This window comes from Nicotiana sylvestris, chromosome 5 (assembly GCF_000393655.2).
Source record: "Nicotiana sylvestris chromosome 5, ASM39365v2, whole genome shotgun sequence".
Classification (NCBI taxonomy): Eukaryota; Viridiplantae; Streptophyta; class Magnoliopsida; order Solanales; family Solanaceae; genus Nicotiana; species Nicotiana sylvestris.
In genome coordinates, this window is record NC_091061.1 from 36,109,750 (window position 1) to 36,181,838 (window position 72,089).

Here is a 72,089-nt window from a genome sequence, read left to right on the forward strand (position 1 = left end):
TGGGATCGAATCCCCCAGGAAGCCCAAACTCATGAAGGCAGTCCGTGTGACAGCCTGAGATGGCTTATCGCTGAGCCTAGCGAGGCCTCGATTTAGTTCAGCCAAATGCTACTGAAATTACCCCTAAATGATTTTAAGTGTTCGATAATTATAGCAAAGGGGAAACGATACGCATCTACTCGAATTAAAGAGATATTAGTCAATTGAATTCCAGTTTTACGTGCAGACTAATTACTTCTGAATTAATTCACGCCAACATTACTATCAACCTATCATGTAATCAACTAGCACTAGTGCTCACTTTATAGTAATCACATGAATCCGAAACGTAACAGTTTATATAGTCCATTTAGCACAAAAGCAAGCAAAACTTAAACAATATCCATGAACTAAACACTGAATACGTAGATCTGGAAATTAGCTAAATCAGAACTCAATTCTGCAAGTAAATTCATTCTTCACATAAATTCATTTCTGCACACTTTAGCTCACAGTCATCAGGGGTACAATTGTGTACCTGGATAAGGGAAAATATGAGAAGGAAAGAAGTCAGCTACTTTGAACAGCAACAACAACAAAACTCAGCAATATATCATCACAGAACAGACCAGGAAATGCTTTTGAAAAATCAGAAATATAAGCAGACTCAATAGATCAGTCCAACACACACTTGAAATGCACTCCTAGCCCTCACAACTGAGCCTAGATGCCTTTGAAATCCTGCTGGACCTAAATCTCAACTGAAGACCAAACTAATAGGCCCCAAACTCACTTGAATCAGTCGTTAATCACTCCCGAACACTTCTAGAAATAGAACCTCGAGCTGAAATGAGGAATGCCCAAGGAAGGACTGAGAATCACTAACACTAGTGATGAAATAGTAAAACTGCTTTTGATTTTTCCATTTTTTGATGTTTTTTTCTCTCTTAAGTATTGGAATTGAAATGCTAGCTGAAATTGAAAGCAAGGGGGAGAGCTTTTGGTGGGGATTTTTGGGCTGAAAATTCCATCCCCTTCCTCAAGGCACTTGATGTCCTTTTATAGGTGATACAAGAGGGTCAATCAGATTTTGGGTTTTCTTTTTAGTCCCTCCCTTATTTTCAGTTTAGTCCCTTTATTTTTGACTTGTTCAACAAGTAAATCCCTCTATTGTGCTAACACCTACACTAAAGTACCCTTCTATAAGGCCCTAGGATGCTCTTCTACCCCCACAATACCTATACTACCCTTACCCCTACTTTACAATTACTATTCTTATCAGAATTACCCTTTTCCATGCCTAAACTACCCCTGAAAGCTTCTCCAAGTTACTGATTCTACCTATATTCTCACCAGTTATAACCAATCCCCTAAATTAATTCAAAACTAACTAAGACTGATTAATTAGAACTCAGAAATTACCCAATTGAACTAACCAATCCAAATTATTCAATCACCCAAACCCAAACAACTTAGAAAAAACCAGGAGAACAGGATCAGTCAACATTAAATGAAATTAAACTAACTTTTAACCAATAAGCTCACAACTGACCATTCGAACATTAAATTCAGAACTAAAAAGCAATTGAAATAAACCTAAACATCTAGCTAACATTAATGGACAAAATGGTATTGAATCCAAACTAATTAATTATGCCGATTCTACAATTAAAATTATGATTAACTAATAAATGACACATGCATCAAACTAAACTAAAATGCGAAGATGCTTTACTGATTAAAACAGATGGAACAAGGAACAAGGAACAAAGAAGATTTAAACTATACTAATACACAAAAATAAATCGTAAAATTAACAGAACACTTTAATAAAATCAAAACTATAACTAGAATTTCAACTATGCAAGTAAGAGGAAACAAGAAAGCTCACCGAAGCACAAGAAACTCCGGCCAGCTGCTATCATCCAAATCTTTCCAGATTTTTGACACATAACATCCCTAACCATGTGTTTTTACAAGAGAACACATGGTTAAGGATATTATGGTCTAAAATCACAAAGATTTTGGGTTAGGGTTTTGGCCAGAAATTCTTAGATCTGAAATTCGAGCCGCTTCACCGAGATTTGAAGGAAGATGGTCATGGATTTGGGTTGAGGGAAGTCCGGGGATGGTGTGGTATGATTTTGGTCCAGTTTGGATGAATTTGCGACTTGGCCGGAAAACTTCAATCGGAGATTCGACGAGCTTCGGCAATATTCGAGGGAAACCAATGGTAGGAATGGAAAGAGGAGAGTGAGGAGGACGAGGGGTGTAACTTTGGGGGTGATTAGCATCGGCGCAGCCACCGGCGATCTCGGGGTTTCAGGGCGGCGCGGCTAGGGTTTGTGGGGGGGGGGAGGGTGAGGAAAACGATGGGGAATGGGGTGGGGGGGACCTTCGGACACTTTTATAGTACGCCTACCCCGCCTCTGAGCCGTTGATCTTGTTAACCTCGACGGTTTGGATTGATCGACGCCAAACGGCGTCGTTTTGATTTTAGCGTATTGAACCGGATGGGGAGAGGGTTCTGGGATGGGTCGGAACACTGATTTGGGCTGAGGTTTGGGTTAAATTGAGATGAGCCCAATTTTGTTCTTGTTTGTTTTTTTTCTCTTTTATTTCTTTTATCTATTTTTGTATTTTGTTTTCCACTTTGTAATTTTGTATTTATTTTTCTGATTTTTATAAAATTGCAACAATTAAAATAAAGTCCTAATATATTTCAAAACTAAACTAATTAAATTCTAAAATTATTTAAAACCTATTTTATGCCAAATTTACGATTAAAACAACTAAAATGCGAAAGTGAGCTATTTTGTAATTTTTTATGTTTGGTTCTAAAACAAACTAACCCCTAATTGATCCTAAACATATAAAATAATATCCTAAATGTAAATGTATATTTTTTGTATTTTATATGAATTAACATGCACAAATAAAATGCAACCATTATCAGAAAATGATACCAAAATGCACAAAAAATTGTAAAAAAATAAAATAAAATATTTTGTTGGAATTTTGGGAATTATTCATATATAGGGAAAAAATCACGTGCTCACAACCTCTACTCGCTTGACTTAGCATCTCTCGAAGACTGATCAGAAGGTCTTTATTTGGACCGTAATGTGGGCTTTTGGATAGGGTTAGAAAGAAAGGGTATCAAAGGCTCGAAACAATTCAAATGGGTTCAAAATTACAACTTCCGGAATCAGATTTCCTACAACAACCACAACTTCTGCCCCAGTTTCTTTGTTTGGGGACTTTTTGGATTTTTATTTTGATAGGACCGAACCGTGAGGCTGCCTACGTATCCTTAAAAGGAATCAGGTCGAACGTAGTTCATGTTATAGGAATTATTTTGTTTGTTGTGATTTTTCTTTTCTTTTTCTTTTCTCTTCTTTCCTTCTTTTTCTTTTTTGTTGTTTTGTTGTTGTTTTTTCTTTCTTCTTTTTCCTTCTTTTCTTTCTCTTTTCATTCTTTCCTTTCTCTTTTCGTTCTTTTCTTTCTCTTTTTTTCTTTTCTTTCTCTTTTTTTCTCTTCTTCCTTTACTTATCTTTTGCGCTTGCATTTCTGAACTTTGCTACTGATTCCAAGAGAGGGGTATGAAAGAAAATAAATAAGGCTCAAAGGGGTAACGAATGATAAAGTGTTTAGATAGCAGAATAAAATGCATTCGTCATTCCAATATTCAAAACATGCCAAGTACAAACAACACAATTGAACAAACCAAGGAAAACAATCGTAACATCTTTTGATTGTACCAGACTTGATAACAATATCCACACATTCACCTTCTACGTCCGTTAAATACAAAGCACCATTGGACAACACTCTCACTCTCATTACCACGAACGACTCCTGTCAATTTGGGCAAACTTGCCTTTAGCTTCAACCCGATGCGGCATGATGCATTTTAGTAGGGTTTCTTTATGTTCTACCTGCCCCAGTTTCACACAATTCGGTCTTGAAGTGATCTCAAAATGCCTTTACTTATTTCCCTCAGATGTCCCTATTATCTTCAAAATTATTTTATTACTTCATGACTAAACGGACTTTTTAAGACCAGGCTGAGAATTATGAGTGCATGTCATGTCACTAGAGTCAACAGAAAAAAGACTATAAAAGGAAAAAAGAACTAAACAAAATGACTAAAAATAACAAAAAACAGAAAATTGCATTAGACAGATGGTGAAAGGGTTTGAACAACAAAACAAGCAAACTAAACTGGGTTGCAACCCTGGAACAAACTTAGACAACACTAAACAAGTTACTACAAAAAAATAAACTAGGCAGAATAAAAGGATAGAAGGGTTTGAATAACCAAACAATATCTGCATTACAACCCTAAAAATAACCCGGACAACAGAAATGACAACAAAATAAACCACCAAGATTCCTCTCCAACTAGCCAAGAGATGAAGCGTCTTTCCAATTACCAAGCACGACATCTTAGCCACTGGGTTTCACATCAATATTGCCAAGACCATCACCGACTTCAACATTATCAACTTTAGTCAACAAGTTCCCACGAGGATTCGCATGCGTCCTGTCACTGTCATTGCTCACAATTACTCCTTCCTGAATCATTCTTTCTATTTCCCTTTTCAAAGATCGACAATCTTCAATGCTATGTCCTTGGACATTAGAGTGGTACATGCATCGTACAGCTGGATCAAAGCCTTTTGCATATGGGTCTGGAGTATAGCCAAGGAGCGGCTCAATCAGGCCAGAATGCTTTAACTTTTCAAACAAACTTGTGTAAGATTCTCCGATGGGAGTGAAATTATCTTTTTGCCTTTGTTTCCCTCCATGCCACAGTTTTCTAGGATTATTGGATGCTTGAAAATGCTGTGAAGGCGGGCGAGAATTTTGGGATGCTGGTGCCCTCCCTAGGGAGTGACCTAGTGGTTGGACAGATGACCGGATGTTGTTCGGTGGATAATACTGGGGTGGATTATGTGGAGTTTGGGATGTTCATGGGGTCGGTATTGAGGCTGAAAGCGTTTAGCAAGAACGACCACTGGACCCTGTCGTTGGCGGGGCTCAACAATATCTTTTCCATCAATGGGAGGACTATCCCGAGCAACTTGTTCGTTCCATCTGAGCCAAAAATCCTTAAAACTTTCCTTGGGTTTCTTTTCCATCTGAGATAGGGAGGAGCGGTCTGGGGTAACGCCTGATTTGTATTGAAAGTTTTGAACAAAATCTTGAGCCATGTCACCCAATGTAGGCCACTTACCAACATCTTGACGAGCATGCTAGTCCAAAACTGCCCCAGTCAGGCTCTTACTGAAATACGCCATCATCAAGTTATCTTTCTCTCCAACACCTCTCATTTCACTGCAATAAACCTTCAGATGAGCTACCGGATCCCCACACCCATCATACAAGTTAAATTTTAACACTTTAAACCCCGCGGGCAGGCGAACATTAGGGGACACAGACAGTTCTTTGTAAGCCATGCTTCCCTGGTCTCCCATTCCTTGCTTGTTCTTTAAGGACTATTTTATGCCTTTCAGCCTCCTGGGTGCTCCATCTTTCCCTTTTCTTCCTGTGAACCTTTCATTTTCAACATGAGGCTCATCCCTGAGGCCCTGTTTGTATGAGTAGGGAAACTTGTGGGCAACCTATGAGGGGTAATATTGGGCATCATGAGCTTGGAGATAAGCGGGTGGATCTGGAGAGTATGGAGGATCATCTGGCATTGTGTCCGGAGTTTGGGTAAGGGAAGCATCTAGGAAGCTAGGTGATAGCGGGGGTGGCGCCTTCTCGGTCATCCAAGCCTGATGCATGTCAGCCATGTGTTGTTTTAACATCTTTACCTCTTCAACCAACCCATTGTCCTGTTCCACCAACTGCTTTCGAGAGCCAGTATCAACCAACTCAGTTCTGTTGTTGTCTACCATTGCCTTTTGACTTTATATTGTAGGAAAGAGTTACCACTTTAAAACCACAAACCAACCACCCTTCTGCTATGAATATAACAAAATGAAGCCATCACGTTAGCGTTAGGGCACTTAACATAAGATAATCTCACTTTATGTGGAATGCACCTAGCCACAATTATCGGTTCTAAAATGAATTCGAGGGTACTAAGGTCAGTTGGCATCATCCCAATTTGTACATTTCAATCCTCTCTTTTCTTTGCTTTTCTATCACTTGCTTTATCATTTTCCTTCCTCCTTTTCTAATTTTTCTCTTTTTTTTTCCCTCTCATTTCTCACATCCCAAAATTTCATCTTTTTTTTTCTCTCTCTTTTTTTCCTTTTTTTCTTTTCTTTTAACAGTAAAAAAAATGATTCGATCAAACCCTATGTAGGTAGCCTACGTATCATGACGCCGCATAAATCAGATCTTTGCGTAGTTCTGGAAGATCGGGAATAAAGTAAACAAACTAACATTTTCATTTTTTTTCTTTTCTTTTTTTTCTTACTTTTTTAAAACAAATACTCTATGAGAAATTATCAAGGAAAAACCCTAAAAGAGAAAAATATTTTTTGATTCTTTTTTTATGAAGGAAATCTAAGGAATAAACCACAGAAAAACATTTTGAATCTTCATTTGATATCCTGACGCAAGATTTCGAAGCAAGCAATGAAAAAGATAAAACATAATGTTTTTGGATTTCAATTTTGATTGCCTAAAGGAAAATTTCTAATGATAAGCAAAAGATAAAGTATGTTTTTTTTTCTATGTACAATATCCTAAAGTTCTAATGAAAATAAAAAGAATTTTTTTTCATCTTTCAATAATTTCCCAAAGAAACACCTCACAAGAAAAATCTTTTTGGATTTTGGAATTAATGCCTTAAATAACACTTTTAAAGAGGTACTAAAAGAAAATTCTTTTTTTTTCTTTTTTCTTTTTGGATTTTGGTCCTAATATACTAATGGAAGTATAAAAGCAATTTTTTTTAAAAAAAAATAAAAATTTCTAGATACTAATTTCCTAAAATAAAACTACCTCAAACTTTCTTTCTTTTTTCTTCTTGATTTCTAGGAGTAGTATTTCTAAAGAAAATTCTAACGGAAATATAAAAACACAAAATATCTTTTTGTTTTTATTTTTATTTTTGAGTTACACCACACCTTTTCAAATACAAAATAAAAAGTACAATAAAAAAAACTCGACATTGCTGTACAAAACTAGAAGGTAAAAGACGACATAAAAAACATACTCAAAACATAAAAATAAAATAAAAATAACAAATATAAAAATATAAAAATCTCCTTAAGCAACTCCTGAATGTGGTGGTCCTGGGGTATGTCATGCTCAAACTCCGGTAAGTGGATCCACACCTGTATGAGAAAACTTAAACCAACACTATGTGAGACAATAACATTCCCTACTAGACACATGCAAGACATGATTGAGGCTATTTTCGCAAAATGACTTATTTGGCCAAAAGGTGGTTAGAAGTGCAAAATTTGGCTAAGACCCCGCAAAGCCAAGAATCTAAGATTTACTAGGAAGACCGGACCCTATGTGGGTTACCTACGTATCATGCCCCGAAAGACGAGAATCAGGTATGCGTAGTTCGGGCCGATTGGATACGGGCGAGAATTAAAAAACAACTAATTTAGAGAAAACATATTTTTTGCTGCTTTTTCTTGAAAAATGATGAAACATGCAAAATCTTTTTTGGATTTTCTTTTTCCTTTTTTTTTGATTTTCTAATTTACGGAAAATGATGAAAAAGTGCAAAATCTTTTTCTTTAAATTTTTCATTTTCAATTTTTGCTTGAAAAAGTGTGAAAGAAACTTATAACTGGTCCCCACTTGCTTCATCTTCACACTTCACCCTCTCTTTTTCTTCTTTTTTTTTTTCATTTGCCCTCAACTAATATTGGTCCGCCAAATGACCCTTTTAACCTTGAAGAAATGCTACATGTAGCACATAGGATGCATCAAGATGGTCTTTTCATTTCGGGTACACCTGTCCTAGACAGACCCAACCCCTGTGTTGAGTCTCCAAAGTTAAATGCACATGATGCAGGCAAACATTCCTACTAGGGCTCCGATATGAGGTCTTGCTGTACTAGGTTCCAAACAAGGGTTTATTGTTCTAGACCTGGCTTACCCGAGCAGACAGCTCGAGCCGGGAGGGGGGGGCAGCGTACCGGGAATACAGAAGCTTCACCGGCTTTGCAACTTGTCCAAACCTCGTTCTAAATTTGGGATATGAATCTAACAGAAAAAAAGTCACACGAAGTGCACACTTCTTCATGATTTAGAAGACTCAGAGAGAAGAGGGATTTCGCAACAGTTTATATACAGTCAACGGAATATCAAAGCGGTAAAAGCAATCAATTAGCACATTAGGCTCAAATCATGTAACAAATTCAGATAATGGATAAAGCCAACTATAACAACTATTCTAAGCTCGAATTCTTGAACCCTGAACCAGAGATTCTAGGTTCGATTCCCAGCAGAGTCGCCAGAGCTGTCACACCTCCTTTTTCACTTACATCCCGAGAGGGTGGTACAAGGGAGTACTTTTCCAACTTAAAGTAACAATCAAAACGGGATTATTTTATTAAAATTTAGAGTTGCCACTTGGGAACATTTATGGTGTCCCAAGTCACCGGTTCAAATCCCGAATCGAGGAAAGAATGACTCTGTATCACAGTCCGCGAACCAGAAATCCGGGTAAGGAATTCTGTTAACCTGGGAAAAGGTGTTAGGCATTCCCGAGTTCCGTGGTTCTAGCACGATCGCTTAAACTATCATAATTGGCCTATTATCTGATTTTAATACATGTTTTAGCCTATGGTACATTTTTAACTTATTAGCCGCCTTTAATATTTATGGAATTATTTTTTGGAACAAGGCACGATGTCGTACACTTGTCGTTTTGGTATGCATTGCAAACCGCGTTACATGAAATGCACCCGTGATTTATAACGTGCTTATTTTATTATTATTAATCAAAATTATGACAGGGTCACATGAAATGTACACCCAAGTCCCTTTAATCTAATTTGACGTAGTTTAGTTGATGAATAGCAACCCAATTTCTATACTGTGACAAAATCATATTCAGCTATAACCAATTCGAGTAGCATGCGAGTAAATAACCGATGAGCTTTCAAAACTGCACAAGAAATCTGGTATTTTAGGTTGAATCAACAAGGGGAAGACAAGCTACACAAGCATAAATCCAAGCCTACAAAACTTCCATACTAAAAAAATCCTTCCCAAACAAATCACTTTCTTCCAAAAAATCTTCAAGTAAAACGACAAAACATATAAATGTGAGGAAAAAGTAAGACGACCCATATGACAATTTTCAATTCTTGCTTTTCAGAATTTTAACCACCATGACTCTTTAAACTGACAAGTGACAATCACCAAACAATTCAAGAACAACCAAACAGGGCATAAAAAGTAACCAAAAATGAATACCAACCTCGTAAAATCCCATAAAAGTAAGAAAAGGACAAAGATCCAACAGAATTCAATAGAGCAACAAAGAGTGAAAAGTTACAGTCTTAGGAACCAACATAACCAAAGGAATATGATGACAGAAGGAGTGAATGGTACCTTTATAGATGAATTTGAATTAAAATTACACCAACTTGAAGATTATGGAACTTTCGACCGAAGAATTTGCCATCGCCCATGGAAGGGACCTCGCCGGCAACCTCAAAAATGACCAGCAGCTACTCGTTCTTTCGCCTCTGTTTCTTCTTCCACGTGTGTGTGAGAGAGATTTTTTGGAAAATGCAGCTGTCCAGCTCTTAGCCTTAGGAATTAGGAATTTTTTGTTGTTGAAGAAGAGGCGAGGCTGCCCATTCTTTTTGTTGCTAAGTCTAGGAATTGAAAAACTTAGGATAGGGTTTCTATAATTGGGTATTTTATATGGAAGTGAGAAAGGATGATGGCCATTGGATTAGAAGGAAATAGAAGGCTAGGATTAAATCTTGCACTTAGATGGGTTAATGGGTTGGGAAGAATGAGCCAAGGGTAATTGGGTTGGACCGTGTCTTTTTTGTGTTTCGATTTTGGGCTAAGAAGACTCCAAAAATTATTAATTAAAACCATAGCTAAATTCCCTTAATATAAGATAACTATACTACATGATGCAAAAATAAATTCTAATTAATTAAACTAAACTATATTAAAACATGAAATTATTACATATATTTTTTTGTATTTTTCAAGATTATATAAAGATAAAATTAAAGTACTTTTTTGTATATTATTTTTTTTACTTTATGAAAGGTACATAAAATAAATATATATTGTTTTTTTGTAATTTTTATTTTCTTGTAGTAAAATAAAGTAAAAGAGTAAAAATGAGTTGAAATAGCTATATTGGGCCTAAATTAAATATTTACGTGCTAAAATATGAAAAATCTTGGGGAGGGTAAAAAATCACATGTCTACAGTCATCCTACCACAAAACCCACATGTAACTCCGCCACTCTCCCACTTTGGCAGAACTCACCCTTTAATCAACTATTCGACCTTCGATTCTTATACCTGGACTTCTAGAAATTTTAACCACCACCCGACACTCCCAACATATCCTTCCTCATCCTTTGCTGCTCAGTTGTTGCCTTAAATAACATCTATCTTCATAGCACTTGAACACACAAATCACTACTAACTTTAAACCTTTCTGAAGATCATCTTTCTCGAGCCGTCAACATTAGAAATACCTATTCAATCCTGAACCACCGCACCTCGCGATCTCTGACAGTCGTTTCTCCAATATTATTCCATAATACCCTGCCCTCAAAGACGGGTTAAAGAAAACCATAACACCGGCAAACTTAACATATTCAATCACGGATGGCGACACCACATCGTAGATAAAAATCCCATCATACTTGAAATCACCAAGCCTTATTACTTCATTACTCCAAATCTGGACATCCCTAGGCCAATTGTTTTTCCTCCGGCGAAAATAAATTATCAGATGTCTGAATCGTATACTGAGTAGACTTCCTTTCAAATCATTCACTACCCTAACACATAGGCAAGTATCCTACCATCAAGTCAATACTATTCGATAACCAGTCGTGAACATCATAGAAATCTGTGCATAGCCTCAAAGCTCTCAGGAATACTGTTACCGAGCTGAAATGACAAAATATCCTTTCGCAAGGCAATGACAATAGCCCAACCAACTTTACTGGGATAAACATCTCGCACCACATATGTAGTATCATTACAGTTCTTCAATTCTCGATTTATAACAAGCGGCTCGTATTGCGTAAGATTGAGTAGGAAGGAAACAAGGGCATAAGGCTCAAGGAATCAAATCGCACGATGAGCAATCAAGAAGGGAAGTGCTCCTAACAGTCCTATAGCCTCTCGAAAATAAGTACAGACGTCTCTGTACCGATCCGCAAGACTCTACTAGACTCGCTCATGACTCGTGAGACCTAAGAGAATCTAGTGCTCTGATACCATTTTGTCACGACCCAAAATCCACTAAGGGTCGTGAAGGCACCGGACACCGCTGTCAGGCAAGCCAACCAAGACACTTAATTAAATTCTCGTTTTAATAATTTTGAAAACTATGATTTTCCTTTAATTTTACCAGTAAAAGATAATCGTTTCAAATCAAATATAAATGTTAAGAAGTTAATACAAGATACCCATAATCATCCCAGAACCCGGTGTCACAAGTGCATGAGCATTTACTAGGAATGAAATAAAATATAGTAACTGTCCGGAATACAAACGAACAGAAATGAAAATACAGGACAATACTCTGAAGGAGACTCTGCTAGCTATGGTCGTCTCGATAAATGCAACTCGCCTGAGTCTCCGTATCAACCATGTCGTTATGCCACTAGCCACACATAAACCTGTGCAACAAAAATGCACAGCAAGTGTAGTATGAGTACGAAAACAACGTGTACCCAATGAAACTCGAAGAAATAGAGATGAGAAGTCGACTTTAACATTTAATAGTGGTCCAATAGTAATATAATTTTAATATGAGTAGTCATGGATTTATTAAGAACGACAATAATTTCAAGTAAGTCACGAACATGTAAAAGTTCCTTTTTATATTAAAAATCTCCGGATTAATAATATATTAATTAACAATTATCTCAAGTCGGGGAGAGAAAATATTAATATCAATAAATCTCCAGGCAAACAATACAAGCATGCGTAAATCGTGCCGAGTTCGTACGCTTGATCCAACATAAATGTAAAATGTGCACTGCCGAGGGTCGAACGGTGCGAACCATAAATGCATCTATTACCCCGCTCGCGAATAATACATGCGACGCGATCAAATTTAAATAAAAAACCACCCTACTCGCGAATCATACATGCGACGTAGGTACACATAGAAATACATGCTCAAACAGCCAATCAAGAATTTATCGGGGAACATTTATCCAAATAAAATCCAATTCTCTTTTAACGATTTAAGAAAATGAAATTCAATCCTTTTGGAAATTCATTTACCAATTCGATAGGATTTAAGCAATTCAACTGTCAATAAGATTACAGATATTCCAAGTATAGCATGCTTTTGGGTCCTAGACTACCCGGACTTACACATATTAGTAGCTACGCACGGACTCACGTCACCTCGTGCATACGTAGCCCCCTCAAATAGGAGCACATAACCAATTATTTCACCTATGGTGACAATTCCCTCTTACAGGATAGAAAGGAGACTCACCTCGCTCCGAAGATCCACAACCGGCATTCCACGCCCCTCCGGAGACTCGAATCGATGCTAAATGCTCCAAAACTAGCCAATAATTATGCAAATCCATTAGTATATGTTCAATTACTCATACAATCCAATTTATAAAAATTCCTAATCCTGATCGAAAAGTTGACAAAATTGCCCTCGGACCCACGTACCCGGATTCCAAAATTTCTCGAAGATAAAATTTACCCATGAACTATCGAACTCAAATACATGACTTTCTCTTAATTCCATACCCAAAATCGTAGTCAAAATCCTAGAATACGAATTTCCTAGGTTTTCCTCAAACCTCGAAATTTCTACCAATTTACATGCTAAAATCCACATATAATCACTATATTTAACTCAAGATAGGTGGGGTTAGCTTTCCTTATCGTTGATGATGAAAAACCCCACTTGAAGCTCTCCAAAATCGTCCACACCAAATGGAAATGGCAAAAAGAATGACCAATCCCCGATTTTTAAAAGAACTTACTGCCTCCAGCACTTCCGCACCTACGGTTTGTTGACCACTTCTGCAGTCCCGCAGGTGCAGAACAATTGTCGCTTCTGCAGTCTGGGGATCCCAGCCCATTTCCACTTCTGCGCTCCTTCTTCTGCAGGTGCGGTCTCGCTTTTGCAGTGACCTGACCGCATCCGCGGTCCCAGCCTTCACCCTTCACCATCGCATCTGCGTCCTATTTGCCGCTTCTGCGGCTTCGCACCTGCGGCCAAAACTTTGCAGGTGTGGTCATACCATATATCAGCTGCTTCAGCTATTCTTTCCAACCCCAATTCAATCCGTTAACCACCCCAAATTCACCCAAGGCCCCCGGGACCCCGTCCAATCACACCAACCAGTCCTAAAACACATTACGTACTTGCTCGAGGCCTCAAATCATATCAAACAATGCTAAAGTCATGAATCGACCTCCAATTCAAGCTTAATGAACTTTAGAAATTCAAACTTCTACATTCGATGACGAAACCTATCAAATCACGTCCGATTGACCTCAAATTTTACACACAAGTCATATTTGACATTACGAACCTACTCCAACTTTCGGAATTGGATTCCGACCCTAATATCAAAAAGTCCACTCCCGTTCAAACTTCTCAAAAACCTTCAAATTTCTATCTTTAGCCAAATGACTCCAAACCGACCTACGGACCTCTGAATTCACTTCCGATCGCGCTCCCAATACCAGAATCACCATACGAAACTATTCCCAAACTCGGAATCCCAAACAGACATCGATAACATTGAAATGCACTTCGACCCAAACTTTTGAAATTTCTTCCAAAATGCTAACTTCCACAATAGGCGTCAAAACGCTCCCGAGTCATCCAAAACCCGATCTGGGCATGCGCCCAAGTCCGAAATTATCATACGAACCTACTGGAACCTTCAGATCCCGATTCCGAGGTTATTTACGCTGAAATCCAATCTTAATAAATTCTTTCAATTTAAAGCTTACGAGATGAGAATTCTCTTTCCAAATCAACTTCGAACTTCCCGAAATTCTATTCCGACAATGCATACAAGTCATAATACCTGAAGTGAAGCTGTTCATGGCCTCAAACTGCTAAACGACGTGCTAGAGCTCAAAACGACCGGCCGGGTCGTTACATCTCTCCCACTTAAACATATGTTCGTCCTCGAACATGCTGAGAACTACACTAAAGTAGTCTGAAATCACTATTTAACACCTCATGCACCTACCCGTGCTACCACAACTTAGTCGAGCACATTAGCTCGATCAATTCTGAAGATATTCCCTTTTATTCAAGCAAATATGCCTTAGATCCCAATTCCAACATCCAGAGTTCTATGTCAGGCCTGTTTCCAACATACGCACACCGTATCAATAAGTACACGCAACATCAAAACATGAATGCATACCTTAGTCGAATTCGCACCTTACACCACTTTACTCACAGGACCACAATAACATTCTCTGATCAAATTAGTCGAAATTCTATGAATCTGATGCTTCCAATGCACCTCATGATATATATAAGTCTTGCTCTAACTCCTACAATACCGCCATGATGGAAGATATGTATAGAAATTCATAACCAACTGCCGAATCAACAATTCATTGAGTCTATACTCCTGACAGGAACCATCACCTCATTCTGAACCAAATAATGGTCTTTGCTCTTTAATATACTTCATATAATCAGATTGCAATGATCTTATATCCAATGATCTCGTCTCACCCAGTACGAACTGCTCAGGCAATAAGCCACCCCGGACATGATCAAAAGTCTCATATAATGCCACAATGTGCCAATAGGCGAGTAATTCGAACATGATACACAAAGGAAACGAACTCTGAAAGGAAATCCAATTACCCCGCTCGCGATTCATACATACGACACGGTCAACATAATTGAACAGACACACCGCTCGCGAATCATACATGCGACGCGGGCACACAGCTAATATGAGTGTTCCTCAGAAAAATAAGAAACAAAACACATAAAAATAGATATAGGGAACTGTACTCAACATCACACTGTTGCGGCGCGAAACTCGATCCAGACAACATACCCATGGCGGCGTGCCACCCGATCCACCCATAAAACTCATATAAGGAGATACACACCGAGCCACCCATAAAACTCACATAAGGAGCCACCCTAGGTTTTCCTCAAACCCCAAAATTTCTACCAATTTACATGCTAAAATCCATACATAATCACTATATTTATCTCAAGATAGGTGTGGTTAGCTTACCTTATCGTTGATGATGAAAAATCCCACTTGAAGCTCTCCAAAATCATCTACACCAAATGAAAATGGGAAAAAAATGACCAACTCCCGATTTTTAAAAGAACTTACTTCCTCCAGCACTTCCGCACCTGCAGTCTCTTCACCGCTTCTGCGCTCCGCAGTTGCGGACCAATTTCAACTTTTGCGGTCCGGGGCTCCTAGCCCATTTCCACTTCTGCGCTCTTTCTTCTACATATGCGGTCCCGCTTCTGCGGTGACCTGACCGCATCTGCAGTCCCAGCCTTCACCCTTCACCACCGCATCTACATCCTACTGGCCACTTCTGCGGCTCCGCACCTGCGGCCAAAACTTCGCAGGTGCGGTCATACCAGATATTAGCTGCTTTAGCTATTCTTTCCAACCCCAATTCAATCCGTTAACCACCCCAAATTCACCCGAGGCCCCCGGGACCCTATCCAATCACACTAACCAGTCCCAAAATACATTACGGACTTGCTCGAGGCCTCAAATCATATCAAACAGTGTTAAAATCATGAATCGACCTCCAATCCAAGTTTAATGAACTTTAGAAATTCAAACTTCTACATTCGATGACGAAACCTATCAAATCACGTCCGATTGACCTCAAACTTTGTACACAAGTCATATTTGACATTACGCACCTACTCCAACTTTCGGAATTGGATTCCGACCCCGATATCAAAAATTTCACTCCCGGTCAAACTGCTCAAAAACCTTCAAATTTCTATCTTTAGCCAAATGAATCCAAAACGACCCACGGACCTCCGAATTCACTTCTGATCGCGCTCCCAATACCAGAATTACCATATGGAGCTATTCCTAGACTCGGAATCCCAAACAGACATCGATAACACTGAAATGCACCTCAACCCAAACTTATGAAATTTCTTCCAAAATGCTAACTTCCACAATAGGCGTCAAAACGCTCCCCGGTCATCCACAACCCGATCCAAGTATACGCCCAAGTCCAAAATCATCATACGAACCTACTAGAACCTTCATATCCGATTCCGAGGTCGTTTACTCTGAAATCAAATCTTAGTCAATTCTTTCAACTTAAAGCTTCCGAAATGAGAATTCTCTTTCCAAATCAACTTCGAACTTTCCGAAATTCAATTCCGATGATGCGTACGACGGTACAAGTCATAATACCTGAAGTGAAGTTGTTCATGGCCTCAAACTGCTAAACGATGCTCTAGATCTTAAAACAACCGGTCGGGTCGTTACATAGTATTACTAATTTCTTCATGTTATTATCTCATTTGATTTCGAGATAAATCTTGTTAATTATTGTGTATATCACAAGTTTAGTTGGGGGAGGGGGGATAAGTATATTTTTAAATTGTGTGATGTATGATCAGCTTTGTATGCATCTGGATTTTTTATTTAATTTAGGGATGTTGGATAGATATTTAAACAATTTATAAACTTATTTTTTGAAAGACCTTAAAGGTTCAAAAGGTAATTACAGAGAACAAATATTTTATGCTCACATAAAGAAAGTCAAAAAATTTAAAAATAATCAGGTATTCGGATATCGACTTCACTAGATGTTGATATAATATGACATACTTGGATGATAAGCTATATAAGGCAGAGTGTTAAACGAACACTCATAGCTCTTTTCGCCATGGCAGTTAATTTATAATATATTATGTAGCATCTGATTATGAAATATGACTGCAGAATTTTGCCACTGGATAAAATTGAAAGTATACTTGAGTTATTTTGTGATAATAAGTTAGCAGTATTGTATTTCAATTACAACATGAGTTCAGTAAAAGTCAAAGCACAATGGCATAAAGCTCCTAGCTATTAAAGAAAGAGTTCAGAGTGGCTAGGTGTCTATAGAGCATATTGGTACAAACTCCATGGTTGTGCATCCACTTACTAAGGGACTACTACCCAGCATATTACTCATATGGGTGTCATGTCATTTAAGAAAATTCAGTTTCAACGGGAGTTTGTAACCTCTTAAATGTTCTTTATGGACATAATTTGGTTTCAGTTTAAGGTTTCAGGTAATGATTTCAGTTTAAGGATATTTGAGGTTTTTTTGCAGAAATGAAGTATTCAGATTATTTTTCACTCCGACTTATTTTTTTTCTTTCAGTTGGACCAGTTGAAAATAGGCATGCTTGGGTCACATTGCATGTAATTTTCATGATACATATCCACACTTGATCTATGTCATTTGATTATATTGGTATTCGTGATCAAGGAAGGTTTACTTATGATAAATGTAACGAAAGCCACCTTACTTCATTATTGGCATGATTGATGGACGAGATTGTTTGGATGTACTTTGGTTTGTGATAGCAAATATTTTGAGTTCATAAGGTGACATATAATTATAGAGTTATATGTGTAGTCCAAGTGGGAGATTGTTAGAATTTTTTATGGACTTGCACATATATGGTATTAAGAATAATTGTATGTTGGTTGTTATCATCAAAAGGTTGACCCAAATTAAAAGTGATCTGATAATGTTTAAAGTTAAATGGGTCTATAAAACACCTACTAATATATGGGGTCTAATGTGTAGATTTCCGGATGTAATTTCTAGTTTAATAATGGGCTAAATTAGAATTACATAAAAATGTGCAATTATAAATGAGTTATGGTCCCCAAATCAAACGTATGGTTCTTTTCTAATATCCCATCGGTGGAAAAGGGAGAGTCGTCTTTTGTGCAATTCCTAAGTCTTGATTTGGAAGATCACTAACCGCAAAACGAACAGTTTCATTTGTTCCTATGGATTCAGGTACGCTCCCGAATCTAACTTTTATTTTTGATGATTTGACATGATAGGTCTTGGGTAAAAGATTGAAGGATTTCATCCTAAAGTATTTTGGTTCTTACAAGATTCTGATTTAGTGGCAAAAGCCACAAATTTAAATGCTAGGTGCGACATTTTAATATTCTTTTGAATTCCTTATATGAATTTCTGGCATTGCGACGGAATAAGAATGAAATAGAAGGCCAAGTCAACAGCCTCGTCACTTTTATCCAATATTAATGAATTCCACCTTATACTTGCATTTTCTAAGTTCATTGATTATATTATCTTGCCACTACTATCTCTTGACTTAAAGCAAAAATGGCAGAGGAAGTGAGTAGTGCATTATCGGAGCAAAAAATGTAGTTTTTGATTGGAGAATTTTGTAGCAACTCATTTGTTACTTTACATGGGAGTGATGACCATAATTGGATATGTGAGTGGTAAAGCAAGGATTGCTTGGGCCTTTGGTGGCATGGTTTTCCCTCTTATCTACTGCTTGCATTTCAGGTGAGTTTCTCCTTTTTGTTTTAGAAAGGGGTGGCAAATGATCCGGTTGAATCAAACTTAGATGAGCCAAACTGAGTCATGCAAATAAATACGTCATGATCCAATCCTTCATAATTTACTTGGATAAACATGGATTGGGTTATGAAAAAATATGGATTGACTCAAATAATGGATCATAATCTAACTTGTTCATAGCAGAAGAACCTTCCATTTATTTTTAATTGTGAACTTCCTTTTGACAGTACACTTGAATCTTCTCTTTTGTCAAGAGAATTTGACAATTTATATGCAAGCGAAAAAAAAAAGAATCCTATTTGTGTAGTGTAAATTGGACGAATGGCCTTGCATCCACCTAGTTCCGTACCTGTGTGAGAGTACCGTGCTCCTGAAAGCACGAGTGTAGATCTAATTAGTACTTCTGTGTCGTATGCTCTAAAAATAAGTTAATATAATTTATATTATACTAATCTTTCATTTTTTTATACACCCACATTAATTTAAAAGCATGTACGATGTAAGATTGTTATTTGATCTTTATTAATTCAAGTGAATAATCATGATTCTTTTACCTGCATAGATGCTTCAATAGATAATATAAGTTCATTCTTTTGTTCGTTTTATGATAAAACTTATATTCGATTGACTATGAAAAAAAATCTACATTGCTAGTAATAATCAAATGAGTTAAATTTGTATTTCATGTGGGACCTAAAAATTTACATATATGATTTTCTTGAATAAATGATAATATAAGTTCATCCATGTGGGACCTAATGAATGTACATATATGATTTTCTTGAATTCTAGGTCTTCCAATTGGATTTGCAGTCTTCATGGTTCACCTGGCCACTATCCCAATCACCGGTAACGGAATCAACTCTGCTAGAAGTCTTGCAATTGCAGTCATCTACAATAAACACCAAGTATGGAATGACCTCGTTACTTGTTAGTAGGTTGTTCGTGGATCGGTACAGTACGGTATTTAATTATTTCGGTTTGATATTTCCGGTATTTGGTTTCTTAAAATGCTATTACTAATACCATACCTAATTACATTCAGTATGGTTTGACTTTTCTCCTTGCAGTTTCAGTTTATTCGATTCGGTAATTTCGGTTTATTCAATTGGAATATTAACTAGTGCATAGAGCCATAGACTGTAATTTTCTTAATTAAAGTACTCAATGAAAACGTTCTAAACTCACCTGATTGTTGATAAAATCTTTGTCCAAAACCATCAAGTATCAACTAAGAGAAAAAAGATACACAAACAAATACATTTAATCATTGAAAATATCATGTTACTTGCTTAGAGTTAATTGTTGAAATTAGAGAATACAAGGATTAATCCTATATATGCAACAATAATACAAGAGTAACGGTGAAAGAAACAACCCAAAATAGTTGAAATATTATGTAAACTGCTTGGTAACTGACCACACCCAACTCTAGTCCTAAAAAGGATAAGCGGTCGCTGCAAATATAATTCAGTCTAAAAGTCCGGAGTCGAATCCCACAGAGAATTAAGGCTTAGCTATAGTTGTTTGATATCACTAAGAAGATAAGTCCAAACAATTTCCTAATTATGAAGATTATAATGTTTATTTATCTAATTAACTAACAAATACTAGAAAGCAGTACAACTATCAATTAACAAGGATAAGGATTGAAGACAAGACTAAGGAGGTCTAGAGTTATGATTTTCCCAATTGTCGGAATCCTTCCCGTTGTGTCTTCTATAAATTCGCCTAAGTATTCTCTACCGATCGTGAGTACTTTAGTTGTCGTAATTCTCTCCCGAGCAACTACCGCAATTTACTAGATGTATTCTCTCGAACTACACTAGCTGACGCTTAATTCATCGCTCACTACGACCGCACCAAGGTTTCGTTATCTCTAATTCCGCCTTTAAACCCTTCGTATTGATCTTTCACCTACGTTAGAAGTGATGTTGTTCAATAACTACCTAAATATATACTCTCTCTCGAGCAGTACACACTAAATAGGCACAATCAATTAATGACCATTCAATCAACAGCTACAAACACGAAGTTGAACAAGTAGACAAATCCAACGGCTCAATTATATAAAAACATAAGAAGAATTCATCCTCCAAAAGGTTCCATCAAAACCCTAGATAATAAATTAGCTATTCATAATAGTATGCAAAAATATAATACTAGAATTCATAACCAATAATAGAAATAGGAAGAAGGAAGTGAGAAAATTGTAGAAGAATTCTCCGCTTTGCTCCTAGTGTGTTCTTGCCTCCTTAGGTCGAATCCCCGGTTTTCTTAGCCTCCTTAGGTCTAAATTATGTCAAAGGTCCTCAAAATACCGTTTTTTCCATGTATATATATCAAGTAGGGTCGGCCCAAACAATTATACCTTCTCCTACGCGTAAAAGGACACTTTTCCAGGTCAGGACGTCCGCGGCCGCAGATTCAACCGCGGATTTGGCCACTTTCTGCCTCACTCTGCAGCCAGTGCGCGGCCGCGCACTTGTCGCGAATTTTTCACCCTGTTTGGTTTAAAATTTGAAAAAATATAAAAGATGAAAGTTGCAGCCCTTTGAATTGGCTTTCCAACCATATATTGTGGAGATCAAATGGAGTTCTGAGCAAAAAGTTACGTCCATTTTATTAGACAGTGCGCAATATGCCTACTCGATTCTTCGTTCGTTCTTAACTATCATCCGTTGATCCCCGAACACGATCCCGGTTTAATTCCTTGGGCTTTTACTCAAACTTCAAAGCTCCAAATCACTTGAATTCATTCTATAACATATACATAGCTCGGAATCACTCTTACAAGGCATAAAACACACAATTAATGCAAACACTAGCGATTAAAGCTTAAACTCAACTGAAGTGCAATGAATTGGAATGTAATAATTGACTAAAATATGTAATTATAGCCTATCATAAGCAACCTAGAAAGTAAGAATTAAAATCTGCATCCTACCTTGTTCCTCCATTTTTCTAAAGAAGTACATGGACTTTACTGCCAACCTCAACATGAATACAAAAGAAAAGTATTGTGTAACTTAGTATGTTAATCAATAATATCTATAATTTGTAATTTAGTATATATTTCGATACGGTATCGGTATTTCGGTATTATTTTTTTAAATACTATATCTAATACCAAATTATTTTAAAAACTTAAACCAAATACCATAACAAATACCAAAAATACCCAATACCATATACTAAATATTTTGATTTTTGTACGATAATTCGATATTTACCATATTATGCATAGTCCTACTCGTTAGCCCTCTCCCTTTCTCTCTATATAGTAGTCCTTTGGTATGGGCAATACATGTAATTATAAGAGAGAAATTAGAGTATATGGAAAGTTAGTATCGTCGCAACTGGCATATTTTAAGGTCTTCCAATGAATGATGCCTCAAATAAAGAACATAAACTTCTCTTGAAAAGCTGAAAATAATGAAGTTTTTAAAAATTACAACACTCCAATAATGATAGTGTGTTTGTATACAAACAATGAGAAACATATAACCAATGCACCAATGGGGTAACGTGACTAAGTATTTGTGATTTATGAAGTTTTGTGTATGGTGATTTATGTGGTGCAGCATATGACAACTAATATATTTATGTTGGTTTTGATTACATTCAGCTCAAAGTTGACTCCTTTGCAAAGATTAAAAGACCAAGGATGATACTAATAAAATGTATAAAATATCTGCATTACCAAACTGTTTGACTATCTAAACCACAGAATTATAAAAGAGCATTAAAGTTTACATGCCTCTGTAACATTTTCACCTTTTTTGGCCGAACCTCTGTAACATTTTTTTCTTAACCCAAAAAAAAGAAGAGAGAACATCTTCTTGATCTAAAAACACGTAAAACTCCTAATAGGCTTTCTTTTTTTCTTTCTTTTTTTTTTTTTTTTAACTGGAGAATGCATTGATAAGTCAAGATGTACATAGAGGGGGGCATAAACCAAACCTCTCAGAGGAAAGTTGGGATGGACTAAGTCCATCCATTACAATTTGACTAGTCCAACAAGAATTAGGAGGGTTGCTCCTTAAACAGATTAGCTCACAAAACAAAGGAACTAAGAAAGATCAGTCAGCCTGGATCAAAAATAAAGGTCCTCTTTCTTACTCTGATTCTGAATTTGGCATCCCTTTCTCGTCATTCTTCAATAAGGATATAAACTGCCTTGGAAGATTTATAGCCTCAGCGAAGAACTGACTCTTCCTCTCTACTTAAGCTATATTAGCTAGGAGGTCTGCTGTTACCTTCTCTGAGTGTGTGAACATAATGAAAATTTTCAATTAGATTCATTGCTTGAATCGTTGAGATCTCATCCTTTATATGCCAAGTAGTAGAAATTTCTCCGCTTATCATCTGGATAACAACAAGAGAATCTGACTCAACTGTCAACCTGTTGAAGCCATGATCTAAGCACCATCTAACTCTGGTTTTGATGCTTGAGCTTCAGCTGAATTGTTTGAGCAACTACCAAGGTAAATAGTGAAAGCCATGATCAAACGTTCGAGATGATCTCTTAACACCCCTCCACCTCCTGCATTACTTGGGTTTCCTTTGCTACAACCATCAACATTTAATTTGAATTCCCCAACACTCGGTTTATTCCATCTCACAGGAAGAATGTGTAGTTGAGGTTTGATTATATCTACCAATTGACATATCCTCGGGAAAGAAGACATAAAAGGCGGAGAAAGAAATTCAGTAGAAAGCAACAGTTGCATCAAGTAGGTAATTTGACCAATGATTCTATGAATTGAACTTCTAATACCCTCATATTTGTAGGTACATCTATATTTCCATAATTCCCAACAGATAATAGAGGGGAGACGTTGCAATATCATGTCATGAACTTTGTTTTGTGGTTTGACGAGCCATCATCTGATGAATTTGGCCCGAATACCACCAACAGAGTTAATAGACAATCCACATGCATCTTGAAAATATTTCCAAACTTTTAGAGTCACATCACCATCACAAAATAAATGGTTTGTAGTTTCCATATTGCTATTGATGCAGCAATTATATTTTGAGGGCCCATGAACGCCAAACCTGATCAAAGAGTCATCAGTTGCAAGCTTACCATAATAATCTCATAACATGAAAAGATACTTTAAATGGTAGTTTACGGTGCCAGATCTTAGTTGTAGTGAAGGAAGAGCCTCTAGATTTTCCAAAAGTTTTCCATGCTGATTTACTAGAAAAAGATCCAGTGGGGTTTGCGAGCCAAATAGGAAGATCTTTCTCTTCATGAGAAATCTTGATAGATTGAATATGAGAAACCAAATTAGAAGGGAGAATATCACTAAGTTTATCTAGCTTCCATTGGTTGTGCGCAATAAAATCAGCCACTTTTATCTTCTGGGACTTGTTTCCCTGTTGAACTAAATTAGCAAGGGCTCCTTTATTGGTCCATTTATCCCACCAAAAAAAAAGGTTACCTTTTCCTACATTCCATAAAATGTGTTTCACAGTTTTTCTTGATATCCGTTAGCCTTCTCCAAGAGTGTGACTAAGTATAACTCTTTTTTTCTAGCAACTGGATGATATCTTTTGCAGTATTTAGCTTCCAGGAAGAGGGTGAGAAGAGACTTTTGAGTTCTGAAAATTCCACCAGGATTTAGCAGCAAAAGAAATGCAAATGTCATGCAATGATCTAAAACCTACCCCTCCCTCCATCTTAGGATAACATAAATTCTACCAGGAAAACCAATGATAACTTCTCTTGCTCTCTATTGTACCCCAGAAAAAACTAGCAAGAGATTTTTCAATATGATAAAGGATAGTTTTTGGTGGATGCACAACAAATATGGTATGTAAAGGAATAGAATGCAATACAGACCTGATAAGGATTGCTCTAGCCCCAAAAGAGAGAATTTTTCCTTTCCAACCCTGAGTTCTATTTGCTATTTTGGCCACCATATTTCCAAAGTAGCAAATTTTCTTTCTCCCAGGGTAAATAGGGCACCCAAATAAGTAAAAGGGAACTGGGAATGGGAAAAACCGGTAATGCTTTAGATGTCTTCAATTACAGTTGAAGGAGTTTTAGAAGATACCATGAATGTAGATTTTCTTTTATTCACCATTTGTCCTGAGGCTTGTTCATAGTTCTCCAACTTTTTCATCATCATGGCAATAGATAATAAGTCACCAGAGGAGAAGAGGACGGTGTCATCAGCATATGTGAGGTAAGTGATTAAAGGACTACCTCGATCCATAGAAAAATTAATAAAATTATCATGTACTAGCTGGTCCATCATGTAAGACAACAATTCTGCCCCAATGATAAAAAGTGAGGGGGATAGTGGGTCTCCTTACTTAAGGCCCCTAAAGGATTTGAAAAACCCATGTCTCACTCCATTGACATTGATGGAGTACCAATTGTTTGAGATCAATCTTGCAACCATATCAATCCAACATTCAGAAAAGCCTAATTGCCTTATGGTTTGATAGAGGTAGTCCCAAGGAACTCTATCAAAGGCCTTTGCCATGTCTAGCTTAAAAACTACATTACCATTGACATTGAGCCTATTCAAGTTATGAATAAGTTTTTGAGTAAGCATGACATTATCTGAGATTGACCTACCTTTAAGGAAACCAATTTGGTTTGGAGAAATAATCATGTTCATAAGAGGGGCTAGCCTACTATTAAGCAACTTTAAGATAATTTTGGAAGTGAAGTTGCTTAGACTAATAGGCGTGAAATCAGTGAATTATTGCGGGTTATCAATTTTAGAGATAAAGACAAGACATGTATGAGTGAATGATCTAGGAAGTGGTTGCCTAGAGAAGAATTCCAAAACCACCTGATAGAGATCAGCAGAAATTATATTCCAGCAGTGTTGAAAGAATTTTTCAGAAATGCCATCGGGGCCAGGAGAGCTGCTGCTATCCATGGAGATACTACCTGTTTCAGTTCATCCATGGTAGGGAGTGCCTCTAAAACCAAGTTATCTTATTCATTTATTATTCTGTTAAGCCCCCTAAGCTTTGAAAAATCTCTGCAAGTATTTTCTTGTCTGAATTGCCGCTCAAAAAAGTTAATAGCTTCAATAGCTATATCATCTTTGTTCTCAATCCAGGTACCATCTTGCTTATTGATTCTTGTAAGTTATAATTTTTTCCTTCTAGAATTAATTACAGAGTGAAAGAACCTGGTGTTATTGTCACCATCCGTAAACCACTTCAAGCCAACTTTTTGTCTCCAAAAATGACTCTTCATTTTTTATGTGCTTAATCAACTGTGCATTCACATTATTGTTTTCCATCCTATTGCTTTCAGAATTTTCATTTAGGCATCTTTCCTCTAATACCTCAAGCATATTCTGCAATTCCTTAGTCTTATCAAAAATATTCCCAATAGAATTTTTGGACCAAAAGGAAAGACTTTTATAGACATTTTTTAGCTTGAGATGAAATCTCCACGTAGGGCCTCCATCTACTTGTAGTTTCCAGGCTTGTTCCACCACTTGCATAAAACCCTCTTGTGCAGTCCAAAGATCTAAGAATCTGAAATACTTTTTAGGCTCCAATTGTGGATTAGACGTGGAAACAAGCAAATGAGCATGATCAGAGCCAGTTCTGACCAAGTGTGTGCCAGAGGTATCTGCAAAATTCTGCCGAGTTAACAAGAGCTCTATCCAGTCTTTCCCATATCCTCTTAGTAGGTGCCCAGCCATTACACTAGGTAAAAGGACTTCTAGTGTAACCAAGATCCAAAAGGCTACTATCCACAATGCAGTTGATGAAGGGCAAGCTTTTAGACATATTGTGGATTCCCCCCCCCCCCCTCCCCCTTTTCTCCTGAGGATCAGTAATAGCGTTAAAATCCCCAATCACCATCCATAAAGAGCTAACTCCATTATAAAAAGATTTGATGCTATCCCATAGAGGCTCCCTGAGATGAGCTTCGCATTTAGCATACACTAAAGTCTCCCCATTATTATCAATTGAGCAATTGATAAGTTGAGGAAGGTCTTCAATAGTAATACAGTTGATAGAGCTATCACCAAAGAACCAGATTTTATTGTTGCAATTAGCATATGCAAAATCAAACCCAAGTCCTCTTCTAAATTTTTCTAACTTTTTCTTTCGCAGAAAGGTTCTATGATAGCAATGAATAAAAGGTTGTGAGTTCTTTTGAGTTGCTTAAGTCTGTCAAAGGCACCTTATAAAGTAATGCCTCTAATACTCCAAATAAGATACTTAATCATTAAAAAGATGTAGACTGATCATTATTGTCCTGTGAAAATTTCACAGGAGGAATGCCTTTGCTCTTCTATTACATCTGCCCTCCCTAAATGTGAGTCTACTTCTGGTTAATGAGAGTCCACCTCTAGTTACCTCATGCTCCCTAGGTGAGAGGTGGTGTCTGTCAGTTACATCTCCAAAGGATTGACCAATTTCATCTGGTGGTGATGATTGATGTGAGAAAGCTTTTAGTAATCTGTTAGCATGATCATCGCTGGTAGCTGATTGAGCATCAAGACTTTCCTCACTTTCAGACTGATCTTCAACGCTTTCAAAGTCATTCTCAGAATCACTAACAACTTGATCATTTTCAGCAGTTTTTGAATCTTCCCCTTCAAATTCGGAATCTACATCATTTACAACATCCAGCTCTAATTCATCACTACTCTCTGAGGGAACAGTGTGGTTAATAGGATTGTTAGCTGGTGGAGGGGATTTGGAGGTTGGATTATCAGGAGGATGAGGGTCTAGAGGCTCTCGAGAAGTGCGGTTTGTGTGTGCATTTTCTATCTGGTTTTCTAGTAGTGGAGGGCTAATTTGTGTTGTCTTTTGGATTTTAGGAACTGAGGTGGATATATTTTGTTGTTTTGGAACAACAAAAGTAGAGGCGATATCAGATTGGTGTTTTGTTTGGTAGTACTATCAAGGAGCATCTCAGAACCTTCCTTAATGGAAGACTGCACATTAGGGCTGGTCTGAGGTGTTGTATTTTGAGGTTTATTAGGCTTTGAATTTGGATTAACTTGGCTTGACTCAATTTTTAGTGGAGTAGGTTGTTTTGTGCTATGATGCTGATGAGTATTAGTCTGTTGTTTGCTCTGATTAACTTGCCATTGCACTCTTTTCTTTGGTCCATTCTTGTGTTTCGATGCCTAGTGCAATTGGGCTATATGTTCAACTGGATTGTTCTTGTCCAAAACTTGTTTCTGTTTGTCTTGCGTTCCATCATTTGTTAGCTGTATAGTTGGTTGATTTTCCCTCTCTGATTGTGAATTTTTCCCTGTGAGAATGACTTCCTAATGAGGTTGTTGTGGTAGCATATTCAAGTTAGCATTCCCGATTGTGTGATGATGTAATTTCTTGTTTCCTCTTTGAACTCTCCATTGATCATCAATCTCCTCAGTGTTGGCTGAGGCTTGAGCCTGAACTTCTTCATCTCTTTTCTTGTTTCTGCAGGAGAGTAGATCGTAACCTTGCATACAAAAATATTGGTTGTATGATGGGGCACCCTCGTATTCGATATCTAACCAGTATCCATCTTCCTCATTACTATCTAACCTCTTAAAATCCCAGCCATATTTGATCCTGTCTAGGCTTCAAGAGTTCAATTTCAACTTTAAGCTTAGCCACGTTACCTCTAGACTTAGAGTAAGTGGCCATATCAGGGGACATGGCAGTACCAATTGAGCTAACCATTCTGGACAAGGTGTCCCACCAAAAAAAAATGCCAGGGGAGCTGATGAATCAAAATCCATACAGGGGCAATTGTAATTTCACATTCAGGGGAAAAATCAGGGGTCCATCTAATAACCTTCATTATATATGGACCAAGAGTGATGACTGGTTTAGAGTATATGTGGTAGAAGTCTGCTTCATTGGTAAAGTCAATATAAACATGATTTGTATCATAGTAGGCTATTTTAACAGAACCTTTGAGAGGGATATGACTGATGAACAATCTCCTTACTTCTTCCATACTAGGTTTACCTCTGGTGAACTTCCCAATGATTATAAATTTGCAATCTTCAGCTAATGTAACAAAATAGTCATGAGCACTGAATTATACTGCTAGTTTGCCTATATGAGTACCGTGCGTAATTTCCACCGGTTGCTTGGTACTTGAGCTATTGGCGAGAGCAGCTGACACCGTAGCTGAGAAGGATGGCTTAGACACTGGGTATGGTGGCTTGGTTTGAACTTTGGAATTAGTATTTGAGCTAGAGGGGGATTTGCATTTTGTTGACCATTGGACTGGGAATTTTGAGTAGTATTGATGTTTCGGTTGTGATGATGAGGGGGTCAAAGTTACTGAAAAGTTTCAATTGTGGTGGAAGAGAGTTGTTCTTTTGGGCATTGGGAGTTCGTGATTTGGTGTTGAGTTAACTTTTGTGCCATCCAGATGGACTGCATCTTCATGTCTAGGATGTTGGTTATGAGGTGGGGGTAATTTTGCCGACCATAATTGATGGAAAGGTTTGGGGTGTTGAGTTGGTGATATATGGATTCTGATGGTGAGGTGTCGTATTTTGAGTGGTATTTTGTGGTGGTGGATCGGGCGGGGCTGGTGGAGGTAATTGAGGGACCTCTAATGGTCCAGTGAGGTCGTCTGAGAGCATAGAGAGAAGTCAGAGAAAAATTAGTTAGAGAGAGAAAGGACCGTTGGCGTCTAAAAAATCCTAATAGGCTAATTTTATTCAATTCAAATTATAGGAATTTTTCACTCAATTAGGGTGTGTTTTGTTCGAATGAAAATATTTCGAAAAATGTTTTCATTCACCAACCAAACAATGGAAAAAAAAAATCTTCGTACCAAACACACTCTAAGAGCTCGTTTGGACATAAAATTTTTTCCTTTTTCCAAAAAAAATTTACTTTTTTTCGAAATCAGCGCTTTTTCATAAAATTTTCAATTTTCACTTGAAGATCCATTTTGGAAATTTTCGAAAATTTGAAAAACTCCAAAAAGCTGTTTTTCAAAATTTTCACTCAAATCATTCATAAAACTTCAAAAACAACCCAAACTGAAATTTATGTCCAAAAACAACTCTAAATTTCAAATACCATTTTGACTTGAAAAAAAATTTCACCATTTTTTAGAGTTTTACAATTCTTATGTCCAAAATAAGTGTTGATTTATCTTTCCTATTTTTCATTTATATTTCTCTTCTATCCTCTCCCTTTGTATTTTAATTAATTTATTTTTTCATTCCAAGTCAGCACAATCATAAAAACGAGACAAAATTATTTTTAAAAAGTCCAACACACGACGGGACACACTATTTTTTCCTATCCCCATTGTTATCTTCTTCTTTACATGTCCCCTATTTCAGTATACATATCCTATCCCGCGGTGCATTTTAGCAACAAGCCGTGAAACACATGAAGCATCCAGTAGCAGAAGCAAACGAGGAGAGTCCATTCGGCTCACTTAGCCAATCCGAATTCTACTCTCACCACTCAGTAACTCACAACTCCGAATTCATCACCAATTCACGAGGCCTTAAGCTTTTTACTCAGTGGTGGATCCCACTCCCTCCGGCGAAAATCATCGGCGTCGTCTGCGTCGTCCACGGCTTCACCGGCGAGTCTAACTGGTTCGTTCAGCTCACCGCCGTTCACATCGCCAAACACGGATTCATCGTCTGCGCTGTTGATCACCAAGGTCATGGATTCTCCGACGGTCTTGTCGCTCATATACCAGACCTAAATCTCGTTGTTGACGACTGCATTAGTTTCTTCGATTCGTTTCGGGATCTTCACGCGCCGCCGTCTCTCCCGTCGTTCCTCTACGCTGAGTCTCTCGGTGGCGCTATCGCACTGCTAATCACTCTCCGGCAGGGTGATACTGCTCCCCGCCGACCGTTCGACGGTGTCGTTTTGAATGGAGCAATGTGTGGGATTAGCAATAAATTTAAACCGGCGTGGCCTTTGGAGTATCTCCTTGATATTGCCGCTTTTTTTATCCCGACTTGGCCGGTAGTTCCCACTCGCGGCTCGTTGCCTATGGTTGCGTTCAAGGTAATGAGATAAAATCGCTTTTGTTTAAATTTGAAATGAAATCCGTTTGTGTAAATTAGATATTCACGATTTGTGATAAATAGTCTATCTATCTCAATTTATGTGATAATATATGATTAATTACGAATTCTAAGAAGCTAATTTTTTTTTTTTTGAAAACTTGTAACTAAAACTATATTTGTTTACAGTTATAAATTATCTTGTTAAGTATAAATTAAAAATTTAGGGTGGGTTTGGTACGAGGAAAATAAGTAGCTTTATCACTTATTTTCCCTTGTTTGGTTGGTGAGGGAAAAAAATTTTCTAGAATTTTTTTTCTAGTGTTTGGTTAGAGAGTAAGAAAATATTTTTTATGGTACTCTTTAACCCTCCCCCCTCCAAAATACTCAACGTTTTAAGGACTCTATTTTCTTCAAGAATTTAATTATTCTTTCAAAAATTCACACAAACCCAAAGGATTTAGTGTGTTGCTTTACTTTTTTACACAAAAACAACGTTGGAATTTGTGCTTCATAACTAAAAAGAAAATACTTTTTTTTTTGGGTTGAAAAAAAGGTATTCTTTCTACAATATGAAAATAAAGTACTCATTTTATTGAAACAAAAGCAAATATTTTTTCTATATCATAAAAAAAATACTCATTTTGTTGAAATGAAAAAAATACTTTGTTGAAATGAAAAAAAAATACTTTGTTGAAATTAAAAAAAATACTTTTTCTACATCATGAAAAGAAAATACCCTTTTGTTGAAATGAAAGAAAACACGTTTTACTTCATAATTTTGTTGAAACGAAAGAAAAATATTTTTTCTATATTATGAAATGAAACTAATTTTTTTGTTAAAATAAAAAAAAAACCTTTTTATATCATGAAAAAAAATATTCATTTGTTGAAATAATTTTTTTTATCTATTAACATAAAAAAGAAAGTACTATTAATATAATTTTTATTTAGGGTGGGGGTGGGGGTGGGGCTGAGGTGGGGGGTGGGGTATGGTGGGTGGGGATGAGTAGTAGGTAGAGTGTTGGGGTGGGTTGGTGAGGGTTGAGAATAGGGGGAAGATTGAAAAAGAGTTTTGGAAAATGAGGAAAATGTTTTCCAAAATATTTAAGCCAACAAAACATGGAGAAATTGGAAAATATTTTCCATCGTACCAAACACACTCTTATAGTTAAATGATTTTTAAATATAAAAATATAGAGTATCATTTTTCAAACAAACTAAAAATAAAATACGATAACATAAATTAGGACAAAGGAAGTGTATTTCTAAAATATGTAATTACATACTGTGAGTGGAAATGTTAATTTAAAACTATTTAAAATAACATATATATGAATTTTATTTTCTTTTTTGAGAAATGTAATTTCAATCAAGCATTTGAGCATTTCTCTTTTGTTGCCTTTTTTTTTTAGGTAATTCATGAAGGAGGAGTCATTGTAAAACTATTTAATTAATACTAACATGCATATGATTTTATTTTCTTTCTGGTAATTAAAGCATTTGATCGTTTCTCTTATGTTGCATTTTTCATTTTTTGACTTTTCTGGTAATTCACGAAGGAGGAGTGAAAGAGGAAGCTGGCAATAGCCAGTCCAAAGAGGCCACTTATGAAGCCACGCGTAGCGACGGCGCGTGAGTTAATGAGTGTATGCAGGGAGTTACAGGGGAGATTCGAAGAAGTGAAGGTACCATTTCTGATAGTACACGGCGGCGATGACGTCATTTGCGATCCAGTCTGTGCGGAGGAGCTATATCGACGATCGATGAGTAATGACAAGACTTTGAATATATATCCAGGAATGTGGCATCAGCTGGTCGGCGAACCAGAGGAGAATGTGGAGAAAGTGTTCGGAGATGTTGTGGAGTGGCTCAGAACGAGAGCTGAGAAGACCACCGTGGACGGCGGCGCGTGGGAAAGCGTTTGAATGGAAGTAGTTTTGAATATTGTAGTTGAGGAGTGGTTGGTTAATTGTTAAAGAAGTGCTAAGGTAGATAAGAAAACAGCAAACAGTGTGATCTGTAACTCAATAAGGACCAAAAATAACTTTGTACAAGCATTATGCTGAACAATAATTGCTAGTTTGCTACTCAACCTTGAACAGTAAAGTCGACTCCTTTTCTCATTTTATCTTCCAATCGTCCCATCATTTTAGGGTATAAGTTGTCCTAGATAAGCTAACATCTCAAATCAAATATAGAATAAAGTTAATCCAAACTTTATTCCGAAATTATTATCCTTATCTCATGTACCAAACGATCCCCAAGCAGTGTTTTAAAAGGCGTGGGCATAAGGCGAGGCGTAAGCCCCAAGATACGGGACGTAATCCTATGAGTATTTAATTTTTAATATTTTATACAACAATAACAACAACCCAGTATAATCCCACTTAGTGGGGTCTGGGGAGAGTAGTGTGTATGCAGACCTTACCACTACCCTGGGGTAGAGAGACTGTTTCCAAATAGACCCCCGGTAACATAATTACAGTAAATATTTATAAACAGGTAAAATTGTATAAAAATTGAAGAAAATTATAAATATTTGAAATATATATATATATATATATATATATATATATATATATATATATCATCCCAACAAAAAACTAGTCAAAACAATCTATTATACGCTACTTACAAGCACAAGTAACTTGAGGTCGAAAAGAATAAAATTTTCTACATAGAGGAACAAAAAAGATGACTAACATGCAATTTGAACTTTGAACTTGCTGCTATGAAGGAGAATGAAGTTCTCTTTGTATTAACAGATGACTAACATGCAATTTGAACTTGGGAGATATTAGCAGACAAGATAAAGAATTGGGAAAGACCATAAATTAGGGCTTCAATCAATAAAAAAGGTCTTGACTTTTTAATTTAATACATTTCAGTTCTTTTTTAATCTTTTGAGTAATTACAAGCTGACTTTTGAGAATTTGGGTATTATATGAAAGACTTATTTAACAAATTTTGTTTTAATTTGAAAAAGTCTCTGGCGCTTATGCCCCCACTACAAAGACGCGCCTCAAACGTCCGGACATATGCTCCAAATTACTAGGCGTATGCCTCTTGAGACTTTCGCTCCACACCATCGCCTCAGGGCAATTTTGGTACACCTCGCCCCAAGACTCTCCCCAAAAACGCCTTTTAAAACACTGCCCTCAAGCATGCTACTTGCACCATTTGATGTGATACAAGCATTGTCTGAATGTTTTTTTTTTCCGGCTTAATCCCTCCACTAGAAAAAGAAAAACAAAGATTACAATTTGTAATCAAATGACAAAAATAAACTTTGTAAAAGCAGGTAGTCCAACTGCATGCAGGTATAAATAAAGGTCGAATAAGTTAAGGACGTAATATTACCATTCACAAATACTACATGTTTATGCATTCAGAGTCTTGCATAATTCTTCTCCTTAACCAGTAAAAGAGGGCAAAAAGGACATCCAAACGAAAGGAAAATCAAGCAAGCGAAAAAAGGTCTCTAGCTAACTAATTACAACAAGCCTAAGCTTGGATTTCCTAAGTTCCCAGGAAGACTGAAGATCATTGACTGCCCATGAACAGGGACATATATGCAACGAAATAATACCAAAATGAGCAAAATATTAGTCAAGCACCTACAGTTATAAATCTTAGAAAGAATATCATCCCTTACAGAATAAAAATCTCATCTTTGCTGGTCTAAACAAGAACCCCGTAATCATTCTGTTGGGCAATGTCCTCTCTAGTTTCATGGGAGACCTGGGGAACAACATCAATTGAAGCATGAGGCTTATCTTCTGCTACTTCACTGGAGAGCCGGCCATCTTCAGCTAGATGATGGAAGTGTGATTCGTCAAGTCCATTAGCATCTTCGCAAAGCTCCAAATCATCGACACTGTGAGCCACATGAGATATCCGGCCGTGATCATCCTCACTTACTGTAATACATAAATCATCACTGCCCATGTGATATAGGTGAGAGTCATCTGCATCAAAAGTTGCAGCAGGTAACCGAGATTGCACAGGTACCCCTGCTGCATAATATTGCTCTATCTCTTCTTTCCGTTTACGTTTGCCCATCCCCTTCCTTCTTACTCTCTCCTTTCCACGTACTCTCTTTCCAACTTCACCTTGTGAGTTTGTTGCAACAACTACTGTACTTGCAATCTGATCCCTCAAGCATTCATAAGTAATATATCGGATTCTTGTGACAGATTGTAACTGTTGATCATCCATCCCATGAGTTGAAAGGGTGTCTGCTATAAGGGCAATCTCCCTCAGTGCAGCATTCTGCAATGACAAAAAAACAGATTGTAATGAAAAATTGGAGGTGCACTACGGAGTAAGGAGGTAAGAGAGGATGTGGATAACAGAAATTGAAATTTTCTAAATTAGTTTACCATTCTTTGAAACTCAGATGAGATAGGCACAGGCCTCCCCACCAACTTCCTTGTAATTCTCAAATACCACTGCATGTATTCACTTTCCTCCACATCTTCCTCTGCCTCCACAATGTAGAGATGGCGATTCGACCATTCATTAAGCTCTGACTCCATTTTTGTTGAGAGATCTACACCACCGTCAACTCCCCGGCTCTTCCTTTCCCACTTTTGTACCTCTTCAGGGACTGTCTGATGCATGCCAAACTGCCTTAGGCAACGATCTGGAAGGTGTCTTTCAGCCTTGTCATAACATATCAACATGGTCTTTGATCTCCCGAGAATGAGGCTGCGTAATATATGTTCTGGTATGACAGTGTGACTAATGTTTGAGTAAGGACACCAGTCAACCTGGACGAAAGCATAGAATTGTTCCATTTTCTTAAGCTCTCCAAGACGTAAATGATTCAAGTCACATAAGCAAGTTCTGAAAATCAACTTACGTCAGATGGCTTCATAGAGTCCAATGCTTTTCGGTAGAATGCCACATCACGGTTTGATGTTGGACTGCTTTGTTTACCTTTCCACCTAAGTACAAATGGGAAACATTCATGGATTGGATCATGATTAAGCTTTGGCCGACCAACATTGAGGTGGTAGTAACTCCAGCACTACAAGAGAGGAAAAACTCATCACAGGAAGATTTAATATAAAGGTGAGCTACATTTTCTAATTACTTATCAAAGCATGACACAGCCAGGTCAGTTGTGTCCCGGAGGAAACCTTACAAAGGCAAAAACTTCCTAGCCTCATCATACCTGTAACAGTGTCAAACAGCCACTAATTGTGCTTTGAGACCTGAGGGAAGCATTCCCAAGCGCTCTGTACAAGAAGGATAAGGCTGCAGCACCCCAAGCATACCTGCCAGCTTCATCAAAATTTTCAAACAATGGAAGGTACATTACCGGTACTTTATTGCCAGTGGTAGTTGAAAAAATTGTGCTACCCACAAGGTAAAGAAGATAAGCACGTGTATGACGCTCAACATCCTCCATGGAAGCATCCTCAGGACACTGAGAGAAGGTCTCTTTCAACCAACTAAGCTTCACCATCCCACCACTCGTATATCCCGAGTCAGGTGCTTTCCCCAACAACCTGATACAGACTGCTTCACATGAAGTATATGTCACACCTATAACAGCTTCACCGTCAACTGGTAGCCCAAGCAAGTAGGCGACATCCTCAAGGGTCACAGTCATTTCCCCAACAGTGAAATGGAATGTGTTAGTTTCTCTCCTCCATCTCTCAACTAGAGCAGAAATGAGTGGGTTATCCAAACTAATTGCCGGTATCATTCTTAAATAACCAAATCCAGCCTTCTTAACCAACTCAATCTGTTTCTCTGTGAGCATCCACTGATCGAGCTTTGATGTGTGTTCATGGCACCTAAGAGCACTACGCTCCTGTCAACAGTCAGAACAAGTTATTTAATTCTTGTCTGTGTTACTGTTTTACAGTCAAGTATCAATTTCTAAAATAAAAAAAGGAGGAAGTTTATCTTAGTGAATACCTGCCCTTCCCAAATAGCAGATGATACATGTTTATCTTGATCGTACAACACAGCATCATCAATAGGTCCAGGATTAGTTGCATAGTAGTCCACCATCACTGCTTATGACATATCTCTGAAACAAGACAAACTTAACATTACTACTAAGGAAGAACAAAATTAAGGTTTTCATCAAAATTTGTAATGCACCTTAACTACATTGTTTGAAACTAAAGGACGAAAGCTTTTATATTGAGGAAGCATTTGAACAGAAACTAGTGATGGTAAGTCTAAAACGGGCATATAAATCAATAAATCAATAAATAAATAAAATAGGATTGGACGATGGAGAAGAAGCCCCTATCCGTCCTTTTCCAAAGTCTAAACAATGGTTAGAGCTGTTAGAAACCTTGAATGAACCCAGAATCTAAATCTTGTAAGACCAGCTAAGGATGCATCAAATGTTAGACTACACAAGAAACTACTTCACAAGTTAAACAAGCATGAATCTACATCATAAGTGGTGAGACAAGTAACCAATGTACATTTATACAGATGACCGGCCCAGTGGCAGGAATCAAATCGTCCTTCATCTCAAACACCTTAGCCTTGAACAGGGGCGGCACGACATAATATGGGGCCTAAGGCGAAAATAAAAAGTGAGGCCTTAAATTTTTTTAATTTTTTTTCTCTTATAATTATCGAAATCTAAAGAAGTTATAATCGGTTTTAATTATTGCCAATGTCTAACCAATGTGTTTAATCTCTCTTGTGTTATCATGTTGGACTTTATTGATTTAGTGTTTTCAACTTTTTCGACCGAGGCAACTGATATAGAAATTGTTAACGGTAATAGAATTAACCCTTTTTACGTGATTGAGTTTGTCAATTAGAGTATTCTTCTACTTATACAGTTTCTCTTAACACTTTTAATTCTAAATTTAAGTTGAAACAAATAATATTATAGTAACTAATATGTTTCAAGAGTCATTCAATGTTAATGACGTATTTTAATAGTTACTTATCAACACATTTGTAGCTTTGATTCCTAAGAAGGTAGGGGCCAAAGAATTAAGAGATTTCAGGCCTATCAGTTTGACAGGCAGCATATACAAGATTATTTCCAAGCTATTGACTGAGAGACTCAAAAGGTGGTTAACAAATTGATGGATCATCAACAAATGGCCTTCATTAGAGGCAGACAGATCATGGATGTTGTGCTAATAGCCAATGAATGTATAGACACAAGGAAGATAAGCAAAGAGCCTGAGATTCTATGTGAGCTGGATATTGAGAAAGCATATGACCATCTGAATTGGAAATACCTTTTGGATACTCTGAGGAGGATGGGCTTTGGGGGAAGATGGATTAGCTGGATTAGATATTGTATTTCCACTGTAAGTTTCTCAGTACTTATCAATGGAGAGCCAGTTGGATTTTTCCCTTCACAGAGGGGGCCGAGACAAGGTGATTCCCTCTCCCTTTTTTTATTCATAATTGTTATTGAAGGGTTAAATGACATGGTGAAAGTAGCTCAAACAAATAACTGGATAAGAGGCTTTAAAGTGAGTAATAGGGCTTGTTAGCGGAAACGTAAAAGAAAGAACACAAGACTTAACGTGGTTCGGATCAAAATAATCCTACGTCCACCAGAGAACAGTTGCCTTTTTAATATTAACAAAGGAAGGGGAGAGTTCCCAATTACACTTAAGAGAATTTCTCTCTTAACTCTCTACTCACTACAATGTGTTGTATTATTTTTGGGATGGTTTCTACAAATGAAGGAGTGCATCTATTTATAGAGGTAAAGACCTCCTCTTGATGTCATTGGTGACATCAAACTACCTCCTCTTGATGTCATGGGTGACATCAAAGGAGGAAGCTTCCTCCTAGCATCCACACCAACTCTTTCCACCAACTCTTCCAATTGGCATGCCATTGTTGACTAAACATAAACCCACCTTGGTTTGCGTTTCGAGCGTGCGTGTGAACAACTCTGGCCAAAACTTCTAAGCTTACTGGGCAACCCCGTTGTAAGAAACAAGAAGAATCAAACCATTGTTGAACATACCACCTCCACCTAACAACTGTTCTCTTCGGAGTTGCATCAGTTGATGCACACCCCCGCCAAGTCCTTGCAGTGTGCAAACTTAGCGAGTGGGACTATCTTGGTCAACATATCTGCAGCATTATCGTCTGTGATAACCTTCACGACCTTGATAGTTCCCTCTTCAACAACATCTCGAATAAAATGAAATCTGACATCAATGTGTTTAGTGCGCTCATGAAATCTCTGATTTTTCATTAGATGAATAGCACTCTGACTATCACATCTAAGAGTTGATTCCAGCTGAACCAAACTCAATTCCGCTACTAAACCTTTCAACCAGATAGCTTCCTTCACCGCCTCCGCTGCTGCCATGTATTCTGCTTCTGTCGTAGACAAAGCGGCAATCGACTGCAGAGTCGACTTCCAACTAACGGCACTGCCAACGAGGGTAAAGATGTATCCAGTTGTGGACCTTCTTCTGTCAAGATCTCCTGCATAGTCAGAATCTACATAACCGAGAATTGAAATACCTCCACCACTTTTTCGAAAGGTCAGACCAACACCAGAAGCTCCTTTGAGATATCTCAATATCCACTTGACAGCTTCCCAATGCCTCTTTCCTGGGCTGGACATGTATCTACTTACCACACTTACAGATTGAGCAATATCTGGACGTGTGCATACCATAGCATACATAATGCTACCAACTGCACTGGCATAAGGAATCTTTGACATATGCTCCACCTCATCCTCGGACTGAGGCATTTGTAACTCTGAAAGTTTAAAATGAGGAGCTAATGGTGTACTTACAGGCTTGCACGTATGCATATTGAATCTCTTGAGAACCCTTTCAATATACCTCTTCTGAGAAAGATGTACAACACCGTCTTCTCTTGAAATCTCCATACCAAGGATTTTCTTTGCAGCTCCTAAATCCTTCATGTCAAATTCCTTACTCAACAGTTTCTTCAAAGCATTTATCTCTGTAATGTTGTTAGCAGCAATAAGCATATCATCAACATACAACAGTAAATAAATCATTGAGTTACCAGACATCTTCTTGTGATACACACAGCTATCAAATGCACTCCTTGAGAATTCATGTGTAGTCATGAATGCATCAAACCTCTTGTACCACTGTCTAGGGGATTGCTTCAAACCATACAAAGACTTCTTTAGTTGGCATACGTGATCTTCTTTTCCCTCAGCTAGGAAACCTTCAGGCTGATCCATATAGATTGTCTCTTCTAGATCACCGTGTAAGAAAGCAGTTTTGACATCAAGCTGTTGAAGCTCCAAGTCAAATTGGGCAACCAATGCTAGTAGCACGCGAATTGAGCTATGCTTCACGACTGGAGAGAAAATCTCATTGTAGTCAATTCCCTCCTTCTGACTGAATCCTTTTGCAACCAATCTCGCCTTGAACCTAGCATCTTCCACTTCAGAAATTCCCTCTTTCTTTCGGTAGACCCACTTGCATCCAACTGTCCTCTTCCCCTTTTGTCTTTTCACTAAGACCCATGTCTGATTCTTGTGAAGAGACTCCATCTCTTCAGTCATGGCTAACCGCCATTGTACAGCATCCTTGCAAGAAGTTGCTTCAATACACGAGGAGGGCTCCAGATCCTTAATCTCTTCTTGTGTAGCTATGAACGCATATGCAATCAAGTTTGCTTGATCTATAAGGCGTTCCGGTTCTCGTGTCTGCCTCTTCTCCCTCTCCTTTGCAATTGTGTATGGTTCATTGACAGCAAGTTCTTCAAGGTCTACATCTTCTGACTCATCTTTAACCTGAGTCTCTTGATCCTTTTCCTTGGCAAGCTCCACCGGAAGCTCCACCTGCTCGTCGTTCTTGTTTCCTGAAAACTCCACGGAAACTTTACGGGGATCAAGTATAGAGGATTCATCAAAGGTGACATCTCTACTAACTATAAATTTGAGTAAAGACAAACACCAAAGTTTGTACCCTTTTACTCCATCCACATACCCTACGAATATGGCCTTCTTAGCCCTTGGTTCAAGCTTTCCTTCATTAACGTGATAATAAGCTGGACACCCAAATACTCGTAAGTATGAATAGTTAGAGGGTTCACCTGACCATACCTCATTCGGAGTCTTAAAGTCAATTGTCGATGCTGGAGATCGATTGACAATATGAGCAGCAGTGTGAACTGCTTCAGCCCAAAATACTTTGGACATTTTGGCTTGTAGGAGCATACAACGAGCCTTTTCAAGAAGAGTTCTGTTCATTCTCTCGGCAACTCCATTCTGCTGTGGGGTATGCCTGACAGTCCTATGTCTTGAGATCCCATGAACCTTGCAGAATTCATTAAACTCTTCATTGCAAAACTCCAAGCCATTGTCTGTGCGAAGATACTTGATTTTCCGCTCCATTTGATTTTCAACCAAAATCTTCCACTCTTTAAATGCTTCAAAAGCATCACTTTTTGCCTTCAAAAAATACACCCAAACCTTTCGTGAGAAATCATCAATAAAAATGAGAAGATACCTCTTTCCGCCCTTCGATGGAAGTTTAGAAGGACCCCATAAATCTGAATGGATGTAGTCTAGCACTCCTCTTGTCTTGTGTTTGCCAGTGCTGAAGCTGACCTTCTTCTGCTTCCCTAGAACGCAGTGCTCACAGAAGTCAAGCGTGCTGATCTTCTCACCTTCCAAAAGTTTACGATTGCTCAACATCTCCAGTCCACGTGCGCTCATATGACCCAGTCTCATGTGCCATAGTCTTGCCTTGTCATCATTAGATAACTGCACTGTAGATGCATTTGCAGAGCCAACAATGGTGCTTCCGGCCAATGTGTAAAGGCCGTTCTCCAGCTTGCCTTTCAGCATGACTAAAGAACCTTTAGTCACCTTTATAGTTCCTGCTTCGCTCATGTACCTGTAGCCTTGTTCATCCAGAGTACTCAGGGAGATCAAATTCTTCTTCAGATCAGGAACATGACGGACTTGTGTAATAGTCCTCACGACTCCATCATGGCAGCGAACCCGAACTGAGCCAATGCCAACTATTGCACAAGTTGCATTATTGCCCATTACTACGGTTCCTCCACTTTTCTCATAGCTGCTAAACCAGTCTTTTCGGAACGTCATATGCAGAGTGCAAGCAGAGTCTAACACCCATTTGTTTCCATAACTACTATTATTATTACACGATGTTGTTAGTACATAATCATTATCAAAATCATGTACCTGTTCAACTGTGGATGCACTCGCCTTTTCCTTGGACTTTGACATTGGGCAGTCTCGTTCAAAGTGCCCCTTCTTGCCACAACCCCAACACTCTGTATTCTTCTTGTTCACACGAGACTTTGATCTGTGCTTTGATTTGCTCTTTCCCTGTTGGCTAGTCCGGCCTCTCACAAAGAGCCCACTTGCCTGGTCATCTCTATCTCCTTCAATGTGCCTCCGCACATCACTAGAGTTAAGTGCCTGCCGCACTTGCTCAAGCTTGATAGGCTCCTTGCTATACATCATTGAATTCTCAATATCACGATATCCTGAAGTCAATGAAAATAGCAAAGCACATGCAAGCGTCTCCTCCTCCCTTTTTAATTCCTGCAATCTGTAAGTCCATGACAAGTTTATTGAACGCATCTAAATGATCTTGTAACGAAGTACCTGACCCCATCTTAAATGTGTGAAGACGCCGTTGTAACAACATCCTTGTTGTCACTGATCGGTCTTGGTATAGCCCTTCTAGCTTTTCCCATAACTGTTTGGCCGTCTCTTCGGTACCCGTACTCACTTCACAAAGCACGTTAGGTGCAAGGGATAGTTGGATTGCACTCAATGCATCCCCTTCAATCTTCTCCTTGTCGGGAGCTGATATATCCGTAGGATACTTTCCGTCAATAGCATGGATTGAACCTTCCCTCCGCAGTAACGCCATCATCTGGATCTTCCAGATATTGAAGTTGTTGCGTCCATTGAATCTATCAATTTCAAACTTCATGGAACTCATATTTGCTTGTTCTTTCTCCTTGGATCGTTAAAGAATCCTGTCGCTCTGATACCAATTGTTAGCGGAAACGTAAAAGAAAGAACACAAGATTTAACGTGGTTCGGATCAAAATAATCCTACGTCCACCAGAGAACAATTGCCCTTTTAATATTAACAAAGGAAGGGGAGATTTCCCAATTACACTTAAGAGAATTTCTCTCTTAACTCTCTACTCACTACAATGTATTGTATTATTTTGGGATGGTTTCTACAAATGAATGAGTGTATCTATTTATAGAGGTAAAGACCTCCTCTTGATGTCATTGGTGACATCAAACTACCTCCTCTTGGTGTCATGGGTGACATCAAAGGAGGAAGCTTCCTCCTAGCATCCACACCAACTCTTTCCACCAACTCTTCCAATTGGCATGTCATTGTTGACTAAACATAAACCAACATCTTCAGGGCTAATAGCAACATGAGGATTTCACACCTGCACTATGCTGATGACACCTTGGTTTTTTGTGAAGCTAAAAGAGAACAAGTGAAAGTGCTAAGGGTGATTCTGATTCTTTTTGAAGTTATTTCTGGGCTGCACATCAACTGGCATAAAAGTTTCATTTACCCGGTCAATGAGGTTATGCAGCTACAAAGTCTGGTTAATATCCTTGGTGGGAAGGTAGGGGAATTGCCTTCTGTATATCTGGGGATGCCATTGGGAGCTAAGCGCAAATCAAAAGATATTTGGAACAGTGTGCTGGAGAAATGTGAAAAGAAGTTAGCAAATTGGAAGAATCAATATCTATCTATGGGGGGTAGATTGAATCTGATTAATTCTGTGCTTGATGCCATACCTACTTATATGATGTCTTTATTTCCAATTTCAGTCAATGTAGTGAAAAGAATTGATGCTCTAAGAAGAAACTTTCTATGGGAAGGTAACAGTGAGAAAAAGAAAATCCACTTGGTTAAATGGGGAGACCTGACTACAAGCAAGAAGGCAGGGGGACCGGGAATCAAAAATTTAAGAGTACAGAACCAGAGCCTGATGATGAAGTGGCTGTGGAAATTTGCAGCAGATGAACAAATATTGTGGATAGGGGTTATTAGGGAGAAATATGGAAAGGAAGGAAATTGGACATCCAAGGCAGTGAGAAGTCCATATGGAGTCAGTTTGTGGAGATCAATCAGGAATTTATGGCCAAAAGTGATCAACAAAGCAAAGTTCAAAGTAGGAAATGGTAGGAAGATCTCTCCATGGGAAGACAACTGGCTAGGTCAAGGAACCTTGAAGGGGCTATTTCCTGACATACATGCTTTGAATCAGCAACAGCAAGCAACAATAGAAGAGGTTTGGACAGGTCAGAGCTGGAATCTCACTTTCAGAAGAATGCTAAATGACAGGGAAATTGACAGAATTATCCAGTTTCATAATACTTTGGAGCAGTACAGTGGTACCAACTCTAATCAAGATCTTATTATATGGCAAGGGAACATGTAGCGGAAGTTTTCAGTTAGGGAAGCTTACAGGGAATTCAACTTGTCCAACAATCAGGTAGGCTGCTGGCCATGGAAGATGATATGGAAAGTTAAAATTCCACACAAGATTGCTTGTTTTACATGGCTATTGGCAAAAGAAGCAGTGTTAACACAAGACAACCTAACCAAAAGAGGATTCTAATTGTGTTCTAAATGTTATCTATGTGGAGAGAAGGCAGAGACAATTAGCCATCTTTTTTTGCATTGCAAATTCACTATACAGATATGGAGAATCTTCATCAGCTTAAGGGGAATTTCATGGGCAATGCCGGGAAGAATCCTTGATATTCTAGCATGCTGGAGTAAAGAGGGCACACTTTCTAGAGATAAAAAGAGATGGAGAACTGTCCCAGCCTGCATATGGTGGACAATTTGGGAAGAAAGGAATCAAAGATGTTTTGAAGACAAGTCCAGTAACATCCAGAAGATAAAGATGAAATGTTTAGCTCTTTCTTATTTTTGGTGTAAAGGAAAGCTTTTGGAGGATCATGAATCCATTTTAGATGTTTTAGAATCCTTGTGAGAAGACCAAGGATTACAAGTTGTTTATATTTTTGTTTGATCACTTTCCTTTGTAACTATGGGTGACTTCACAATTTTAGTGAAGTCTTTATATTAATATACAAATATGTTACCTTCTCAAAAAAAAATAATGTCTACAAAGGCACTCAAAGAATTAAGAAAAATTATTCTAAACTAACATTATAAGAAAACCAATTTATGTTGGGACGAATTAAAGATAGGAAACAACTAGTAAATACAATTTAAGATGTGTAAAACTTTTAGCTATAACTATTTTAACCAAATGATTTAAAAATTCTATCAATAGTGCATAATTATTAAATATTATATATATATATATATATATATATATATATATATATTATTTATAGATTTTTGGGCCCTAAGTATTTTGGGGGCCTAAGGCCATTGCCTTAGTGGCCTTAGGCTCCAGCTGGCCCTGGCCCTGGCCTTGAAGTCCTAAGCAAGCTTAAATACATATACAACATTATTTACCTTAAAATAAAAAATTAAGTGAAAACCAGGTCCTGCTTTTTTTCCACTAAAATTACCAGTTCCTTGTTTTTTTATTGTGAAATATCAACTTCAATCGGATGTAGAAATAATAAATTATTAAGGTTTCCTATTGTTCAATGAGAAATGTTATGTGTTTTGTAATCATATGTAAGTAGTTTCAATTTATTGCACCAAAAAGGTGCTAATTCCTGTTCGGTGAGAAATTATCTTAAGACAGACTCCAAAAAGTAGATTATGTTTATTTGAACTTTCCAATTCTTCAGTCAGAGACCAAACTGCTTAAAAAAGTGCCTAGAAGTGATTGGAACTTCATGGGTCCTGGTTAAGGAGATACGGATTACCATCCTCTCGTTGCCAATCACTAGGATTATTAACCAAATTCCTGACTAACAAGGAATGTGAGTATTGAAATAAACAAAGTTTTGAATGCTTCCCGATTTCCATTTTGGAATTATGTAAGTCAAGGAAAAATGTAAAACTGAAGTTGCTTACCAAGAAAATAAAAGAAGATTAATGATCTCACATTATAGCAAAGAATTATAACAACTCTTATTACGAAGTTAACTTATCTTCTTTTGTTTACAAAATCATTTCTGTTAGTGGTTTTTGCGGGAAGGTACCTATGGAGAAGGAAATTCCAAATAACTGTAGGATTTAAAGGTGACTAGAGAGGACATTGTCCAGAGAACTGTTACGTTACAACAACAATACAACAACAACTATGCCTCAACCCAAAACTAGTTGCAGTCGCTATGTGACTTCTCTATATCCATTCCACTCCACTTGGGTCCGTCTTATTTCACTACTCAAAATTTGACTTTAAGGACAAACAAGGATTTCTCTTAAATTAGGGATTATCTAAATCTCACATCTATCCTATAGTGTCAATCAATCACTAATATCATAATAACTAAAAAAAACATGTGTTAAACACTAGACCTAATGTAAGAGCCTTAATCCCCGCTGGTTAATATCATCTTATGGATACTTTGCTTCCATTGTATTCTGTTCTTCGCTGTTTTCACAAGAATTCTAAGGTAACGGTAAAGTTACTTTATTCATATTCGTACTTGAAAATCAAGTTTTAACTAACACTTTCCTACTTGATTCTCTAACGGTGTGTTCACTGGTTAATCTTGGAGTTAGCAGTGCAAAATGTCAATGCAGAGTGCTACACTGTTTGCACTTAAACCAGACTTTGTTTTCTATCAGACGTCCAACACAAATACATACTAAATGATGCTGTAACTATTTTCTGATGATTGAAATTGACATCCCTTACATATGTTTTTGCTGATATCATGACTTCAATGCAATCTTGCAAGCAGTGGCGGGGCCACATAGTTCCAAGGGGTCTTTATATACTATGTGTTGAATTCTCTCAACTTCTTTGTATATTTATTCTTCAAATTTTGACACCCCTTAATGAAAATCATGGCTCTGCTACTGTTTACAAACATCAAACTACTGCTGCCCTCAATAACTTTTGATCAATCAATCATCTATGTGTCGTTCCTAAACAATTAGGATAAACCATACGAAATATGATAATTACCAATCAATCAATCAACTAGTGCTCAGTCCCAAAATAGTTGGAGCCAATTATATGAATCACTAGATATATTACAAATTACCACTACTCTGAATGAAGAAAAAAAAATGTAAAAAAAGAACTTACAAATTACCAAATTTTAATCTAATCCCAGTCACTGAAATGACTAGGTAAAAGCCGAAAAGACCAACATACAAGAAAAAGGGAAATATTAACTTTAAGACAGGGCAGAAACCATATTGGCAAGGAGAAAAGTAAAAAATTTTAAAGCACAAAACACACACACACACACAGAGACATGTATATGTCTCTCTTATATATATATATATATATATATATAGTTAGAGAGACAGAGAGAGAATGTACCAGTTAAACCAGTAAGTCAAGGCAATGGCGATGAATGTATCTTTGTGTCTCTCTTATATATATATATATATATATATATAGTTAGAGAGACAGAGAGAGAATGTACCAGTTAAACCAGTAAGTCAAGGCAATGGCGATGAATGTATCTTTGTGTCTCTCTTCGTGTATGTGTGTGTAGAGAAAGAGATAGAGTGACAAAGAGAGAGACGAAGGGTTAACGGAGAAGGTGATCGCCGGAGAAGAGATCGACGGAGATGGAGTTGAGAATCGGCGAGGCACAATTAGGCATACGGCGTCGTTAGGGTTAGGTTCTTTAAAAAAAAAAAAATTGCCTTATAGCAATTGGGGAAATTTGACAAAGTGTCGATAAGCTTTTGTTTGGATGTACACACACACAACTCCTTGTTTGGAAAGAGGGAAAAAGGAAAAATGTAACAATCTTTTATCATTACCTAATAGTCGTAATACGCCGTCAATATTAAAAAAATTAAAGTAAATTGTGACCGAGATTATTTGAACATATTAGATCGTATTGCTTATAAATTTCAATTGTCATCTCATTTGTCAATACAATTAATAATATATTCAATAACAAAATATCTATTAAATTAAAAAGGAGATTAATATAGTTATCGAATAGCTTTTTTGTTCTATATTTTATTATATTATCTAATATTTAATATTATTATATTGTTAATATAAATTTGTATTAGTGTATTATTTCTTTAATATTTTTTCTGTTGCTCTCTTTTTAATATAATATAGAAGATATATTTATATATATACATTGTTCTCTTTAAAAAAAATTAATTTTAAATTTTATTCTATTGAATCGATTTTTAATTGTGTAGATTTATAAATAATATTTATTTACTTTAGTTTATTTTTTAAAAAAAAATTAAAAACGTATCCATATTAAGTCATGTGTCAGCATAATAATAAGTCACTTGCCATTACTCAAGACAATGCTCCAAAAGTTAGGAATTCATAAGCTATTTGGAAAAAAAGAAAAAAAAAAAACTCCTACATTTTAATGCAAGAAAAATAAAAAATTAAATATATCTCCTAAAATTTTGGTAACTGATACATATGCAATAACTTATTTTTCCCCTAGATTTTGGCTATCTTTTTAATTGGTTATATCTCATAAGATGTTTTCTTTGTATCAATTAAAAAGATATTGTTTGATGAAATCTTACAACTTTTATTAGATCTTTGGTTATAAATATTGTTATAAAATAGATGTATAATTATTTTTTCTTTACACTAATTAAAATATAATGTATTATCCTATCCTTTTTTAATTTGTTAATTATGCAGAGTGTTTTGTTCCATGCAATTGCTTATTTAGTATTACTATATAATTTGTATTAATGTATTAGTTTCTTCAATATTTTTTCCGCTACTTTCTTTTTCATATAATATCGTAGATATATTTTGTTACTCTTAAAAAAATTAAATTTTATAATATTTAATTGTATAAATTTATCAATAATATTTATTTACTTTACTTTATTTTCTAATTGTCCAATTGACTACTCCCCGGAAAAATTCACCTAGCTTTGCTCGGTATTTAGCAATTGTTTCTTTGGATTCTTTTATTTGTTGTTATATACATTGTTGTTGATTTATTTTTTTGACTTTGTTGTGTTTTTTTAGGGTTCTTTTTTGACTGTTTTTTGTTTGTTTATTTATTATTTAATTTATTTTTTAAAAACAAATCAAAAATCAAAAATTCAATTTAAGGTTTTAGTACAACCTTTTGTGCTCTTTTGCTACGGGTGGGGCCTCACCAGTGGTAGCAGTGACAACCCCTCCTTTGTTTGTCTTCGTGGTATTTTGTGCGTGTTTCAGAATAGGGACTGTGGCTATTAACGGTGAGCGGAACGTGCGTGTGCAAACATAAGGAACAACCCCGGCAAGGGTCAACGAGGGGCGACAGAAGTGGGACGCGAACGTGCTAGCTGGACGCAACATCGTCGTATATACCAAGACAATTCCCAGGTTCTACTTGCAGGAGTTGGTACCTCCCGTTTTTCTTTTCCCCTTTATTATGTTAGTTAAATTATTGCAATCTTAGTTCCTATTAGTTTATTCACAGTATTAGTGCGCTTAGAGTTGCAGCCTGTCTTTGTCTAGCTTGGTTTGTTGCCTTGTGTGTGTTAGTGATTTTCCCTTAGTCTGTCGTAGGTATAGTGGCTGTGGTCTGGGATGGTCGAGTCAGTTCATGTCCTCAGGGGAGCGGGGGTGGGGCGGGAGGTAGGGCAGGGGTTAGGGGGTGGGTCGGGAGGCAAGGGAGGTAAAGGAAACAGGGGTACCTATAGGTTAAGAATCGGGTCATGGAACATAGGTACATTGACAAGTAAGTCTATAGAGTTGGCGAAGATTCTCCAGAAGATGAGGGTCAATATAGCGTGTGTCCAGGAGACTAGGTGGGTAGGGTCGAGGGCGAAGGATGCGGATGGGTATAAACTTTGGTAGTTAGGAGTCTAGAGAGGTAAGAATGGAGTGGGTATCTTCGTGGATAGGGAACTCAGAGAGTCTGTGGTTGAGGTCAGACGAGTGAACGATAGATTGATGGTTATTAAGTTGGTGGTTGGAGAGCACACCCTGAACGTCATTAGCACCTATGCGTCGCATGCTGGCCTAGATGAGGAGGTTAAACGACGCTTCTGGGATGGGTTAGATGAGATTGTGCGCCAGATTCTGCCTGCTGAGAAGCTATTCATAGGAGAAGATTTCAATGGTCATATTGGGGCGACCGCGGGTGGCTATGGCGAGGTGCATGGAAGCTTTGGTTTTGGGGAGAGGAACGGAGGAGGTACCTCGTTGTTAGACTTCGCTAAGGCTTTTGGGTTGGTGATTGCGAACTCTAACTTTTCGAAGAGGAAAGACCATTTGGTTACTTTTCAAAATGCGGTAGCGAAGACTCAGATTGACTATCTCCTCCTCAGGAGGTGTGACAACGGGTTGTGCAAGGATTGCAAGGTGATTCCGAGTGAGACACTCGTGACGCAACATAGATTGTTGGTGCTAGACGTTGGTATTAGGTTTAAGAGGAGGAAAACGTCTGCTCGGGGAAAACCAAGAATCAGGTGGGGAGCCTTGACTAAGGATGAAGCCCAAGAGTTGGAGTGCCGGTTGTCGGCTATGGGAGCTTGGATGAGTAGTGGGGACGCGAACACTATGTGGTCAGTGACAGCAGGCTGTATAAGGGAATCTGCGAGAGAGGTGTTAGGGGTCTCAACTGGTGTCTCTGGTGGGAACAAAGGAGATTGGTGGTGGAATGAAGTGGTCCAAGGCAAAGCGGAAGCGAAGAAGGCGGCAAACCTAAAGTTAGTGGCGAGCAGAGGTGAGGAGGAGAGGCGAGCGTGCATGGAGAGATATAAGGTAGCTAGGAAGGAAGCTAAACTGTCGGTCACGGAGGCTAAGAATGCGACTTATGGTCGTATGTACGAGGAACTAGGGGGAAAAGGCGGGGAGAAGAAGTTATTTTGATTGGCCAAGTTGAGAGAGAGGAAGGCTCGAGATTTGGACCAAGTGAGATGCATTAAGGACGAAGATGGTAGAGTACTGGTGGAAGATGCCCAGATTAAGAGGAGATGACAGACTTACTTTCATAAGCTTCTGAATGAAAAAGAGGATCCTGATATTGTGCTAGGCAAACTAGAGCATTCCGAGAGTCACCATGACTTCGGGCACTGCAGGCGTTTGAGGTCAAAGAGGTCGTAGGGGCTATGCGTAAGATGAGTAGGGACAGAGTAACCGGGCCAGACGAGATTCCGGTGGAATTTTGGAAGTGTGTAGGAAGAGTAGGTGTGGAGTGGTTGATTGGGTTATTTAATGTTATTTTAACGCGAAGAGGATGCCGGATGAGTGGAGATGGAGTACGGTGGTTCCATTGTATAAGAACAAAGGTGATATCCAGAGTTGTAACAATTATAGAGGTATCAAATTACTGAGTGATACCATGAAAGTATGGGAGAGGGTGGTTGAAGCGAGAGTGAGGATGACAGTATCTGTATCCAACAACCAGTTAGGGTTCATGCTGAGTCGTTCCACCACAGAAGCTATACAACTTGTTAGGAGGTTGGTGGAACTGTACAGAGAGAGAAAGAAGGATTTGCACATGGTGTTTATTGACCTAGAGAAAGTGTATGACAAGGTTCCTAGAGAAGTTCTCTAGAGATGCTTGGAGGCAAAAGGTATGTCGGTTCCTTATGTTATGGCAATTAAGGACATGTATGATGGGGCTAAGACTCGTGTTAGGACAGCAGGAGGGGACTCTGAGCCTTTTCCGGTTGAAATGGGATTACACCAAGGCTCTGCGCTCAGTCCGTTCTTATTCACCTTGGTGATGGATGCGATATCAAATCATATTCAAGGGGAGGTGCCATGGTGCACTATTCACCGATGACATTATTCTGATTGATGAGTCACGAGCCGGTGTTAACGAGAGATTGGAAGTTTGGAGACAGACTCTTGAGTCTAAGGGTTTCAAGCTAAGCAGAACGAAGACAGAATACCTCGAGTGTAGGTTCAGCGCTGGGTCGGGGGAAGTGGACGTGGATGTGAGGCTTGAGTCACAGATTATCCCAAGTAGAGGCAGCTTCAAGTACCTTGGTTCGGTTATCCAAGAGAGATGGGAGATCGACGAGGATGTCACACACCGTATTGGTGTAGGATGGATGAAGTGGATGTTAGCATCTGGAGTCTTGTGTGACAAGAGAGTGCAAACGATACTCAAAGGTAAGTTCTATAAAGCGGTGGTTAGACCGGCCATGATGTATGGGGCTGAGTGTTGGCCTATTAAGAACTCACATACCCAAAAGATGAAAGTAGTAGAAATGAGGATGTTGAGGTGGATGTGCGGGCACACTAGGATGGATAAGATTAGGAATGATAACATTCAGGAGAAGGTGCACGTGGCTCCTATTGATGACAAGATGTGGGAAGCGAGACTCAGATGGTTCGGGCATGTATAGAGGAGAAGCCGAGATGCTCCAGTAAGGAGGTGTGAGCGGCTGGCCGTGGAAGGCACAAGAAGAGGTATAGGGTGGCCTAAGAAGTATTAGGGAGAAGTGATCAGGCAGGATATTGCGAGACTTCAGATTCCCGAGGACATGACACTTGATAGGAAGTTGTGGAGGTCGAGTATTACGGTTGTAGGCTAGGAGGTAGTTGAGTCTTGCGTTACTTTGTACCTTTGTAAGCCTAGTCTGGTGGGGTTTTGTCTAAGATAGCTAGGGCCAATGTCGTGTCTTACTATTTTCTATTTTCGACGCAGGATCCATTTACTAGCCATCGTTTTTGCTTTGCATTTTTCTTCTGCATTTTATGTTCCTTTTTCCCTATGATCTCCGTGGTGAATCTAATATTCTCTCTTTTTGTCTTTTTATTATCTTGAGCCGAGGGTCTTTCGAAAACAGCTTCTCTACCCCTTAGGGGTAGGGATAAGGTATGCGTACACACTACCCTTCCCAGACCCCACTTGTGAGATTTTACTAGGTGGTTGTTGTTGTTGTTTACTTTATTTTCTAAAAATTATTTCAAAACATATCCACATTAAGCCACGTCTCAGCCCAAGAATAAGCCATTTGGCATTGCTCAAGACAATGCTCCAAGAGTTAGGAATTCGAAAGCTATTTGAAAAAGAAAATCTCCTACATTTTAATGCAAGAACAATAAAAAATTAATTATATCTCCTAAAATTTTGGTAACTGATACATATGCAATAACTTATTTTTTTACCTATATTTTGGCTATTCTTTTAACTGATCATATCTCCAAAGATTTTTTCTTTATCTTTATTAAAAATAATTGTATTACTTATTTGATGAAATCTTATAGCTTTCAATTGCATATGAGGTTATGAATATTATTATAAAAATAGATGTATAATTATTTTTTCTATACACTAATTAAGAAAAACATTGAATTACTTATCGTATCCTTTTTTAATTTATTAATTTTCTAAGTATTTTTCTCCATAAAGTTTTTATTTTTTTATACAGTTTTTTATTTATTAATTTTGCTATATTTTTTATTTTGCTTTTTAAAATTAAAATTTTTCTAGTGATGACACTTGTTATCCTATCCTTGAATTTTGCTAAGTATTTTATTTATTTATTTTGCTTTATAAATTTGAGATTTTTCTAGTGATGACACTTTTCATCCTCTCATTGTTTTGCCTCTCATATTATATATAGATAGATTTCATAAAGTAAATGACGATTTCTTCTAAATCCTGACATATTTATTTTAATAGTTAGTGTCACAAAAAAGTCATTTTAGATTATTATAGACTTTAGCAGATAAGAGTATTTTTTGAGAGAACATCCATTAAGAGATAAGAAAAGGTATTCGTTTGCTGCATATTTTATTCCGATCAGCCATCTTCAAATTATATTTCTCAATTTGGTTCACCATTGGATCGGGTTAAAATTTTGACTGAGTGTTCCTAACATCTTGGTTTTTTATTTTAGAGATGGAGACCGGATTTGGAGGCTTGTGGCACCTGATTTTGAGCTCTGGACAGTAGCTTTATTTTTTGTAATTTCTCCTATTTCTTCAATTGATTTGTTACTGCTTTTGTTGATATTGTTGCTCCGTATTTGTCACTATTGTGTAATCAATTTGGAGAACTATTGTAACTCTCTTATTGTTATAGTGGAGTCTTTTGGATCTTTGTGATCCCGTAATTTTTACCTTTATTTTGAAAGATTCTTCTTCTTTATTTTTTCTATTTTCGAATTTGTCTCTTTCTCAACATAACATTTATGACTTTTATCTCAATTAAATTTGTAAGGCAAAATCAGTTATCTTTTGTCGTGCGATGGCAACAAATTAATTACAACAACAACAAAAAAAAAATCAGTTTAATCCTATAAATGTGATATGGGGAGGGTAGTGTGTACGCATACCTTAACCCTATCTTATAAAGATAGAGAGGTTGTTTCCGATAGACTCTCAGCGCAAGGAACAATAGAGATAAGATAAAGCAGCCAAGTAGTAAACAAAGGTGACAACACTGCATTATGGTGACGGGCATGAATGACACAATAACACCACCACCAATAACAACAATAAACACAACATGTAATAATAAAGAACCACGACTAAGATAATACAAAAATAGTCTTAGTACTACTGGTAGGCCTAGGAGGAACACACTACTAATTGCCAACTTACAATCTTAATCCTCGACCTCCACACCTTCCTATTATGGGTCATATCCTCGGTTAGTTGAAGCAATGACATGTCTTTCCTAATAATCTCTCCCCAATACTTATTAGGCCTTTCCCTTTCCCCCCGCAGACCTGTCATGGAGAACCCCTCACACATCCTTACTGGTGCATCTATGTCTCTCATCTTCACATGCCCGAACCATCTCAACCCAGATTCCCGCAACTTGTCCTCCACAGATGTCATTCCTACCTTGTCTTTAATAACTTTATTCATAATCCTAGTGTGTTCACACATCCATCTCAACATCCTCATTTTAGTTGCTTTCATCTTCTAGACATGGAACTTCTTGACAGGCAAGCACTCAGCCCCATACAACATAGCTGGTCTCACCACCACTTTGTAGAACTTGTCCTTAAGTCCGGGTGGTACATTCTTATCATACAAAACCCCTGAAGCGAGCCTCCATCTCATCCACCCTGATCCAATACGATGGGTAACATCCTCGCCAATCTCTTCATTACCTTAAATAATGGCCCCAAGATACTTGAAACTATCTCTTTTGGGGGTGACTTGAGTACCAATCTTCACTTTCACTCCTTCTTCGTGTAACTCATCACTAAACTTGCACTCCAAGTACTCAGTTTTTTGATCTGCTCAACTTGAAATCTTTAGACTCCACCGTCTGTCTTCAAACTTCCAACCTAGAGTTAACTCTACCTCGCATCTCATCAATCAGTACTATGTCATCAGAGAATAGCATACACCATGGTATCTCCTCTTGTATGTGTTGGGTAGGCACATCTAACGCTAAGGCAAACAAAAATAGGCTAAGAGTCGTTCCCTAGTGCAACCCCATCTCCACTGAAAAGTGATCCGAGTCTCCTCTAGCAGTCCTCACCTGAGTCTTCGCTCCCTTATACATGTCCTAATCACCCTAATATACGTCACCGGGACACCGCTAACTTCTATACATCTCCATAGGACCTCTCTCAGGATTTATCATAGGAAAGTCCTTCTTCATCTCCCTATACTGCTCCACCAATAACCTCACAAGGTGAATGGCTTCTTTAGTAGACTGTCTCGACATAAATCTGAACTGAATCTCGAAAATAGTAACACTACGTCGCATCCTCCTCTCCACCACCCTCTCTCAAACTTTCATAATATGACTCAGCAGCTTGATACCCCTATAGTTGTTACAGTAATGTATATCACCTTTGTTTTTATACTGTTGGTGAATAATAAAATAGTCTTTGGTTCACATAGAATTTCTGTTAGAAATATACATTTAAAAAAATTAATATTAAAGTGTGATCTTTCGTCTTTCTTAGTGGTTATAAAAACTAGAAAGTGGTCATAATATTGTCATAACCACTAATTCATGTGCTTCCATGATCTTGATCTAAGTGTGTCATTTATTTATTTCAATTACTTACTTATTACCCACCTAATTATGTCTCATTAAATAATCCATTGCTCATATTATCACATATTTATTATCATCTTGTTTACTACATGAAAGAAATCCTACACCTATACATAAAAGCCTTTTGTTAGGGTCTTGACTCTTTGACATCGGGCATAGTGCGACTGTGGCAAAGATTGGACATGATGGCCTTATCATTGGCCTATGTGCGGACAAAATGATCATACAGGCAATGTACAAAGTAATGTCATGTGGGCTGTTGAGGGCAAGTATTGGCCAAGGTCTTGGGGCAGATAAGACATGCTTGGCAAAGGCTTGACAAGGCAGTGTGGGAAACGTTGGGACGACATGGTACATCATGCGCGCCAAAGTCAGTGGCACGAGCACTTCGGGTTGTGGCAACGCCAAGTGCGGGCTAAGATAAAGTACGACAGTGCGGGATTATGGAAAAGGCTTTTAATAGCTAAGGCAAGGTTATGTGAAGGAAAATACAAGCAATGGTACGGTGAAACAAGGGTTGACATGGGCAAGGCAGAAACTCGGCCAAGGCATGTGCGGGCGGCAGTGGCGTCGAGCGTGTACGACAAAATCATGGAAGGTGAATTGCGGACAAAGCATTGGTGCGGAGAAATGTCAAAATGATCCAAGGCTGGGCGCAATGCCAGCCTTGGGCGTGCATCAGCTAACCAAGTCAAAAAGGACACATGCAAGTGCACATGCCAAAGCAGTTGGCAGTTTCTTTTTCGTAACCACCTTTACCCATGTCTGATTTATGCTTGTATCTATTATCATTTCGTGTAGAAAATGGACTATGTAGTTGGGGATATCAACTACAAGATAGTAACATACTTAGTCTTAGCCCGACAAGTGGCAAAAGCTATAGACAACAAGTGTCCATGTGTTGTCAAGTCCTAAAGGCTGCCTATGTGCTATAAATAGGTACCTTTGGACTTAGTCAGATTGGTGTGCAATTTCGTGTGAAGTTTAAGTGGGAAATAATATCGAAATGTGAGGGTTTCTAAGTGTTTCAAAAGGGACTAAGGCTAAGTATTGGACATGTCTTAGTGTTGGCTAAAGATTAACTTGTGTTCTTTATCAAAAGTGGGGCTGTGGTCGACTTGTGATCATACTCAAGTGAGAGTTCTTTTGTAGGTATTCAAAACTAATATAAAGGTTGGGATTTTTCCGTATTTGGTTGATTTCTTTTCAATTTGCTACCAAAATTTGTTTAAGCCCAAACTTGCTGAAAATTTGACTAAGTGTTGGGAAAGGCTGAGTCAAGTGCGCAACTTGACTACCGTGCGGGTGTGACTTTGGATTAACCAAAAATGCCCTCGTGACAACTGGTATCAGAGCAGAGAAAGGTTCATGGCAGTGGCAACATGACCAGTAGCAGATTTCGTGTTGCTATTTGAGAACATGGCTGATGGCACAAATGATGAATTGTGCCAAAGGGTGGAACATTTGGAAGCAATCGTTGGGCAGGCTCTTGAAATAGGTGTTGATTCTTCTGTTCTTACGAGAATGGCATGTTTGGAGGCAGATTATGTGGCGAGGCATGAAACTACGCTGGCAAAAATGGCCTTGGTACGCAAGGAAAAGGAAGAACTGTGCCAGGAGGTGGTTCAACTTCGAAGGGAATTGCAAACTACTGCCCCTAGAAGTGATGATTACACCAAAGTGAAAATTTTGGAGCCAAATGCTTATGGTGGTTCAAAAAGTGCCAAAGAATTGGAAAATTTCTTGTGGGATATGGAGCAGTATTTCCAGGCTGCTCGTGTGCCGGATGATGAAAAGGTGATCATCACACCTATGTATTTGATCGATGATGCGAAAGTGTGGTGGCATACACGAGTTGTGGAAGTGGAAAGTGTTGAACTACTCAGGATTGAAACTTGGGAGACACAGAAGAAGGAATTAAAATCTCAATTCCTTCCAACCAATTCGTCATGGGTTGCAAGAGATGGACTGCGTAGCTTGAAGTAAAGTAGCACGGTGAGAGAGTATGTCAAGGAATTCTCGTCCTTGATACTGAATGTAAGTAATATAGTAGAGGAAGACAAGCTGCATTACTTCATGAGCGGATTAAATGGCTGGGCACAATTGGAGTTGAGAAGGCAGAATGTTCAAAGCCTCTCTACTGCTATTGCGGCGGCAGATGCGTTGGCTGACTTCAACATAGGTGATGACTCTGCTGAATCTTCGCATTCAAAGTCCGACCAAAGGAAAGACAAAGCAAAAGAATGGAAGAAAAGTGAGAAAGGCCAAGCTGTCAAAGATGAAGTATTTGCCAAGAATGGGAGGCAGGCAGAGACTTCCAATGGCAAAGAAAAAAGCGGCAAGTTCAAAGGCTGCTTTACTTATGGTGGACCGCACTTGAAGAAGGACTATCCGGTGCAGGCTAGGGTAAATGCTATGTTGGCTGCGTAAAACCAGGAACAATTGGCTGAGGCAAATGCTATTATGGTAGATGTGAATGGAGCAATATGAGAGTTGTATGATAATAACCCCTTGGGGCTGATTAATTGAGTTGGCTCGACGAGGATGTCAATTTCAAAGGGTGTGGGTGGTTTGTTAGGGGCCTAACTCTTTGACATCTGGCGTGGCACGGCTGTTGCAAGGATTGGGCATGATGGTCTTGCCATTGGCCTATGTGCGGGCAAAACGATCATGGGGGCAATGGACAAGAAAATGTCATGTGGGTTGTTGCGGGAAAGTATTGGCCAAGGTCTTGTGGCATGCAAGACATGCTTGGCAAAGTCTTAACAAGGCAGTGTGGCCAACGTTGGGGCGGCATGACATGACATGCGCGCCAAAGTCAGTGGCACGGGCACTTCGGGTTGTGGCAACGCCAAGTGCGGGCTAAGCTAAAGTACAATAGTGCGGGATGATGGCAAAGGCTTTCAATAGCTAAGGCAAGGCTATGTGAAGGAAAATACAAGCAATGGCACGGTGAAACAAGGGTTGACATGGGCAAGGCAGAAACTTGGCCAAGGTATGTGCGAGCGGCAGTGGCGTCAAGCGTGTGCGGAAAAATCACGGGCAGCGGATTGCAGACAAGGCATTGGTATAGAGCAATGTCAAAATGAGCCAAGCTGGGCGCAATGCTATCCTTGGGTGTGCATCAACTGACCAAGTCAAAAAGGGCACATGCAAGTGCACATGCCAAAGCAGTTGGCGTTTTCCTTTTCGTAACCACCTTTACCCATGTCTGATTTATGCTTGTATCCACTATCATTTCGTGTAGAACATGGACTATGTAGTTGGGGATATTAACTACAAGATAGGAACAGACTTAGTCTTAGCCCGACAAGTGGCAAAAGCTGTAGACAATAAGTGTCCATGTGTTGTCAAGTCCTAAAGGCTGTCTATGTGCAATAAATAGGTGCCTTTGGACTTAGTCAGATTGGTGTGCAATTTTGTGTGATGTTTAAGTGGAAAACAAAAGTGAAACGTGAGGGTTTCTGTAATGACTTGATCAGTTATTTTGAGAGTTATAGCTCTGTTTCCCCCATTTCTGTTTCTTTATATGTTGTTCAGCTGTATTGAGTTGTATCGAGTTGGTAGGTTTGGGTTCGGAGTAGTTTTGGAGTGAAATGATCACTTAGTCTCTTAGTTAGAAAGCTAAGTTAGAAAAGTCAACCGAAAGTTGAGTTTTGAGTAATCGAATTCGGATTTGGACTTTTACGATTTGGTTAGCTATGTTGGGTGATTTTAGACTTAGTAGTGTCTCTAGAATATAATTTGGAGGTCCGTGGTAGAATTAGGCTTAAATTGACGAAAGTTAGAAATATGGCGAGTTTGGTCGGCGGTGGAAAATTAGGTATTGGGTTTGGAATGAAATTTCTAAAGTTGGAGTAGGTTCGTACTGTCATTTGTGACGTGTGTGCAAAATTTGAGGTCATTCGGACGTGGTTTGATAGGTTTCGGCGTTATTCGCAAATTTTGGAAGTTTAGAAGTTCTTAGGCTTGAGTTCGAGGTTGATTTGGTATTTTGGGTGTTCCGGAGGTTCGACTAAGTTCGGGTAATAATATATGACTTGTTGGAATTATTGGTTGAGATCCCGAGGGCCTCGAGTAAGTTTCAGATAGGTTTGGGCTGCGTTGTGCTCGTTTTTCTTATGTTTCGACGCCGTTCCTTCAACTATAAATGATATCATATTGAACAAATGAGCTCTGATTTTTTTTTTTGATTGAAGCATTAGATCCGTATCGTAATTGCGGACCCGTAGCAAAAAGAATTGTCGAATTTAGACATCATATGAGAATTTTATGATCATTTTACTAAGAATTAGGTTGCTAGATTTTTCATATTAATTACGAAATTGCCACAGACGACGTATATAAAAATCTGCATTATTTGCAAATATTAAAACCTACATATCTCCTTCATTATAAGGTCAAATTGAGTGATTCAAAAGCCTAACCTGACTAAAATTTCACAAGGAATCCATTGGAGGCATAAAAAGCAAGTTTCGTGATCGTTTGACTAGAGAAACGAGGCAGAATAGCTGGCAAAAAAATATATAAAACTAGGGTTTGTTCATTCAGTCATATTTTGAGTTGGGGAGCTTATATTTGGGCGATTTTGGAGGCGATTTTCATCATATGGATTGGGGTAAGTGTTCTCTACTCGGTTTTGATTATATTTCATGAATCCATCTTTGTCTTTGGGATTTGATTGATGATTTCAAAGGAAAATTGAGGGAATTAGGGTTTGAGTTTTGGAGAGTTTTAAGTGAGGAATTGAGGGACCAAATGGAGTCTGATTTTGATAAATTTTATATGGTTAGACTCAGAGAGGACGAGTGTTTTGATTCTGCCATTTTTGACTGAATTCGAGATGCGGGCCGGGGGGTGGGGTTTTGGCTGATTTTGGATTTTTTTGGCATATTTGTAGTTTTTATTGTGGAATTCGATTCTTTAGCACATATTGATGATATTAATCTTATTATGGTTAGATTTGGAGCTTTTGGATACCGAGTCCAGAGACGAAGGTATCTCGAAGTAGGATTTTACGCTATTAAGGTAAGTAACAGTTTTAACTCTGGCTTTGAGGGTATAAACCCGGAGAAATTGATATCATGTGGTTGTTTGGTGGTGATACCCACACTAGGTGACGGGCGTGTGGGTGTGCACCGCGAGGGATTGAGACTTAGTCTGTCCCGTGAGGCTGTGAGGCCTAAAGGCTATTATCTATGGTTATGTGTTTACTTGTTGTTGAACTTGTTTGCCTTCATGTTAGGGATCATGCCTAGGCTTTATTCATGCTCACATTAATTATACTCAGTCATAGAAATTATTGTACATGTTTACCTTCGTCTCTATTATTTGTATGCTGTTATACTTGATGTGGGCTGTGTCCCCTTATTTGTTGATGATGGTGAGGCTAGTGAGGTACATGATTGAGTGAGACTGATGGCTTGATTGTGAGGATATTAATACATAGCGCGTGAGTTATCCGCGTAGCACGTGATTTGACCGTGCGGGTCCAGGTATTGATACCATAACGCATGAGTTGTCCGCATAGCACGTGAGTTGACCGTGCGGATCTAGGTATTGATATGATGGCCTGGTTGTGAGTATATTAATACCATAGCGCATGAGTTGTCCGCATAGCACGTGAGTTGACCATGCTGGTCCAGGTATTTATACCATAGCGCGTGAGTTGTCTGCATAGCACGTGAGTTGACCCTGCGGATCCAAGTATTGATATGGTAGCACGTGAGTTGTCCGTGCTTAGTGCTTGGGCTTTTGGAGCCCCTCCGGAGTCTGTACACACCCTTAGTGAGCGCAGAGTGTTGAGTGTATTGAGTGTTGAGTGCAAGTGCTGAGTGATGAAGTGACATTGCTGTGAGGTTGCATTTACTTTTGTTGCTGCATTTATCTATTAAATTTCTTGGTGGCATTTACTGAGTTATGGAACTCACCTGTTTATTCATGTTATTTTTAAATAGTGAAAATAAATAATTGGATTGTTTTGCTTAGCTCATCACTACTGCTCAGTTCCTTAGTTATTTCTATTACTATTGAGTTGGTTGTACTCATACTACACTCTGCACTTTATGTGCAGATCCAGGTGAGTTAGAGCGTGGCGATCATTGAGTTCATGCCGGCTATCTTTGGAGTCTGTGACATCCGCAGGACCTTGTTACTCCTTTTGTCATTTCTTCTTTTGGACAATTATACAGTTTGTATATCATAGTTCATAGTTTTAGATGCTCATCACTTGGTGACACCCCGATGTTTGGGACTCGTTTCCGTATTTTATATTAATTATATTTAGAGTTGATTTAGTTTATGAAAATTTCAAATGTTGATATTGTTTTATTAAATTCTTAAAATCAATCAATAGCAATATTTTAGGAAGTAGGCTTGCCTAGTAACATGATAGGCACCATCACGACCATGTTTGGATTTTGGGTCGTGACAAGTTGGTATCAGAGCCTAGGTTACATAGGTCTCACGAGTTATGAGTGGGTTTAGTAGAGTCTTGCGGGTCGGTACAGAGACGTCTGTACTTATTTTCGAGAGGTTGCAGAACCTTTAAGAAACTTCACATTCTTAAATTCTTATTGTGCGGTATTGATTCAGCTTGAAGTGTAACTCTTTGAATTTCTTCCACGCATTCGTATGCGCACATGAGTGCTCGATATCAGTTGTGCATTGACGGGTTGTGATTCCCTAAATGAGGTGCGAAATGTGATTTCTGTGGGTTGATATTGGGCCTGTCTGGAGGACTTGAGGATGGGTTTTAACTGTAGATTGAGCACTGAGGTGTTGATTGTGTGAGCACGTACTTGTGGACCTATATGTCCGGTAGTGTCCCTATTAGTGGAAATGGTGGCTGGATGGATACGTGATGAGTGTGATGTAACCGCAAGATGAGTTCATATGATTTGAATATGACGAGAAGGTATTGCTGAAGGTTTCACCTATTTGAGACTCCAGGTATGTTTTTATACTCGTTCGAGGACGAACGTTTATTTAAGAGGGGGAGGATAGTGATCCGATAACCACCCGAAACTCGCTCGAGGCCCTCGGGACCTCGACCAAGCATACCAATACATCCCATAACATCATTCGAACTTAGTCGAATCTTCGAATCCCTCAAAACAACATCAAAACACCAAACTACACTCGGATTCAAGCCTAAGAACTTCTACATTTTCAAATTCCATAAACGATGTCGGAACCTACCAAATTACCTCCGAATGACCTGAAATTTTGCACACAAGACACAAATAATACTACAAACCTATTCCAACTTCCAAAATTCTATTCCGGACCCGATATCAAATTTACCACTGCCGACCAAAATTGCCAAATTTTTCACTTTTTCCAATTCAAGCCTCATTCTTCCACGGACCTCCAAATCACATTTCGGACGCGCTCCTAAGTCCAAAATCACCTAACGGAGCTAAAGAAACCATCAGAATTTAAATCTGAGGTCGTTTACTCATAAGTCAATATCCTATCAACTTTCCCAACTTAAGGCTTCTCAAAAGAGACTAAGTGTTTCAATTCTCCCCAAAACCACTCCGAACCCGAACCAACTAACGCGATACGATCAAATACAGCTGAAGAACACAAAATGAAGCAAAAAATGGGAGAACGAGGCTATAACTCTCGAAACGTCTGGCCTGATCGTTACATCCCCTTAGGATTTGAGTCTTCTATGCTAATTATAGTTCGTGTACGTGAGGTGACGAATGCGTGCTCGGATCTTATTTGTGGAAAATTTTGCCTTTTTGGGATTTTAGGTCCTTAAATTAACTAAGTAGGAAGTTGTTATGATATGATTGAGTTCCTTATTTGCTAGTTTCACCTCTACATGCTCTATACGATGTTGTTAGCACTTCTTTACCTATTACTTGTTATTTGGCCCTTATTTTCCTTAATTAAAGTGATTGCTTTCCTTATTGTTTTTGTTACTTCTTAATTGTGAGTTCCTCTATGACCTTGTGCATATATGCTACATGTCCAAATTGTTGTGGTTGCCTGTGTAGTTATCACGTGCCTTACATGTCTTGTTATTTTTGTAAAGGTTGTTGTAATCCTTTGATTTTTACATGATTCTCCTATTGCCGTGTACTCATACTCTTGGTGGTAGAATTTCTTGTAATTGAGTTGTTGATTTATTGTTGTTGATTTAAATAATGTACAGTAGGATCAGGCTGCTCGCCGCAACAGGAGGAATAAGGGTGATATATTGAGGAAGAATAAGGGTGAATTGATATTATACGGTAGGATCGGGTTGCATGCCGCAACAGGAGGAATAAAGGTGATACATTGAGGAGGAATAAGGGTAAATTGATATTATATAGTAGGATCGGGTTTCACGCCGCAACAGGAGGAATAAGGGTGATATATTGAGGAGGAATAAGGGTGAATTGATATTATATGGTGGGATCGGGTTGCGCGCCGCAACATATTTTGTATTTCGGTATCCCCTGTTTTACTGTATTGACTTTAGTTCCTTCGTGCAAGACTTTGATAATTTGTATTTTTGGTTTTCACTGAGTTTTGAGGATCGAGTTATTGTCATTGACTTATTGACTTGCCATCATTTCTTGAGTTCTTTTCCTAATACTATTATTCTGGTGAATAATTTTTAAAGTAAATTTACTACGTTGAGTCATTTCCTCTTACCCTGATGAGTCGTTCGTAATATCGTGATTCAAAATGAATGAATTAATATCATGCTTCCTTGTGTTCCTTTACGTTAGAACTTACTGTATGTTTTAGTATCTATTATTTCTAATAATGGTTATATTTTATTTCTACTGGTTTTTCAACTAAATCTCCTTAACCTGTTTGAGATTATATTTTTCAAAAAAAAAAGGAATTTCTGTTATGTTTTAGTTTAATAAATCCTATATTAAAGGCGATTGCTTATCCGATGTTGGATTTCTATTTGAAAAATATTATTTTCTTCACTCAAATGATTTCTTAAAATAACTTCATCTTTTCTCGCTGGTTTTTTCTATTTGGTCTAGAAATTGTAAATTTACTTTATGATATATAAATGGAACTTCTTGAACATCTTAATTAGTGTTTGTCACGGATATTATGTACTGAGTAGCACGTAGATCTTTGATGAGCAAAGTGATCGGGAAATATGTGGGCACAAGGTGCCATGTGTGTTAAAGGTTCAAAAGTTGTGATTGTGATATGAGACTTCGAGGATTGAGATGGTCGGAATTATGTGTTAGGAATGATGCGATTGGTTGAGTTAATATCGCGTTCCTTATTTGAGCACATTTTTACTTGTCTGTATCCCAGGTATGTTGGTGTTAATTTACTTGGTTACTTTTCGGTACCATCCGTGTTTTCCCCTATTGTCTCTACTGTTTGTAATTTGATTTCTTCCTGCTTTTGGCGTTACTTTGTTATCTTTATCTTGTTAGTTTATTATCATATCATGTTTAGCTTATTAGACCAGCAGGTGTCTTGACTGTTTCTTGTCACTACTCCACCGAGGTTAGTCTTGATACTTACTAGGCACCGTTGTGGTGTGATCATACTATCCTTTTGTACATTTTTGTACAGATCTAGGTATTTGATCGTTAGTGGCTGTGCGGATCGTTGCTGTGGAGACTCAAAGTAAACCTACTGCTGCGTTCGCAGGCCTCAGAGTCACCTCTATTATACTTATTTCCATTGTTCCCTTTTGTTCTTGAACAGTGATGTATTCATTTGTATAACTACTCCTAGAAAGGCTTATGACTTGTACTACCGATTTTGGGAATTATAAATTGTCCAGTGGTATCTAATTCGAAGTTAATGAATATTATCATTATTTCTGTTAATTTTAGGCTTACTTAATTTTAGAGACTAGGTGCCATCACGACTCATTCGGAAGGATTTTGGGTTGTGACAGGAAATGTATAAATTTTTTCCTCCAAGAAATCTTAATCTGAAGTTTATGGACTTCAGCTAGAAGTATATAGTCTAAACTGCATATATAGAATCAAGAAGAGTGTCCGCGGGACAAGAAGGAGGGGTGCGTTTCATTATCAGTTGAAGAAAGACCACTTTAAAGCCTATGAGAATGACGGGCGTCGAATGGAGAATAGGCCGGTAGATATTCCGGAGTCCCACTTTAAGGATCTTCTCAAATATTGGAACTCCGATCCTCACAAGGTAATTTTATCTATTCTTTTTGTGACCTATTCTCTTGCTTGTTTCTTGTTTTACTTTATGTGAAGGATTGATTTTTAAAAAGGAAAACGGCAAGGTTTCACTTCTTTCAATTGTCCAAAGAAAAGATTTTTCTGCTTGTAAATTACACTCTTATTGTATTTTCTTGTTCTGTTTGAGAGTGGTTTCTAGTGAAAATTTGGTTATCATTGACTATTGTTCAGGTTATTACATAGTTGTCTAGTTTAGAAGTATTTGATTTGGTGTGTTATGTGGTTGCTTAGCTCCTTGGTATCACAAAGAAATGTAGGCTTGTTGTGCTTGGTGACTGAATTGAAATCTTGCTTCTTAAAATTGTTAATCAACTTTCCAGACCTAGAGATTAGATAAAGACACTAATGTTACAATATCCTCCCAAAACCAAAACAGAACCTCAGAATGACAGCTTCTCTGAAACTTAATGTTTGAAGGACCGCGCTAGTTTACCCCTAAAAATTTCAAAATTAGGTACGAAATTTTAAGAGTTTAAATGGTGCGAACTTATACGAATACAACATATTTCCAGAACACATAATACCATTAGTTAAGAGTTTATCAGTCATTTACATGTGGCTTTATCATAAAATTCTCTATATATAAAGAATGTTTCCTTGTGCTTATTTTATGTGTACTTGTGGAGTGATTTTCTTCGTGAACACATAAGACAGTCGATTGAACATTATACGATGGGATTGAATACTCTCAAAAGTTGTACAGAGCATATTAAGTGCAAAGCCATATTAAGAAGGAAGAAAAGCCAAAGTTTATTTTCTGAGGTTGTAGGCAATTCCCATGCGGGCAAAAGCGATGTTCATTAGCAAAGAATATCTGTATATTGCCGCAGCGTGCATTCACTTACTTTTAAGAATAGAAAAGAAAACACTGTAAATGTTTAATTATCACTTTCATTCCTTCCTTGGATCACTCAATTTTATCCCCCTTCCCACTATATTAGTTTCAGCTTTCTAAACCAAACCCATTTTTCTTTGCTCTTTAGTTAGTTGCATTATGCATTCCTAGTAGGCATAACTGTTAGTTGCATTTTTCTTTGCTCTTTAGTTAGTTGCATTATCACTTTATTGACTTGCTGCTCCCTAGTAGGCATAATTGCTTCAAAACTAATATCGAAAAATCGAAATAAGTTCGAGGTATCTGCACACTATTGGCAAAATAAGTTTTGCTCTAATTCGTGAAGTTTGATGTTTTCTCTTTTTTTTAAAAAAAGAAATATATATATGAACTTGCTAACTTACATGGAAAGATTCTTATACATATTTTCATGTAACTAGGCAAAAAAAAAAAAGAAGAGAAAATCTCTGATACTTCGGATACTCTATCAAGTAAGGACATCTTTGTGGCTACAAGAAAAAAAAATCTAACCGAGTACACAAAGGCTCATATAACAATACAATTAGTAAAATTGTACGAAGTTTATAATTTAAAGTTTGTCGTGATTATTTATTTGTTCTTAATTGATTAAATTTTGTTTACTTAAACTCTTTTCTCATGCATTTGATTTGTAGGCTGAAATAGAGAGAATACAATCAACTCAAGAAAGTGAAGATATCAGTCATTCAGTTGATGTTTTTCCATAAGTCATGAGACCTGAACATCCAGGTCGCAGACTGTTTTAAAAGGGAAAATAGGGAATTTTTTATCCTATTTAGATGCCACTTGATGATAGGCTATAATTACGTATTTTAGTCATTTTTACACTCTAATTTACTGCACTTTAATTGAGTTTGAGCTTTAATCGCTAGTGTTTTACACTAATTATATATGCCTTGTAGGAGTGATTCCGAGCTATGAAAATATTGTGGAATGAATTCAAGTGATTTGAAGCTTTGAAGTCTGAGTAAAATTCCATGTAATTAAGTCGGGATCGTGTTTTGGGATCAACATATGATAGTTAAGAACGAAATAAAGAATCGAGCGGGCATACAACGCATTGTCTAGTAAAATGCACATAACCTTTCGCTTAGAACTCCGTTTCGACTTCACAATATATCGTTGGAAAGATATATAATAGGTCTACAACTTTCATGTTTCGCATTTTTGCGAATTCCCTATACCGCGGCGCGCAGAGCGGCGTAAAGTGCGCCGCGCCTGTGAAAATTTCCTGCAGCTTGTCAGAATCAGCAATCTGAACTTTTCCACTGCCGCCCCGCATGGTGAGTCGCCCCATGCGGCGCGGTAGTACGAATTTTACAGAGTGATTGTCGTATTTCGTGCGGGAGAAGGTATTTTCATCTGGGCCCGAACCTACTTGGTATAAATACATGTAAAAATGCTATTTTGAGGAGAGGGGACATACTTTTGACACACTTTACACCTAAGGAGGCTAAGGAGACCGGAGATTCGACCTAAGGAGGCAAGAACACACTAGGAGCAAGGTGGAGAATTCTTCTACGAGTTTTTCACTTCCTTCTTCCTATTTTCATTATTGGTTATGAATTCTAGTATTGTAGTTTTGCATACTATTATGAATAGCTAATTTGTTATCTAGGGTTTTGGTGGAACCTATTGGAGGATGGTTTTCCTATTACGTTAATATAGATTTGCTATAGTATTTTCTCTATTTGTTCAACTACGTTATTATTGTGGTTGATTGAAGAGCTCCCAATCGACTGTACCTGTTAGTATGTATTACTCGGGAGATAGTACATATTTAGGTAGTTTTTGAACAATATCACTCCTAACGTATATGTGGTATCAATACGGAGGATTTAAAGGTGGTATTAGGGATAACGAAACCTTGGTGCGATCCGAGTGAGCCGTACTTAATGCTAGTTAGCGTAATTCAGGAGAATATGTCTAGTACATTATGGTAATTACTCGGAAGATAGTTACGACAGTCAGAGTGCTCATGATCGGTAAAGATAACTTAGGCAAATTTATAGAAAATGTAGCGAAAAGGATTCCGACAATAGGGGAAATCATAACTCTAGACCTCCGTAATCTTGTCTCCAATCCTTATCCTTATTAATTTATAGTTTTATTGCTTTCTAGTATTTGTTAGTTAATTAGATAAAAATAAACATTATAATCTTTATAATTAGGAAATAATTTGGACTTGTGTTTCTTAGCGATATTGAACAACTGTAACTAAGCCTTAGTTCTCTGTGGGGTTCGACTCCGGACTTGTAAACCGGATTATATTTGCAATGACCGCTTAGTCCTTTTTATAAGGCATAGTTGGGCATGATCACTACTGATGAGAGGATGTAGGAGGAAATGGAAGAGAGGATGCAACAAAGAATGCAGGAAAAGTTAAACGAACAAATGGATGCTATGGAAAAGGCAATTATAATGAACATCGTCGCACGACTTCAGCGTTTGAACCCAAAACTGCGACTTGTTCCTGACATGCTAAGGTTCAGTGCTTGTTCACCCGTAAAAGCTTCCTCTGCACAACAAATTGCTGTTCAACTAATCAATCGACCATGTATTGGTAATAACAATCAAGGTCAGTACTTACCAAATATTATACATCTTCTTAGTCTAGTAATTTTTTTACTTTGCCTATGGAACTTAGTTGCTGCGTAATTCTGTGGTTGCCTTACTGGCGTCATTATTATGATGCATATTCTTTTATGTTGCCTTGCAGGCTCTTTATTGTGGTATAGTTTTTTGGTTTCTGGCCACTACGATTGAAAAGTTTGCAGATAGGACTCTGCGGAATACCGGAATAAGTTTTGCTCATGGAGTTCATAGTGAAGGTCAAATTTGATATTCACTTCACTCATTTATGTGGTAGAATAATGTATTTAGTTGCACATAAAGTCAAATAAGTGATTTGAGTTAGGTTAAATTAGTTGAGTGGTTTTGTTGTTTGTCAATTATCTGGAGTCTAGAGAGCGACAACTATTTCTCCAAAGACCAAACAATATAGAGTATGGGACCAAAGTAAAGATGCTATTACCTGTTTATATTTTCCCCTCATCAATAGTTGCAATTTAATTTCCTTTTACATTAAAAAAGAAGTTACTTGAAATACAAAGAAGAGGAAGAAAATGAGGCAGCTGAAAATGATCCCAATCTAATAAGATGATTGTTCAGGTGAAATCAATTCTTGCAGGATAGGGTTGTTCGTATTAATGCCACTGGATGTAACAAATTTTGAGTTTAGTACTGTTTATTATGCCTCTTTTATTGTTTTCTTGGTTTTGAGAAAGGGATCGGCTTTGCTTTTCTAAATAAAAAACCTCATATCCGAATATGTATAGACTTTGTAGATAATGCAGAATTGAAATAGCTCATATTTTAGTGTTACAAGTGAGGATCCCTTTTTATCTTTGAGAAGTGTAGTATATTTTTAGCCAATTAAATATAATAGCCATCAAAAGGTATATGTTTTGTTAGTCAGCGTTCTTTTTTCATTAGTCATAGATTTGTTTGAATATGAATCATGTCAAAAGAATCTGTTGCTGCTTCACAATTGATTTATAAAGCATTTTGCTGATAATTTATAAAGTTTGATGGAAAGTATTCTTCGATTACTTGTTACAAGTATATATGTTTTCGCTGTCAGGAGCCTGGCTACTCTATACGGATACGGTTCACTCGACTGTTTGGCCCGGTACATTATTTTCCTATCGAGTAGGTGACCTCCGGGGGATGCCCCCCAGTATTTGGGGATGATTGTAAAAGAAGCCTTGAATACTTGTTGAGTCTTCTTCAGACAGCATATGGGCATTGTCTCGTTAAAAACCTCGTCGGTAAAATCCTTTTTGGGATAAAAACCCGGTCGAAGGAAAAGAGTGCAACGCATGCTTTTGAAACCTAAAGCCTTCGAGTTGGAGAGAGCGTTTCCGTTCCGATTGAATACCTGCACTCAGGTCAGTGTAGAATGTAATTGAAAGAGAAAAGAGATGGTCATACCTTCGTGTAGAATGTGTCAGCGATGTTTTGAGCCTAGATATGTTTTAGTCACTTGTGATAAGGACGTGGTACGGTCCCCTGCTTTGTTTAGTCGGGGATAGCCGAGAGTGTAGCTTGTTATCGCTAATTTACTGTTTGATATCCTTCGGCTCTTTCGAAGGTGGAGCTACCAGTATCGGGGCCATATCGTGTACTGCGAACATTTCTCTCGCCACATGCTGTTCCCCGTGGACGGTCTTAATCCCATCCTTTATTGGGAATTTCATCATTTGATGGAGGTGGAAGGTACTGCTCTTATGCAGTGCATCCATGGCCTTCTGAGCAAGGCGTTGTACCTCATATCTCCATCGATGACATGGATTTTGGCATTTTGTGTTATGCTAGCCACGTAGATTGGGAGGGTGATTTCCCCTTTCGTTGTTTCGCTCGCCATGTTGAACCCGTTGAGGACTCGAGAGGCGGGTACGATTTGGTCAAGCAGTCCGAGCTGCTCTACCACCCTCGACCTGATGATGTTGACCGAGCTACCTGGATCCACAAGTACACATTTAATCTGAAATATATTTACAAGAAAAGAGATTACCAGTGCATCGTTATGAGGCTGAGACAAGGTCTTGATGTCCTCATCGCTGAATGTGAGAGCATCTTCGGGTATGTAACCCCGGGTTCGCTTTTCTCTGGTGATAGATACTTTTGTTCTTCTCATTATGGGCTCTTGCGGGGCATTGGCAAGATCATGTGGATGACATGTTGTGTCTCATTTGTTTCGTTCTTCTTGGTCGCCTCTCTTTCTCTGAACTGATTTTTGGACCAATCATTAAGGAATTCTCGAAGGTGACCTTTACTGAGTAATCTGGCTACTTCTTCTCGGAGTTGGTGGCAATCCTCGATCCTGTGGCCGTGCGTGTTGTGGAACGCACTAAATTATGATTTCTTTGCGAAGGGCCTGATTGCACAGGCCTGGGTCACCTGGCGTCTCTGGTTTTACTGATAGCGAACACGATGTCTGATACATTGACATTGAAGTTGCATTCTAACAAGAGAGGCATTTCCGTTGGTCCTGTGTACTGATCGAATCCAACTCTGTTGACAAGTCCTCGAGGATTCTGACCTCGATCCATTCTTCGATGATTGCGGGGTATGTTACGGCTCGGGGCATTTCTCCTGTCGTCAGTGTATGGCTAGTACCTTTCTCTTATTTGGCTTTGGCTCCTTCACCAGAAGCCTGCTTGGATAAACTGAGCCCAAGGGGGCTCCTAGTTGGTCATCCTCGACCCTGATCTTTG

At 38.1% G+C, this 72,089-nt stretch overlaps 2 protein-coding genes, 1 long non-coding RNA gene and 1 pseudogene across 4 annotated transcripts; 3 read left to right on the forward strand and 1 right to left on the reverse strand.

Annotated features, from left to right (window-relative positions):
- The first annotated feature begins 18,508 nt into the window (after nt 1-18,508).
- LOC104216403 (uncharacterized) lies at nt 18,509-19,771 on the forward strand. The gene is made up of 2 exons (XR_708473.2): nt 18,509-18,696; nt 19,504-19,771. It is a non-coding gene; the product is annotated as an uncharacterized lncRNA (long non-coding RNA).
- Nucleotides 19,772-29,750: 9,979 nt separating this feature from the next.
- Nucleotides 29,751-32,816, forward strand: LOC104216404 (caffeoylshikimate esterase-like; annotated as a pseudogene).
- Nucleotides 32,817-34,025: 1,209 nt separating this feature from the next.
- On the reverse strand, nt 34,026-47,454 carry LOC104216405 (protein MAIN-LIKE 2). 2 transcript variants are annotated; one of them, XM_070174348.1, is made up of 6 exons: nt 47,233-47,454; nt 36,642-36,756; nt 35,890-36,534; nt 35,575-35,742; nt 35,093-35,482; nt 34,026-34,982 (listed from the first exon to the last, which is right to left on the reverse strand). In XM_070174348.1, the coding sequence occupies exons 2-6, from the start codon at nt 36,735-36,737 to the stop codon at nt 34,392-34,394; spliced, it is 1,890 nt and encodes a 629-aa protein (XP_070030449.1). In that variant the 5' UTR covers nt 36,738-36,756; nt 47,233-47,454; the 3' UTR covers nt 34,026-34,391. The 2 variants fall into 2 exon arrangements, with proteins under 2 accessions (XP_070030449.1, XP_070030448.1); XM_070174347.1 differs by having other exon boundaries at nt 47,127-47,240.
- Nucleotides 47,455-49,703: 2,249 nt separating this feature from the next.
- LOC138868513 (uncharacterized) lies at nt 49,704-50,624 on the forward strand. The gene has a single exon (XM_070146068.1). It carries the CDS (start codon nt 49,704-49,706, stop codon nt 50,622-50,624), a length of 921 nt encoding a protein of 306 aa, XP_070002169.1.
- The last annotated feature ends 21,465 nt before the right edge of the window (nt 50,625-72,089 follow it).

What these genes read in the sequence shown, in the direction of transcription:
- LOC104216405 (XM_070174348.1), bottom strand. Translation starts at nt 36,737, where the DNA reads ATGGTGGACTACTATGCAACTAATCCTGGACCTATTGATGATGCTGTG. An exon ending in GCTGTTTGACACTGTTACAG is followed by an intron (nt 35,743 to 35,889) that starts GTATGATGAGGC and finishes CCTCTCTTGTAG; the next exon opens with TGCTGGAGTTACTACCACCT. An exon ending in ACTCTATGAAGCCATCTGAC is followed by an intron (nt 35,483 to 35,574) that starts GTAAGTTGATTT and finishes GCTTTCGTCCAG; the next exon opens with GTTGACTGGTGTCCTTACTC.
- LOC138868513 (XM_070146068.1), top strand. Translation starts at nt 49,704, where the DNA reads ATGGTTATTAAGTTGGTGGTTGGAGAGCACACCCTGAACGTCATTAGC.